General features: G+C 32.4%; 3 protein-coding genes and 2 long non-coding RNA genes across 8 annotated transcripts; 2 read left to right on the forward strand and 3 right to left on the reverse strand.

The window, feature by feature from the left end:
* Positions 1–684: 684 nt before the first annotated feature.
* Positions 685–1831, forward strand: LOC114408219. The gene is made up of 3 exons (XR_003665857.1): positions 685–904; positions 991–1049; positions 1451–1831. It is a non-coding gene; the product is annotated as an uncharacterized LOC114408219 (long non-coding RNA).
* Positions 1832–3561: 1730 nt separating this feature from the next.
* On the reverse strand, positions 3562–18240 carry LOC114410021 (probable manganese-transporting ATPase PDR2). The gene is made up of 21 exons (XM_028373761.1): positions 17992–18240; positions 17783–17875; positions 14142–14344; positions 13797–13869; positions 13530–13702; positions 13267–13438; positions 12438–12542; positions 12235–12345; positions 12056–12142; positions 11773–11955; positions 11609–11659; positions 11402–11527; positions 10446–10525; positions 9950–10058; positions 8494–8622; positions 8054–8119; positions 7890–7961; positions 6345–6496; positions 5965–6076; positions 5762–5878; positions 3562–4928 (listed from the first exon to the last, which is right to left on the reverse strand). Exons 1-21 carry the CDS (start codon positions 18238–18240, stop codon positions 3849–3851), a joined length of 3543 nt encoding a protein of 1180 aa, XP_028229562.1. The 3' UTR covers positions 3562–3848.
* A 2532-nt stretch (positions 18241–20772) lies between these two features.
* LOC114410022 lies at positions 20773–23021 on the reverse strand. 3 transcript variants are annotated; one of them, XR_003666265.1, is made up of 2 exons: positions 22814–23021; positions 20773–21227 (listed from the first exon to the last, which is right to left on the reverse strand). It is a non-coding gene; the product is annotated as an uncharacterized LOC114410022 (long non-coding RNA). The 3 variants fall into 3 exon arrangements; XR_003666267.1 differs by having other exon boundaries at positions 20816–21388; XR_003666266.1 differs by having other exon boundaries at positions 20816–21401.
* A 15215-nt stretch (positions 23022–38236) lies between these two features.
* Positions 38237–44494, forward strand: LOC114410023. 2 transcript variants are annotated; one of them, XM_028373762.1, is made up of 3 exons: positions 38237–38897; positions 41268–41339; positions 41867–44494. In XM_028373762.1, the coding sequence occupies exons 1-3, from the start codon at positions 38888–38890 to the stop codon at positions 44011–44013; spliced, it is 2229 nt and encodes a 742-aa protein (XP_028229563.1). In that variant the 5' UTR covers positions 38237–38887; the 3' UTR covers positions 44014–44494. The 2 variants fall into 2 exon arrangements, with proteins under 2 accessions (XP_028229563.1, XP_028229564.1); XM_028373763.1 differs by lacking the exon at positions 38237–38897 and having other exon boundaries at positions 41262–41339; positions 41928–44494.
* A 14870-nt stretch (positions 44495–59364) lies between these two features.
* Positions 59365–61050, reverse strand: LOC114410025 (myb-related protein 308-like). Its single transcript, XM_028373764.1, has 3 exons — positions 60688–61050; positions 60395–60524; positions 59365–60120 (listed from the first exon to the last, which is right to left on the reverse strand). The coding sequence occupies exons 1-3, from the start codon at positions 60818–60820 to the stop codon at positions 59475–59477; spliced, it is 909 nt and encodes a 302-aa protein (XP_028229565.1). The 5' UTR covers positions 60821–61050; the 3' UTR covers positions 59365–59474.
* Between the last annotated feature and the right edge of the window lie 11039 nt (positions 61051–72089).

Genomic DNA, 72089 nt, shown 5'->3' on the forward strand with positions numbered 1-72089 from the left:
TATATATCTCATTTTTACCTCATTTATCTTCTTATTTCTCTCTTTATTTAGTGTCAAATCATTTATTATATCTATTGGTTTTTCTTCTTTTCTTTTATTTGTCTCTCTATCTCTCTTTCCACCTGAACGCTCAAATTTGGGTGTAAGTTCAACTTTTTTCTGAGGATATATAAGAACTGCTCATGTAAGTACTATTGTAACGTTTCTGACGATGGGGAAGACGATCATAGTAACAATTGATGATACTGTCTACATCTAATTCGCCTTAAATAATTTATGTAAAGGTAGCCATTATTATCTAACTTTTTGTTTTTCAGAACGTCAAAGCATGTTCATAGACTACTCTCCTTTGTTATTATTCGTTATTTTTACAGCTTCCTATACTTGCTCGTGCATGGGAATCTGAAACAATTTATATTGTAGATAAAAGAAATTATGTTTCTTGTTTATTGATGGTGCATGTGTTAAAGAAAAGCAAAAACACAAGTGGAAAGTTGTTTATTCATATTTAGCACAACAGGAATTGTTGACGACTTGTTTGTGACAATACTAATTAGAGAAGGGAAGGTAGGGGTTGTTGCATAGAGGATAGATGGTTAATGATAAATGAATACCCATATATCAAAGATAACTATTTGATATTTATTTTTCTTTCATTTTTATGTCTTATCAAGCCATATCATCACTACTAAAAAAATAAACTTTAATAATGATTTTATCAAAATGGTCATTAAAATCGTTAATTCAAAGATGATTTTAGAAAATTGTATTTGAAAGTCAAGTGTTTTGATTTTGTTTACCCACTTATACTCATAAGGACGTTTCTCTTTCCTGTTTCTTTGTGCGTCTTTGCCTAGCCAAGACCATCACAACTCTTCCCCACCAGTCATCAGCACCGTTTCAGGTAAGGTTTAGCTTAGTGTTTGGTTCTTGTACAGATTACCCATTCCGGTAGATTAATGTTTGGTTCTTGTCATTGTTAATTTCTAGGGCTTTTTTCTTTTCCATTTCAACGTCGACAACTAAGTTTTCAGCACCCAAAGCCCATGGTAATCTCTTCTCCTAATTCTCTTTCCTTACTTTTCTGCATATGCTTATTTTAATTTTAGATTAGATTGTTGCTGGAATAATCCAACCTTCAATCATCCACACTAGTAATTCCAAAATTCACCATCTAGTTACGTAAATCGTAATTTAGTTTAATTTTTATTAGTTTGGAGAAGGATTCAGCTTATTTTTTTAGTATTATTATTTTGTTAAGTCAGTGGTGTTTTCTGATTTGACTAGGTTTTTCTACAGCTAGATTTTTTCTCAATGAGCTCACTAGCATGTTTGAGTGTAGCACTCAGAAGGGCTCTGTTTGGTTTACTCTTAAACCATGTTCGTGCTAATGTTTTCTTCTCTGTTAATATGTCTGGAAACTGATTCTTGCTTCTATGCCTCTTTTTAGCATCTTGGAAATCTAAGGTGTAGAGGAATAAATTGGCCACTGCTGGTGAAGCAGTTGAGTATAGAAGCCTTATACGTGCCGCTGATGGGAAAAAGACTAATTTCTACTTTGATATGTATCTTGAGCTTGCTATTTTCAAGTTTGCTTTTAATTAGAACTTATTGTTCATGCTTTGTCTTTTACTAGTATACATATATTAGAGATAGAGATTATCTCTTCTGATAAGTTAGGAATTAAGTTCCTAATCTGTTTCAATTCTGACATGCAACTTTTCTATTCTGTTTCTAATGGTTAAGAGCACTTGATTAGAATAGGCTAATTTCAGCAAAGTAGAATAAGTGAAAAGGAGAGAATTGAAGACATGATACTTGGGTTTAGTCATTTGAATTTTTTCACCCCATATTCTTTGGTTATTCTCCAATCAAAATTGGAGTTACATCTTGGTAACCTATGCAATAAAAGGTTGATGATATAGAGTTTTTAAGATAATTTTTAAAAAATAGTCTTAGAAAGTCACATAAATAGCCTACAAATAGGAAGAATTCTAGAACAAAATGAGAAGACGATTTTTTGAAAGATCGCCTTCAAATTCTCAATTTTTTTAAAAAAATTTTAAAACTAAAATAACATACTAAAATGGTTTCTATAAAAATCGATGTATAATCAAAAGATTTTAAGACAATTAAAAAATAGTCTCTATTATTATTTTATTGCCTACGCATTGGAACAATGGGAATCTAGGCACCGAGAATTATGACAACAAAGTGTTAGGTCATCAAGAAAAGTTTTTACTTTAATCCTAGCATTCACCAATAAAATAAAGCACAATTAATAAATAGTTGAATTTATTAAGTATGTTGATATGAATTTGATTCCATACTATGTGTATGAAGATTTATCAAGAGTAACAACTAATTCTGACAATTTCTTTGCTTTAAAATGAATTAATCTTTAACTATTATTAAAATAAAACACTTGATGTTAACAAAGGTTAATTCAGTTTATAAACAACATACTTATATCTTATAAGAATAATGAATTTAATCGTTAATGACGTGAGGATTTTATTGGTGAGTAATTTGTAAGTATTTTTGTAAGCGTTCAATGAGTTTTGAGAACTATTTGATCTTAAATTCTCAAATTGAACTCACTTTTTCAAAACAAAAAAGAAAATATCCTTGATGAAAGAAAAAAAAAACTTTAATCCTAACATTCAAAACGTATGGGTTAGAACTGTAGAACACCACAAAAATAAAATATGAATAGGATGGTGACTGGTCCGTTAAGTGCTTGACATTGTAATATATTCTTATCAAATAAGTATTTAACTAAACCGCCTTTCTTGAATAAGTAGTAGAATAAACTCCCTATTAAAAAAGCCTTATCTATCCTTCAAACGTGCATATATTGTAAAGATGGAGTAAAAAAAAAATACTATATTATAATACGGCAGGAATCAAGGTAAAATGGGAGTTTGTCATGTACTAGCCTCAACAGTTGAGTTAAACTTTCTCCAGTAGAGTTTGTGTTTCCTGACTCAATTTCCAAATGCCAAGTAGACAATCACATTTTTTCCACGCCGACGAATTATCGAGTATCAATCAAAAGGTACACCATATTGACTAATTCATGATTTCGTATCATGTCTCATTAGAAGTTTTCCACCCTAGTTCGTATTCAACCAAATACTCTACACAATTGTCACCTCTATTAAATAGTGTTCATACGATTATTTAATAAGCTAACAGTAATCATCTTTCATTTTAACTGTTCTACATGAATAGTGTTCATATGATTATTTAATTAAACCAGAACCATTATTCAGTTCCAAATCCTCTTACCCCATTCTATGTTGAAACTTCCAACCAAAAATACATCTAATGTATCAACTCTATTCGTCGGCATTATTAAGTGTTTCTACTTACACTATCAAATTTCAAAGTAGCCTCTGCTGCTTTCATGTAATGTTCCTAACATAAATTCTTGGTCAGATCACCCACCCAAGTAGCTAAAGAAGTGCTCATTTTACTAGTTATGGAGAATAAAAGTATATTCTGCTTTCATGTACTGAGTATCAAACGCATCCATAACGCGGCTTTTATTTTACTTGGTTTACGAGCAAAGCGGTTGATTATAATGAATCGTAACATTTAAATAATTAAAAACTCCTGTGCTAACAAAATCATCTCAGATATCTGGGGAGGCACGTGTTCTAAAATTCATACCTTTCTCCCAAAAATAATGATATCGGATAAATTCCCCATCCATCATTGGGAAAAGAACTAGAAAGATAATTAATAAAGAACCTATAACAAAATTCACCATGTCTTGTCTCTGAACAAGTCATCATTGCAATGCCCATCGTCAGTGTTTTTCTTCATCACATCTCTTCAACTACTTAGACCTGTTTCTTTTCTAAATTAGATACAGCAAGCCGTTGTCGCTTCTTCCAAGCTGGGATCTTGCCAGGGAAGGCCCACCTCAACAGTCTCTCCCACGAATAGCAAACCAAAAACATTAGAAACGCCCAAAGCAATAGTTTATCCCTTAATCCCGCTGGCAATGGCACTAACTTCAACCAGTCATTCAAGTCCCTGAAGAGATCTGATGTGATCACAGTAAAGAAAACAACAGCAGCAACAAGTGCATACCGGAACGGCCTGTTTTCCGAAATACTCTGGTTGAAGGGATGGCCCATATAGTTCACAGCAAATGTGGCCACCTGAAGCATCATGCTCACCATATAGGAAACAGTATTCACCAGGTTGGGATGAAAATCTGCATCAGGCTCAATGCATTCATCTGGCATGTGTTTTTCAGCTTCTTTCACAGACGAGATCAGGAAAAGCAGGTGAATAGAAAATTGTCCCAGGAGGGAAAGGAAAACATAAGCACAGAAGATGTTGGGGTGAGGACGTTCAGCAGAAAGAGTGGGAAGAGGGCGTGCATGTGAGATAAAGAGGAAAAATGCAGCAGTGAAGACACCACTTATTGTGGCTTGTATGTCACCTAGCTTGACACCATCTAGATACATAACACTCAACACATATGCAGTAGCAAGACAATTGAGACCCAGAATTTTAAACATCTGGAGGGTTGTCACTAGGGTACTCCTACCTTGACGAATTATATCAGTGGTGGGAGCAACAGATGCATGCTTAGCAGTGAATGGAGATGCCATTGAGGCATCCCCAAGCTTGACAATGGGTGCACGACCATCTCCCTCCTCATTAAGCTCGTCCATCATCTTTTTAAGCTTCTGCCGTTGCATCTCAACAGCTGCCTGATGACGGTTACCAGATGAGTGACTAGTGGAATCTGATTTTGAAGCAACTTTGGCTTTTGAAGTGCCTTCACTAGCAGGCTTAGATTTCTTTTGCTTGCCAGATTTTGAACCTTCTTCCTTAGATGAATCTGAAGAGGAGTTTCCACTTTGAGTTGGAGGCAATGCATTCAGAAGAGCAATTCCTACATGGGCCTAAACCAGAGTAGTTAATCTTGAGACCTGCAGTCTTTATTATTATTCGGTAAAAGATACATGCAATATACTAAGTACTTCCAAAATAATGCAAGACTAACAGCAACTCAGATTAATACCATGATAACAAAATACCACCTTCAAATGTTTGTAACTTCAATTAGAATAATAGAAAAACTCACTGGAGACTGAAATAACATGGCTACGTAATTAAAACTGTTGCCAACAGATCATCTTGGATTGCAAAAAAAAAATAAATCCAGCTCACATACACCTGGGATTATTTGGACCCAGCCCACCCAACCCACAGGATAGACCAGGTTGGCTCATGGGTTTCTACGTATTTAATTTCGAAACTACATTTTTCTGATTTCCAGTGTCAAAACATTACTCAGCCCAACCAACCCACTACTATTATTTTTCTGATTTGTCTTGTTCCTTTTTTTATTTTACATATTTAAGGGTTTTCCTTCTTTTTTTCAGATTTCTCTTTTTGAAGAAAAATTAGGTAAGCTAAATAGCTCAACCCACCATCTGGCGGGTTGAGCTGGGTTAGCAATTTCCTGGCTTATAAAAACAGTAACCAAATAGAGTTGGCTCACCTTTGAGCTTAACTAGTGACAGGCCAAGCCAGGTAGCATGTTTTGACAACTCTCCTTCACATGTGACTAAATAACTGTATTAGTAAGGTTCCTTAATTTTACAATCTAATATGGTGGGTATGGAGGTTGTAATTTGTAAGCAGACTCAATATTTTATTTTCTACTGATGACTAAGAAGTTTAATATTCAGAAAACAAAATAAATATATTGAATATTACCTATACACATTACCTGTTTCAAAGCTCCAACATCATTGGTTCCATCCCCACACATCAAAGTTAACCGTCCCACCGTTTTGAAAGTGGTCATGATAAGTTCTTTTTGCTCAGGAGCAACTCTAGCAAAAACCTGAGACAAAAAATGTAACTGTCACTGATGAAGGCAGTACCAAAAACTCTGTTCTAATGTTTAGCTATTTAAGTGTAGATCAAAACCTTAACATAAGGAATGACCCGAAGATGAGCTGATGTCTGTTGCAACATCTCAATGCAATCACCCCCAATACAGAGATCATGAGTTTCTGATAAAGACTCGACCTCTTTCTCACTGAAACCAATTATACCTATTATCAGTCAAAATTTTGAAAAAATGAAAAGAAAATTAAAAGTGACTCCAGAAAAGTGTGTGTAGGCTTTGGAAGCATTGTTGAGTAAAAACTTCAGCTTAACAATTTTGCAGAACAAGTACCTTTGCAGAGAACATAATAAAAACTAAGAATGACTATAAAGAATTCTTACATTCAACAAATACTTGTCTAAAGCTAAAAGCAACAAGAATTAATTGCATACATAAGATAGTGCAACTAGAAAACTACCTGTAGTGAATGTTTTCAGTCTCATCAGGGGACACCCAATTATATCCCTCACCATTTCGTGTCGGGCCAAGGATTAATGTTGGTTTTGATATAATATGAACTTGGCTAGCAACATGGCAAGCTGTCAAAGCTTGGTCACCGGTAATCATCACCTATCAATTAAGTGAAAGATGCTAATCAGTTACTTCTTGCTAATTTAAGGATCCCAAAACACTACATCCCACCCCCCCACCCCCCCCAAAGGAGGAGGGTAAGCAGGTTCGTTAACAATTTACATGAATCAAAAGAATACACAAAGCTTACAAATTGCATACCAAGCCTTCAGTCTCAAAAGCAAGCACACTAACCCAAAGGTATCCCAAATAAATTGAATTGATGAGTACAAAAATCATTGTGAAGCCAGATATTCTTAATAAAATTAATGAACTCTAATGATAAAACTTGATAATGACAACTAGAAGATCAAATTACTACTGTTCCCCAATGGATCATATTGAAAAAACCTTAACAGGGTTAAATTGATCCAAGGTACTTGAACAACTGCAACAATAATCAAGACTCAATGTCACTAAAAGGTAGGATACAATTCATGAACCCCCATGTATGCTAAATCCTTATGAAGAGCCTCTCACCATGCCTTTATTGGTCTCCCTCTACCCCACATTAAAGAGACATCATCTTCAATTCCACATCTTACTAAGGATAAAGCCTATGTAGGAACCAGTCAGATATTACTAAATCATGCTTGAACGACAAAAGCAAAACTAACAAAGACTTCTTCCCACTTAAGAATGGGAAATCTCATGTGCCAAATCCTTATTAATACCATATCATTATTCCTTCTAATCCTTAGTAAAGGAGCATCATCTATAATTTCAAATCATACAGAGACCTGTGTAGGAACAGAGTCAACAGACTAGCATTTCAAATTGTCTATAAATGGGTTTTCATCATTTTTCCTTTCTAGGAGCTACTCCAATCCAACCAAGGTAGTCAACATTGAGATCCCAGCCAAGATCGAGAGGGGGAATTAAAAACATTAGAAGCAGCAAGCACAAATTGCAGAAGCATATGATCCCATGGTCTAACACAATTGTGATCATCTTGACCCCAACTTTTCCCACTAATGATCTTAAATGCCTAATCTTATTATTCTCATCCATCCTAAATGCCCATGTATTATGGTTTACTCATTTTGATGACATTTATGTTTCATTCTTGCTTACCAAGCCTTATTCCCACTAAGAAAGCTGACACATGGATTCTACAATTCCATTATGCTCAGCTCCAAAGTGCTTGAACATAAATATTTGATATTAATTAAAACATTGTGAAAAAAAAGAAAGCAAATTTTCAACCAATATACATACACAAACACTCTAGGACATTTAGCTCCTAAAGTAGAATGAAAGAAGCTATATTCAGCTCATTTCCTCATAAATCATAAAGGCTGATGTTTTCATTGGATCTAAGAAAAAAAAAATTACAATAAGGAAAGCACTTCTGTTTTCTTGTAAGAGAAGCTAATTTGAATGCTGCACTTACTAAGTCATGTGAGGATTCTTTCAATTCAGATAAAACAGTGGCTGAATCTGATCTTATGGGACAATTAAATACCTGAAAATAGCACCATACCAACATTTAGCATCAATGAAGATAAAGAATTCTAGAATTAACTCAAAGATTATATGAGGAAGTCAATTGATTACCACAAAACCTGCAAAAGTAAGTCTACTCTCCACTATATCCCTATCCAAGCTTCTAGCTTCACTGACCTTAAAGCATAACAAATAATAAGCAATAATGCAAACAAACAAATGTTGAAAGTAATTAATGAAGCAAAAATGAGGAAGGAAACCAAGCATTCTTCTCAGTCTCTCAATTACACTTAAAAATGAGGATCCAAATTTGTCAAAAAAATAGAAAAGGGAAAATTAACTTGAAACTATACAAAAATAGGTGCCATTAGAATTAAAGCCAAAATAGACACACATTGAACATGATTTCCAATCAACCAAGTTTACCCACTTCAAATATCTAAAATGACAAGGCAGGAAACTTAAAACAATTATTCTTGTTATCCTGTGCATAACTGAATATACAGTGGAGAAAAGTTCATGAAACAATGTAAAACCCATAATATTCTTACTGTCATGTCATCAAGAGACTTGTAAGCCAGAGCAAGAACACGAGACCCTTGACGTGTGTATTTTTTGTAGGTCTCAACATATGATGGTGGTATATCAATGAGCCTATCTTGTATAACTTCAGGGGCACCCTAAAATAAAAGGTCATAAAGAATTCTTAAGAGGGGAACAATAAAGGAAAATAACACAGTAACTTACTAGTTACTATTGTTCAAAAGTTTCTTTAAAACATGAAAGACCTTAAAGTAGTACCAAAACCAGTCCACTCAAATTATTTTATCTCTACGTAATATCCATAAAAGCTCTTGGAAAATAACAAGTGCACGGGTCAGCCAGAGCCAACATTATAGAACCAACTGCCAAATCCCAGTACCCAGAAAATATGATAATGAATTGCTATTTGCCAAGACCAAATCTAATCAACACTTGATGCCTTTACATGCTTTTTTATGAGTGCAACAAATGGAATTTTTTTATTAACAGACTAGGGTAAGCACTTTAAATTTTAAATATATAAATACTGCCAATACATTTATTAGAATAGATTGGACCTAACTCACTCCCAAAAGCTAGCTTAGTGGATTGTTGTAGCCATATTCCTAGCCATTGAGGGACATCTTAAACATTTAACATATGTCAATCGAAAGTGACAGCAACCATGGTAACATGCCCAATATAATTTTAATTTTCATTTCGTAGACCCTACTTTTTTTAAAGATAATTTCTTTATATTTTATTGCATGGATGCAAATTCTATAATATATATTCAATTAATTTCCTGATACATTTCAAAATAAAAAAGATTAACAACTAAATAAGCAGCAATCCATGTATAATAAAATTGCGTAAATTATAGTACATAAATTATCATTTATATTACACACATTTATATAGTTCAAGAAAAGCAATTTTCACCATTTAACCTTTACATAGATGGTCAAAATTAGCCCTCACACCTCTCACATGATACATCCCCTCTTAATACATGAGACATGCCTTAAAATTAGAAAGAAAAACTTACCAGAAGAGTCAAAACTTAAGCCACAAAAATTTAAATGAGAAAGCTCTTGAAGAACTCGGATAGTATTCAAAACATTCAAACATAAAACAATCAGCTTTCTTGAGTTTATTGATCATTACAAGAATTATTTGAAATTAACAAAATAAAATATTTTAGCGCCACATTCTTTGATGATTAGTAAACCCACATGGCTATTTTACAAATCAATTTTCCTTCTTCCCAACTCACTTATATTATTGACCATTTCATAACCCCTAAAATATATGATACTACAGAGTGTTATACTTTGGTAGTCTAAATCCTCAAGTCATGGCTTCATTAACTATAAGCCAAAGTACATAATACCCAAGAAGCAACTTAAATCAAGAAGGACCTAATTGGGAAACAAGCATGTATCCAAAGGTATATATATCTACACAAATGAACAACCCACAAACCTTCACAAAGGCAAAAAATTCCTCCTGAATGCGAACAACAACTGCCATTCGTTTTAAGTGAGATGCAAAATGGTACCGATGTACAATTTGGACAGGTTGGCCAGTTCCCCTGAAATTAGATAGCATATCAGGATAAAACAAAAATGACAGAGGGCTTTAAAAGTACAAACAGGACACATTAATCAGGAAAATGAAAGAACAAGAATGAAGCATTCAAACCACAAACATCATAGACTATGAATATAATATTCCCCAGAAGTAACATATTCTTTTTTTATAATCATTATATTCCCTTGCTCAAACAACAGGAACATTGGAATGTAAACCAGTTTGCCAACCATGACTGGCAGCAATCAAACTAAATGAACCCAAATACCATAAATTTCCAAGGCATAAAATCTGACATTGCACATGATTAAAAAGAGACAATTATTTAGTTGCATAGAGAATAAAGCAGAATTAAGATATTTAAATAAGCAGCAATGGATTCACTTACTTTTTTGGAACAGCCTTGTCATCAGATTTATAACTCCAGTCAATTCCCCTAAGTGCAGCCTTCTCAAGAGGATCACCAACCTGGGAGAAAATAAGGAATATATTAATAAAAATATAGCGTCAACAAACAATAGCAAATATAAAAGAAGCAAACACACAAAGTCCTTCTAACTCTAAAGCCACCAGAATCATGAATACCTATTGTTCAAGCTTGATAATTATCAGGTAGAAAGCATGAAAAATATTTATAACCTAGAATAATTAGGATATGGAGTGACAGAATTGTGGAAACAGAAAAGTTTTATTTTGATTCCAAAACAAAACTACTTTCTATATCATCTCAAAATTGATTTAGACATAAGTAATTTGATTTTAAGAAAAATGAACCATGGCATACATTACTTCTGTCTGTTCATCATGGAAATGGATCCCCTGTAGTGACTTGATCACTACATGAGATCCTAGCCTTTAAATAATTTTTATTAATATAATATATTTCTATTATAAAGTTGAGGTTTAAAATATTTAATGCCAACCAAATGTTAGATGATGCAATTTTTTTACTTTGGACTTGGCTTAGGAACTTGGAGAAGGATTTTGCCACTCACTACAACATTTGGTCTAGCAACCTTAGCATAGGCTTTTATAAGTAGTGATGGTCAGTTTTAATTTCTCCCTTTATGTAGCCTGGCTTGGTTCCTAGCCTGACTCCATTCGGTCAGCCTCGGACCCATACCTTTGGCTATCTATTTGTAATTTGTATCTTTGGTACCTCTGGTACTTTATTAATATATATACATATCTTTTGCTGATCAAAAAAAAAAGTTGGGGTTTAAAAGAATAAATGGTGAGATCATGACACTTGGCCTTGTCAAGTTTTTTTTTCACAACAGAGGAGGGTCTGTTTCCATTCAACACTATAGCAAGGTCTATTTAATCTCCAGAAGAGAGGCATACCAGCTTATTTTCAACAAATACCAATGCATGGCAAGAAGCCAGGATTTCCACTGTTCGCACAGGCACTTTACTCGTATCAGATTCCAAATCTGTAGTTCCATTCAACCCAACAACTCCAGAAAATTCCTGCAAAGTGGGAACTAAAAAGTTACACCACAAACTATGGTCTTAAATGAAAAATCAATACCATGACTGATATGGACATACCATGTCATCAGATGTAAGTGTCCCTGTCTTGTCAAAACAGCATATATCAACCTGTAGGGCAAGGCATGTACAATAAGTTACATAACCATTTTCATATGATCTAATATATCTAACATAGTAAAGGATGTACAAGAGTAGAAACATGGTGACAGGCCTCCAGGTACCTTTCCAGCAAATGGTATTCGAAAAGGCTCTGTGCAAAAAATCCCACGCCGTGCCAGTGCAATCAGAGAAGTATTAACAGCTATTGATAATTCCATTGGTAACTCAGGAGGTATCACAGAAGTAACAATAAGTGAACAACTTAGTATAAGTTTATACTTGCTCCTTGTGGGATCTTCTAACCCCTGTAAGCATAAAAATTAACAATTTACCAAGCCATACCGCAATTTACCATTAAGACCAAACCATATCAATGTTCACCATGCATCTGTAGGGAAACATTACCTTAACAAGCACATAGCCAGCAGCAATAAGGGCAAATACAACCAGGAATAAAATGAAGAATCCACTTTCCCAGCTATTAGCAGTCACCTATAATATGTCAATTCACCAACCAGGTGAAAAATCATCAAAATGAGACTGAAATCACAAACTCGGGCTCAGTAAGGTTTGGATCACTTTACCCTTTCTGTAGAGAATAAGATTGTTCGCATCAACTTTCCTTGACTTGTTTCAAACCCCGTTCTCAAGATAACAGCCAAGCAGCCACCATCAGGTGTTTTTAGAGGAAAACTCTTGACTCCAACAAAATTTTAAAAAAAAAATGAGAAGGATGAACACTAGCTCAACATAAAACAAAAATATATAATTCTCAGCCTGAAATAACCTTATCTGGAGTGTGCTGCAATATTTTAGTTCCACCAAATAACACATGGTTTTTATCTCGCTTTGCAGACAATGTCTCCTCCATCGCCCTACCCGCGATTGAAATCTAAAAGGATGGTCATATCTAAATAAGATTCGTGCAAGAGAACATGACAAAAAAAAAGCTCCAGTCTCCATAGGCTTATCAGATATGTATTTAGATAAAACAGCCAACCATATGATTAAAGATGTCCTATCCCAACCTTATTTATTTTCCACGTGAAAAACAATGAATTCATATGATCAGATACACAATTACATAAACAAGTAAACATGGAGGCTTGGACATGCATAAACATTTAAAATTTTGGAAAGAACAAACTAAAGTATTGAATGCTCTATATAAATCATAATATAGTTAATCCTCAATACAGTAGGAATATAGTAAATAAATAAAGATAGGAGGAAAAAAACAGTGTGGCAAACCTATATCTCAACAGTGAGCAAATGACAAACTATGTTAACAGAAGAATTCATCATGTCAATAATCTGTCTGAACAAGTTGCTCAGCTTCCTGGGTGAAATCAAATATCATTACTTTTAGATATTGAAGACTTAAAACCAACATAGAAATATGTCGAGAGATACTCAAGAAAGAAGTAATTACTGCCAACAATGTCGAAACCAGCAAACAAATGATGCAATTTTGGCAATCAGACAGTGTCATCTACACAAAACTTTAAGAAAATATAATCCCCTCCCCACAAAAGCAACTTATTCTTTTGAGCATATCATATATCTATCAATGATCAAACAAATATATTAGTGAGTAGTTCAGAAAAGAGTAACACCTTCCATTGAGGAGTAGACTCGCCTGTCAGAATAGCTTCATTCACAATCACACTTCCAGCCAATAGAAGCATGTCTGCTGGTACAGACTTCTCCTCCCCATTCTGACCAGAAGAGCGACCTATGGAGACAACATCACCAGGCAAAAGATCTGTACCAGAGAGTTTTACCCACCTATAGAATCCAAACAATATGCATGCAAGTATTAAAATTTTACTTTAAACCCAAATATCAATTATTAATTATTAAGAATGAGATAACATACTTGCCACAGCGATGAACCATTAGGATCTGACTATCCACTCTAACACGTCTTAACTCGGTAAGAGTTTTCAACCGACTTTTTGCCATGGTTGACTCAAACATAAACAGCATAAATAGAGTGAACAAACTGTAATACCAATATTCATCTAAACACCAGAGACCCACACAGAAAACCTGATCATAATTATAAGCAAGAACAAGTCAAGAGTTGGCATGAAGATTAAAGACAAAAAAGAGAGAATTAAATATTGTTAAAAAAAAAGGATACCTGAAATACGAAAAAAGGTTCCATGCAGTGCTCTTTCATCAATTTCTGAAATGTTGGCTGAGGATAATCAAATCTGGAAGATCAACAAGTAGAACATTAGACAGCAAAACTAAAACAGCATAATGCCCATAGATCAAATGACTGAGAAGATACATGTCTTCTTGACAAGAGGGGAAAAATCAAGAATCACCATAATTACCAAAATAGGGGGATTGCAACTAAGACATGTCTAATTCATAAATATTGATGTATAAGAATACAAATCCAATACACATATCTATAATATACCAAGGCAGATTGTGATCTGAAGAATAATAAAAATGATCAGAGAAAAAGGAAACCCACACATTCCGCCCCCATTTCTCAGTAGCAGCAAGAACTTTAGCTTCAGAGCCATGGCCACTACACTTGAGATAATATCCAAATGTTTCTTTAGTAGGGTAGGAAAGCTTGCAAAAGGTCCCCTTCTCCTTTGAATGCACAAAACATTGCTTTCTAAAATCGAAGTAGTTCTCTTCCAAATCCACCGCTGATGAAGAAGCTGCAGACTGCACAACCAAGCACTTAACCGTGATAGACAACCAATAAAATTGCTCATCAAAAACACAAACTGTTAAGAGCAGAAAACAAGTAAACAGCAATGTTAAAAAGAGGCAGATGGATCCACAAACCAAACAATTGAGAATTAGTAAGGAGAGTTAGCAAGCATACATAGGAAATTGCATATTCACAGCACAGTTTACTTTTAAATCTGTTGGAAATATAAAAGGCATCACAATTATGAAATCATGCACATTAACAAGAACAGAGATCAAAATATACATTAAATTTCAAACATAAATTAAGAGAAGTTTATTCGTATAGACTCATCTACTTTTCTTTTCCAACCTGAAAAGCTATCATTCTAAAAAAATTGCAAAATACAAAATTAATAAACAAAAAGTCAAAGACAAACACATGAAGTGCCCTCCAAAAATTGTTGCTATCTGGTAGAAACCTGGTATTGTATTAGAATGAATAGGGGGAAAACCAACCTGAATTCAACTGCAAACTTGTAGAACTTCAAAGGTAGGCACATCCCTAGTCCAAATGCCTCAATCTTCTCTAAAATTAACAAGATGTTTGTCATCTCAGCTCCTTTATTATATATTTATACATGCAGTATCCTACCCTAGCTAAGTACTTCAGGCTAGCTAAATACTGATTATAACTAACTGATAAACTAACCACTGGTTGTGATTTGTAACTAACTAACTAATGACTTCATCTATCTATCTATCCATATTGAAACAAGTCACACCAGGGCACCAGCTGTTAGCAGCATGCTGACAAAGCCTACTCCACCACTTCAACCGCAAATAGCCTCAACCCCTTCTGGGTCAAACCGCAAACACCAATTCTCTGTTTTCTGAGTAATTTTTGGCCATCAAATAGTGTTAGTGACTCTGTAATTTTACTCAATGTTGTAAAAACCAGACCAGCAGTTGAACCAGTGAAAGCATTCATTCACAGTTTATTGGTTCAACTGTGGTTAAGCTGCAGTTGAACCATTAGTAATTAAATTTATATTTTTAATATTGTATAATATTTTATGTAATAAAATAATATAAAATTATGATAAATCAGGATTTAAAAAATTGTAATTAATATAAAAGACTAAATTATATGTTTTATAAGATAAAAAATAATAATAATGATTGGAAAAATAATTTATATTTATGTGAAATCCTTAAATATGTGTTTTTATTTATATTTATTAGAAATGTTTTAGATTAAATCAACAAATATATTTTGAAAGACAGCTTCAAACCGGTTTTCTGCACTGGTTTTCACCAGTTTGACCAGTTCTTTACAGGTTCTAAAATTCTTCAGTTTTTTTGGAATTAATAAACCAGTCACCCAACCGGTTTCCAGTCAAACCAGCCATCTTGTCCTGCTTTTAAAACAATGATTCTACTGACCTCTGGACCAATTCCATCCATTTGGACAAAACTCCATTCTCAGACAAGGACCCAGCAGCACATCTTTTAGTTTCACTCCTCTCCTCCTTGAGCCCCTTCAGCAAGATTTCCAAAGGTAATCCTGCCTTATGACAAGAAGTGATCCTACAAAAGTCTAGAAATTCTCCATGTATTCTTGCATTGAGCCATCTTGCATCAGACTCCATAAAATTTCATACGGATTCTAGATCATGGATGGCTAAAATGCCCAATGACTGCATTCCTAAACATCATCTAATCAAATTCAGAATGCAAGACTCCCGCCATTGAAAGCAGGACTGGGTTCGCCCTTCCATTTTCATAAAAAAATCCATCATGCACTCCACTTATTGGATACTTCCCAATCAGAAATACCTTTCAATTGAGTTATCCAGCCATAAGCATCATCTCCAGCAAAATCAGCCCTACATACACACTATTTCACAATTTTTGCAGGATTTTTCCACCACCTCCATGCAAAATGTGGTGGATGACTTACATTATTGTCCCTGGAAGAAGGAGATATGATGCCAGTATATTGGAACTTGGTATTTTAATAGAAAGAATGGGGAAATCTCTCCTTAATACAACTGCAAATTTGCAAATCTTCAAGGAACTGCACCTCCCTAGTCCAAAGGCCCCAATCCTCACTCAAAATGACAAGATATCCTTCCTTCCCTCACCTCTCCTCTATTATATGTATAGATTACACGTGACATCCTACCCTTTCTAACTACCTCCGGCTAGCTAACTACTGAGGTTTTCTATTACTATCTCAGCATCACAAAAAAGTTAAGATCACTTTATCCATACAAGGTATCAACAAAAAATTGTCCTTGAAAATTTTGGCTTTCCTCTCCAAAACATAGGCACCTAGTCAACACATGAATTACAAACTGCCAAAGAACTTTGACTTGTTTACTCCTCTAAAACCCTACAAATTGGCATATGAAGAATGCTCCAATATCTCAGGACAATTTTAATTTGTATTAATCCTGTAAAGTACTACAGAATAATATATCAACGCCCAATTCCCTTCAAAGGCAATTGACCCAATAATCTACCACCTTACCGGAACTTGATAGTTTTCCTAAGATATATTCCATACACAAACTCCATCTTTCACCCCCAGAATCAAAGAAAATCAGATAACCAAGGATCTAAGTGAGGCAGTTTACCAGCATTCTCTACAAAATACTATTTCATCACAGGCTATTTCAAGGAAATAATTCAAGAAAATATATACCACTATCTAACATTCAATGACACCTTTGTTGGAAATTCGCAATAATTGTGGTCACCCCTAGGCCGAAAAGGGCTAACTACGAATGACTAGAAAGGCTAAATTAAGCATCAAAGAGTGCAGCCACCAAGATACGGCTCTTAGGCGGTTGAGATCCCACATCGACTAGAGATATGACCCAACTAGTGCTTATAAGGCTTGGGCAATCTTCACCTTACAAATCGATTTTGTGGGGTCGAGTTAGACCCTAAGCCCAAATTCTAAGAACCATTATTTTGTATCCATTGATGCATATCATCCAATAAAAAAATACTACACAATGCAGAAGAGAAATAGAAACTCCACTCCAATAAAAGAAAATCCCCATGAACTTAAAGGTAACAATTGAGAAGAACCTTTCAAATTACACAATGCACTTACTTTCAAAAGAGGTTCACAAGTTGTCAATCTAGAACATTCATACTTTCTTTTAAACCCACCTTCTTCAACTCGAACTTATGCCATATCAAGTTATGTCTTATGCCAGGAAGGAAATTAACCAAGACACTAACACACACTCTCTTCCAATTTTTCATTGACTGAGCTCTAACCATCTTCCATCTTCCCTTATACTAATCTAGTTTTTCCACGCATAAACTCAACATAGTTTTCTCCTCCGAAATATCCTGTATCTCAACTTTTTCCATCTTCCAAATGAAAGGAAAAAAAAACATAAAAACTCAACCACGCTTAATTCAACTATTCAAAACACGTCAGACACTTACACTTTTCCGTGAATGAAGCGGCACAACTTCTTTCGAACCCGAGAACTTCGCCGGAGTAATCTTGCACGAATCTGCCTGATCAATATTCTTAACCTGAACACAACCAAAACAAAAATAAAAAATACTATAACAATTCTCCACAGACACACAGTTACTAAGAAGGGGCGATGATTGATAATAGAGAGAGAGAGAGAGAGAGATCAAATTACCTTGCTATAATGGGCGAAGCATTTGAAATCAACGGACCAACCGGTGAAGAGAAAAACCAGGATGTGAAGCGAGACGAGGGCGCCGAAGACAATGGCGGCGTCGACGAAGTCGAGGCTGGGAAGAATCGTGGAAAGCCACGCGCCGTAGAGAATAGCGAAGGGCCAAACGTCAAGGCGCCAGGGCCATCGCTTCTTCCTCAGCAAATCGACTTGGTCCACGACCTTGCCGCCGACGTGGAAACTCGACATCGAATAATCGCCGTGATGCGAGAGTTAGGGTTTTGCGATGCGAACGAAGGGTTCTGAATCTCAGATCTGGTTTACGAGAGTTAGGGTTCAACAACGCCACGCCACTCGCGACGATTCGGTCGTCTTCCCAGTTCCCACTATAAGCTAGTACTACTCTCTTCCCTCTCCCTCCCCGCTGAAGTGAAGCCTAATTACTTAACCCTTCACCCTTAATTTATTAATTATTTAATTTAATTTATCTTTATTACAATTCCGTTAAAAAAAAATTGGAAATCGGTTTTAATTGAATGTAGAAATCATTTATTTAGTTATGAATTTAATTAAAATAAATTAAAGCTGTAATTTATTTTTAGTTAAATTATAAGTTTGGTCTTCGATGATTTTTAATTCTCTCCTCTCTTTTTTAAATTAAGATATTTAATTCTCTTAATTTTTATTCAAAAAATTTAACTCATTATCTTTTATCAAAATAAAATAATAATCCATTAAAATATTTGTTTTTTAGTTAGCCTTATAAATATTATTTTATATGCATTATTAGTTACAAGTTATTAACTTTTTTTCAATTATAAAAATTTATAATTTAAAAATATATATATTTAATATATAATTTTTTTAATTTTTATTTTATATATTTTTATTTTAAATAGTTTATATTTTTTATTTTGTCAATTTATAATTAAATTTCATAAATTCATATATAAATTATTTACATAAATTATTTTGTAAATTGATTTTAATATATATATATATATATATTATTTTTACTTTAATTATATAAATTAATATAATTACATCGTAAATTATACAAATTACGTAAATTTATTTTAATATGTAAATTATAAAAAATTATTCTAATTATATAAATTAATAAAATTTTAATATTTAATGTTTTAGAAACTTACACGTTAATATTTGCGCTTTGATTTAAAAAATTATTTAATGAATAAGTTTTTTAATACTAATCCTATTAATAAAAGTTACATAAATTAATATTTAAATTATCTATATAAATTATTTTATGTAATTTATAAAAAATTATGTAATTTTTTTTAAATAAATAATACAAATTTTTATTTTAATTATAAAAAGTAATAAATTTTTATATTATTTAAATATTATTATGTAATTTGTATAAGTTACATAAAATAATTTTTTGAAATTATCTATGTATCAGTTTATGTAATTTTTTTAAAATTATAATAAATAATAATAAATTTTTATAATAATAATTTATTAACATATATTTAAATAAAATTTTATAATAAAAATATATATAATATTAAATATTAAATATTTTATTTTAATTTATAAATTTTGATAATTCAAAAAAATAACACATACATATAAATTAATTAAACAAAATAAGTGAGTTAATGATTTATTATTTTATTTTTAAATAAAAGGTCATAAATTTAATTCATACCAATATCTTTTTTATTTTTCATTGTGACTTCTTGTCACATAAGCTTATGCTAACGGTCTATATAAACATATTTCACATCAAAATCATTTTTTTGACTTTGAATGGTAATAAAATTACAGATTTGATATATTTTAATTAAATTTACAGTTTTCGTTCTAAGAAAAGTTAGAAGAAGAAGGAGATGATGATGGGTTTGGAAAAGCCCACTACTTACTAGACAATAGACATTAGGCATCCATCTTGGAAATAAACACAGGTAAAGTAAAAGCAAGCAGCTGGGTATTCTTTTTTTTAAAAAAAAAAAAAAAAGTGAAAGTCACTAAGTAATTTACTAACTTTAAAGAGGCTTTTTAGAATATATTAGTTGGCTGACTTGGGGTGCATGGAGTTATAGATATGCAATATTAAAGATAATTAAAATTATATTTTGTAAATAAATATTTTGAATATATTTTAACCAATAACGTTAAAAATAATTATAATTTAAATGTTTCCTAAAATTTATTATAATGTATGACTTATTTTTGTAAAGTTTAACTATTAGATTTATATGTTTATTTTATTATCAAACTCACTTCAAATATTTTTTTCTTTTCGTATCATCAAGAACAATTTTAAATATATGAAATTCAAAATTCAAAATATAATAATATGATTTATCTCTTAGAAGAAGAAAAAAATCAAATGATTAACAAAGTGTGGTATGTGTGTAACATTATCTAATTTATCTCTAAATATGTCAAACTTCAACTTAGTTTGATTCTTGTGACTAATCTTAAGATTTAAGATGTTTTTGAAAAACTTGATCTCAATAATATGAATGACTTGTTTCTCTATTTTTTCCATCACAAAATTCACAATTTTCAAAATATTTCTATATGAAATGTTCATATTTACAATATATGGGCACAAAATCCAAATATTTATAACTTCATACCAATGTTCATAACCAGAGATAAGTATGGATATAACATAAAGAAAACATTTACAATAAATGATGGCAAAAGAGAGGCTTAAGTTGGATGCAAGTGCATTTTAGATTATAAATTTAACAAAATAACTACAGTGTAAAACAGAACATAAGAATACTAAAATTCATAGTCCAAGTGAAGTAAGATTATAACATATATAATTTGATTTAGAATATCATTATGTTATCCATGTCAATTTTCAAATCATGAAAATGATATTGGTTACAACCATCATAATTTTTTTTATTACATACGAGAAAAAGAAAGCAAAACAAACAGAAAAACTAAATTAGCCACCCATTAACTGGACCCCTAATAACGCATTAGCAAGCAAACACAATCTCATCATGGCTAAAGGCTCCATTTGACCCTGACTCTCACCTCCCAATTTCGCGGGCATGTTCGCACAAGTGTTGGTTTCTTGAAAGGTATGCATCACAGTGCACATACAATAACCTCCTTATCAAGACTAGCACATTGCTATATTGGTGTTGCACTGAAACTTCCTTGTTCACAAGCTCCACAGGTGTGACGGAGTTAGAAAAACACTACACCTTCCTATATCCCAGCTTCTAGCAAAGTTGAAATCCCTACAGTAGTGCCATGATCACAACATTTAGAATATCCCCTCTGGATACTTTACCATAGAAACCCATTAACAAGGTTCCCTTCTAATCACCACACCATCCTCCAAAGCCAAGGAAGGCATACAACATATGTCTACGGAACCTACAAAAGATCAAACCCACAACTAGACCAGAAAGCTGTCACATGTAAGAACTTGTATATTAGACTTAATTATGATATTCGAATCTTGTCAACAAATGAAGTGTAGTTCCATGTTTACTCTATACTAGTTACTCTTGGATCTAAGTAGTTTAAACATAGGGATACACATAAAAAAACGTCAATTATGTGATGTTAAACATTGGCTAAAATCATGGTCATGTTAATATGAGTAAGGAAAAAACATGACCTTGTACTTTTTAAATAATTTTAAGAATATGAAATTTGCATTAAATAAAAGGATTCAATACAAAGTTTAGTAAAAGGTTGAGAAGTAGGCAAATATGCATGCTTGACAAAGAGAAATATCGTTCAGTTGCTCCAACACGAATTATTTATAGTTTTTTATATTGTTCATCTAACATAAATTTGTACAAGATTTTTCAAGCAAACCATCATACAGAGTTACGAAATAGCAAAGATAAATTAAACTTTGAGATTGTGTAGTCGATTTTGAAGAGTGAATCTAAAAACAAATTGAAGTTTATGGTTTGTGTGCTCAATTTTGAATAATTAGAATTGAGATGAATTAATCTTGCATCGAAATTAAGGGACAACTCAAACATACATTTTAATTTGGTGTCGCTAGGCCTGAAAAATATCATTTTTATTTGTTTATGATAAATAAAGAATTCATCTCACAATTCCATTAAGGGACAACTTACACATACCGTTCAAATTAGGGTCATTAAAACCCAATAACACCATATCATTTTTAGATGGTGATTAAATAATTCATCTCAACAACCATACTCAAAGAAAATTCAAACATGTCATCCAAATAAACATGATTAAGGAATAAGTCAAACATATCATTCAATTTAGGATCATTAAACCCCCAAAATATCATCTTTTATTTTGGATGATGAATAAAAATTCATCTCACAAGTGGATTAAGGGAGAACTTAAGCATACCAATCAATTTAGGGTTATTAAACAACATAGATGGAAATTGGTGTTTACTAACCATGAATTAAAAGAAAAAATTCAAAAATAAAAGAAAACATCTTGGGTCCCCTCTCCTACAAGAAATAGTTGTTAGAAATTAAGAAACAATATCACTAAGAGAAAAAGCAACATAGATAGGGAAAAAATGGTGCAGTTATGAATTATCTAATTCGAGAGTATATTTTTCATTTGTTTGGGAACATATTTTTTTTATTCAAGAACAAAATTTGTGTTCCATATTACCTATTCTAGAATAAAAGAAAAAAAAATCTTCCAGGTTTTCCAGATTCTATAAAGCATTTTGGAATACCTAGTTCGAAAAACATAATGCAATGCGGTATGGATAAACTAATCTGAAAAAGCGCTACGCTTCCATAATGGTTAATCAGGACCAAAAAAAGAAGGAAAACTATGAAATAATTTATTCAGATGGACAACTTACCTGAAACAGTGTCTTGAACAACAAGGACGCACTGTCATGGCGGTTGTCCTCTACATTCAATTATAGTGGCGGCAAGGCAAAGTCGCACAATGGATATGGCGAGAAGAGAAGGATAAAGGATTGGGGCGACACAAAATTTGAAAAGGAAAAAGGTGTCGTGCGTAATATAAACGCATCATCCTAGGAATAAGAGCACTTTTGTCTATTCAAAGTATTTTAACTTGCCTGTGGGGTGCAGTGTAGGAATGGGTTCGCATAATATAAACGCATCATGCGAGTTGCTATTGGTCCCAATATTATTGCTATTGTCCCTTGCTAAGTGGTTGAATTTTCTTTTTTAAAAAAAATATCTTTTCCACATAATCACGTTTCCATTGTAGTGTAGGAGTGTGAAAAAAATCTAAAAGGGAAACATATTTTCATTTTATGTTTTGTTTGCACTCCCTACACTACATCAATAACATGATTCTGCATACAAAATTATGTGTTCGTTTCAAATTTTGCACACAATGTAGATTTTTTTACTTAAAAAAATATAATAGAAATGTGTTTATGTGTACAAAATTTGAAATGAAATCATGATTCTATTTTAGATTTTGTATGTAGAATCACATTTTTGTCATGTATTTGTTTTAACTTAAAAAGTATAACAGAATCACAATTTTATTGTGTATCTTAACAATGATCACAATGAAATGATGTTTCTATTATATATATGCTTCAGGCTTTAAAAAAAATAAAATAATTTTTTCCATGAGTTTTAAAAGTTTGTCGGAGTCAATAGTAACTCTAATAGAGATCAATGACAACTCCTAAGCATCATCTTAGGGATTTTTTTCTTACACCTGTCCAATTCCCATCCACAAAACCTTTATTCTTTTTTTGAAAGTGAGCTAATGGGAGTTTTCATTAGTCTCATTCAAATTGCTGTTAGCCCCAATCAAGGGAGTAACACTTCTTATTCCAAAATATCTTTCCACTGAATACAAAATCTAAATGAGAAACATGTTTTTGTTGTATAATTTTTTTGCACTCCTTTTTTATCCAACAAAAATATTTTGGTATTTTTTTCACAAAAAAAAAATAAATTGTAGGAATAAGTAACCTTTTTTACTTGAATTTATTTTGATAAAAATTATATTAATGACAACACACATTTTATTTTTAACCCTAATCAAATTAATTGTTAGATAAATTACCCTTTTAAATTAATGATGATATAAATTACTCTTTTTAATTGTAATCAAATTAATACCATGAATTGATTTGATTACTATTAATGAATGTAACTCTTCTAATAATGAATTTAATTACATCTATAAATGGTAACTTGTATCTAATTAATTTAATTTTAATTAAAAAAATATAATTAGTACTATTAAAGATGATAAATTATATCACAATTCATTTAATTACTTTTAAAAAACAACTTACATTTATAATTAATAAAAAATCATGAAAACAAAAAACACAACGGAAAATATAATTGCATTGTACTATTTGTTGAGATCCACGTAATCATGTTTTCATTGTGTTTTTTTTAACAAAAAAATACATAACGAAAATATAATTTTATTGTATGTCTCAACAAAGATCACAACAAAATTAATTTATTTTTTATTTTAAAAATACAAAACGGAAATACAAGTCCATTGTGTATCTCAACGAAGATAGATCATAACAAAATTATATTTTCGTTGCGTATTTAATATGAGAGTGACAAGAAGGGAACAGGTGGTCACAAGAGGAAAGAAGGAGTGATTGAGTGTTTGAATAGAGGGATAAAATGATCTTTTTCAAGAGTTCTAAAGTTTTGTAGGGACCAATATCAACTCCCTTAGTTGAAACTTTTATTGAATTAGAATTGGACAAAGAAAAAAATTATCTCCAAAGTCTTTGTTAATCATCTCAAACCAATTCTTCCCAAATGTGTCTCCACCAAGCAATCCACTCTTGTAGGAAATCGCTCAATCCTAGACAATATCTTTTTACCCTAAAAAATCATCCACCACATAAAAGGAAAAGTTGGTGAAATTACATTACAAGTAGATATTAGCAAAGCTTTTGACAAGACAGGTTGATTGACATGATCTTTTTGGAGTGTTGGATAAGATGGGTTTTCATGAGAAACCAGATAAATTGGATCAAACTTTACTTCCAATTTGTTTAATTCTCAATATGGATTAACGATGAATCAGTAGAAAAAATTACTCCATGGAAAGGACCAAGACAGGGTGACCCATTGTCACCCTACGTTTTTATTTTTTGCACAAAAGGTCTTTTAGCTATTCTACAAAAAATAGGTGAGATGTGAATTACATGGGATTAAGGTGTGTAGAGGGACCCCTCCCCTCTCACATCTTTTATTTGTTTGATGACTTTTCTTGTTTTACAAGACATAAAATAATGAGATAACTATCCTCAAAGAGATCTTGGGCACCTATAGTTAGGCTCCTGGTCAATTGATCAACTTCCAGACATTTGAATTCTTTTTCCCGTAATAATATACACCAAGATCAAAACATCACATATCTTCTTTTCTTGGAGTCACAAAGAGCATTGGATCCAGAAAATACATGAGACTACATTCAATTATTGGCAAAAGGATAAAAAATTATCTTTGGCTTTATCAAAGATTGTTTCTGGAACCGTATCAATCATTGCTCAGTCTATTCCCCTTATTACATGAGTGTTTCTCTTGCTTCCATCTACTCTAGAGGATTGATTTGCATAAAATGATGAACTTTTTTGGGTGGGGCAAAAATAATCAACAAAGAAGATGCATCAATTGGCTTAATGGGTTTTAGAAATCTTCATGCCTTTAATCTTTCCAAGCTAGGAAAACAAGGTTGGAATCTCTTAATAACCAATCAAGACACTACAATGTTTAAAGTTTTCAAAGCTAAATGTTTTTCATATGTGAATTTCTTGGATGCTCAACTTGGACTGAACCCAAGTTTTGTACAGGGTAGTATATACGCTTCACGGGGAGTGGTGAAACAAGGTGATCAATAGAGAGTTGGAAATGGTGAATCTATTCATGTTTGGTCTCAACCATGGCTCAACAATGTTCATAATCCCAATGTCTCAACCAATCCAAATTATGGTAATCATAATCTTTTAATTTAATTGACCATAATAGTTCTGTTTGGAGAAATGAAGTTCTGGAAGCAAATTTCAATAATGACGATGCAAATCATATTCGTGCTCTTCCTCTCTTGACATCCAGGAAAGATCAATTAATTTGGAGATTTTATGCAACTAGAGGATATACTGTTAAAAGCTCTTACCATGCCATTATGGAACAATTGTTGGACGATTCACACCTCAGAATCGAAGGAGATTGGTCAATAATTTGGAAACTTACAGTGTCTCACAAAATGAAACATTTTCTTTGGAGACTCATGCGTAACTGCCTTCCAACCAGATCAAATCTACTGAGAAACAGGTTCAATGTATAGAGGAATAAGTTTGTAACTTTTATTGATAATTTGATATTAGTTTACAGTAATATATATACAAGTGAACAGCCCTAATATGTAGTGAATCAAGCTACCAATCTCCTAATAATTCTCAACAAATCAGAATTGGAAATAACAGATTTGCACGGCTAAATAATTAAAGGAATTGAAAACTAATTATTATTATTGATATCCTCCCGCAAGTTGTATAATCTGGATGAGAGATGCAACTTGGACAGTAGCAATTCGAACCGAGGGCGAAGCAGAGGCTTTGTTAGAATATCAGCAAGTTGATCATCGGTAGACACAAAAGACACTCGAAACTTGCCATGTTGAACATGTTCTCGGACAAAGTGGTAGGCTAAGGCTATATGTTTCATCCGAGAGTGGAAGACAAGATTAGCACTGAGATTTGTGGCACCAAGATTGTCATAGTATATGACTGGATTGGCAGTGGGCATGTGACCAAGTTCTGTGAACAAGGAAAGAACCCATAATAGTTCACTAGCTGTGTCAGCCAAGGCTTTGTATTCTGCTTCAGTTGATGATCAAGCAACAGAACGTTGTTTGCGAGAGCTCCAGGAGATGGGAGTGTTACCGAGATACAACAAGTAACCAGTGGTTGAAACATAATCATCCTTGTCACCAGCCCAATCAGCATCCGAGTAGGCATGAAAGGTCAAAGGAGCAGTCGCTGAGATGAAGACTCCTTTGTCACAAGAGCCCGCCAAATATCGGAGCACTCGTTTGAGTGCAGACCAATGCGCCGTTCTTGGATTTTGCATGAACTGTGCGAGTTTATTAGTGCTGAAGGCGATGTCTGGACGTGTAAGACTCAAGTATTGAAGGCTTCCAACCAGTGTGCGGTACTCATTTGGAGAGGGTAGGAGATCACCAGAATCCTTAAGTAATTGAACACTCGCTGACAAAGGAGTGGATGCTGGTTTTGTATTTGTCATGCCTGATTTATGTAGCAGATCAATGATATATTTCCTTTGTGAAAGAAACATTCCTGCAGCGGAAGGAATTACTTCGACACCCAAGAAATAACTGAGACATCCAAGATCTTTTAACGAAAACCGAGCAGCAAGTGTGGCAATGAGTTTGGACAGCTCTGCAGATGAATTTCCAGTCATAATTATATCATCAACATATACTAATAAGTAAAGTGTAACTTCTGGTTTTTGGTAGATGAAAAGAGATGCATCTGCAGTGGAATTGACAAAACCAAGGGAGAGCAGGAATACGCGAAGCTACGTATACCAGGCGCGGGGTGCTTGCTTCAGCCCATAGAGTGCCTTTTTGAGGCGACAAACATGATCAGGAAAGTTTTTGTTGACAAAACCAGGTGGTTGTATCATGAAGACTTCCTCCTTAAGTGTCCCTTGAAGAAATGCATTGTTGACATCAAGCTGACGTATGGGCCACCCTTGACGAACTGCAAGAGTTAGGACAATGCGAATGGTCACCGGTTTAACAACGGGGCTAAAAGTTTCTGTATAGTCCCAACCAGAGCATTGGTGAAACCCTTTGGCGACTAACCGAGCCTTGTAACGATCAATTGATCCGTCTGGATTTCGTTTGATTCGAAATACCCATTTACAGCCAACCAAATTTTGATCAGAGGACCGACTGACAAGATCCCAAGTGTTGTTGTGGTGTAAGGCATCAAATTCAGCTTGCATGGCTGAGCGCCAATCAGGGTCGCGAAGGGCCTGGGTGATGGTGTTGGGTTCAATGGGAGAGGAGGCTTGGACATGGAGATTAAGCTTTTGGATGGGTTTGATAATGTTGTTTTTAAACCGAGTGATGATCCCACCTCCATTTGGGTTGACAATGGTTTGGGGTGGTGGAGCAGAGAGTTGCGGGGATGATTGTGAGGTTGGAGGAGGAGATTGAGTGGGGTTTGTGGGTTCGGTGGAGGACTGGGCCATATATGGGGAGTTGGTGATGGATGGGGAGGAAGGGGCAGGAGATGAATCTTCCGGTGGGTTCATGGGTTGTAAGATGGAGAGTTGAAGTGGGCCTGTTTGTTGCTCCGGACTTGGACTAGCGTGAGTTACTAGGGAGTTGAACGGGAATTCAGATTCAACGAACTTCACATGCCGAGAGGTGTAGATCCTTCCTGTTGTGGGATCGAGACACAAATATGCATGTTGATCAGCCGAGTAACCTACAAAAACACACATAGCAGACTTTGGTGCAAGTTTATGGTTAGCATATGGTTTAATCCAGGGAAAACACAAACATCCAAAACACTTTAACTTATGATAATCCGGACTAATGTTGAGCAATTTAGAATAGGGTGATTGGTACCCAAGAATTGGAGTTGGGAGGCGATTTATGAGATAAGCGGCGGTGGTCATGGCGTGAGGCCAATAGGTGAGGGGAAAGCCCGAGTGATGGAGAAGAGAGAGACCGGTTTCAGCAATGTGACGATTCCGGCGTTCTGAAATTCCATTATGTTCAGGTGTATGAGGTGGCGTTGTATGATGACTTATAACATGATTTAGTAAAAAAGGGCGAAGACCAATATATTCGCCACCATTATCTGTGTAAAGAATTTTTATTTTGTGATGATAGAAATTTTCAACAAGGGATTTAAATTTGGGAAATATAGTTTGCACATCAGATTTTCGTTTCATTGGATATAGCCAAATATAGCGAGTAAAATGATCAACAAACATGCAATAATAGCGAAGATCATCAATTGATAAAATAGGAGAAGTCCAGACATCAGAGAAAATTATTTCTAATGGATAACAATATTTAAGAGTGGATTCATGGAATGGAAGTTTATGACTTTTGCTAATTTGACACGAGTTACAATCGGATTGCGGAAATTTATTTGAGCCTAAGGAAAAATGTTTCTGAACAAATTTGAAAATAGAAGATGAAGGGTGTCCAAGCCTATGATGTCATGATGCAGAGGATTCTGTTCGAACCGTGTGGACGGAGGGTGAGGTGGCGGGCCAGAGATAGAGTCCATCCACACATGAGCCTTTATGGGTTGTGTGACCCGTCTGCAAGTTCTTCACATAAAAAGAGTTTGGCAGGAAAACAACAGCAGAGTTAGTTTGTTGGGTAAGTTTAGAGACAGAGATTATTTTTTGTTTCATGGAAGGAACACACAAAGCATTAGACAAGGATAAATCATTAAGTAAAAGTGTTCCAGAATGAGTGATGTTTAAACCTGAACCATTACCCATAAACAGTGAGTCAGGACCAGTGTACGGATGATGAAGCGCCAGATTATCGAGATCATTGGTTACGTGATGTGTCGCTCCACTGTCAAACAGAAAATCATGTTGCGATGGGCCGACAGTTGCAGTATTGACCTGAACCTATTCAGTGTGAGCCAGAGAGTTACGAGGTGGCGGTGGGACACTAGGATGCTGCTGCTGGAAGGTTTTGCACTGAGAGAGAACATGACCTTTGATGTTGCACCACTGACAGCGGCCGAGAAAAGGTTTGCGAGTGCCAGTGCGTTGAGTTGATTGTGCAGGGTTTTGTCAATGTCGAGATTTGTCATTGGAATTGGGTCGAGCCTGAGCATTCAAGGCTGTCAGCGGGGCAGGAGTTTGTCTTTGAGCAGCACCAATTGAAAGTTCCTGAATCAGAAGCCGTTCATGGAGGTCATCAAAATTGATTGGGGTGTCCCTTGCATTCACGGCATCAATGATTGCTCTATAGCCGTCGTCGAGACCGTGTAAGACATAATCAGTCATGTCTTCAACAGAAATAGGAGAGCCAAGTGATGCAAGGAGATCTGCAGTTTGCTTTAGGTGATGCATATAGGTAGTGATGGATTGGGTACCTTTGGAAGCCGTACGGAGACGTTCCTTTAACTGCTTGAAATGGCTGCGAGATGCTTTGGCATAGGTGTTTTTGAGAAGGATCCAGAGATCATGCAAGGTCTTGGTTTGAGACACCAGGGAGGCCACTTCATTAGAGAGTGGTGAGGAGAGCACCATATATAAGGCGGTCCTGTCGACGCCAGGTTTGGTAAGCAGGATTCTGAGTTGTTACCGGAAGTGATGCAGTGGTGGGGGTCATTTTCGAAGGAGTCGGCGTCGAAGATGTTGGAGCGGTGAGGATCATTTCTGACGGCGCAGGAAAAGATCCATCTGGATATTGGAGGAGATCATAGCCATCAAGGAGAGCTTCAACTTGTTGTTTCCAATTAGGATAATTGTTGGGGAGAAGTTTGGTGACATTGGTGAAAGTGATGCAAGCAAGGGGTTTGGATGGCTCATGGGGGTTGGGAATGAAGGAGTTGTTGTCGGCCATGGGAGGCAAGGGTGGGGAACGACGTCCTTAATTGAAGAAATAGGGAATGGGTGGATCGTTTAGGCTGATACCATATAGAGGAATAAGTTTGTAACTTTTATTGATAATTTGATATTAGTTTACAGTAATATATATACAAGTGAACAGCCCTAATATGTAGTGAATCAAGCTACCAATCTCCTAATAATTCTCAACAAATCAGAATTGGAAATAACAGATTTACACAGATTTGCACAGATTTGCACGGCTAAATAATTAAAGGAATTGAAAACTAATTATTATTATTGATACAATGCTCACTGAATTGTGTTTGCTGTCAATCAAATATAGAAAATGAATGGCATCTCTTTTTGGCTTGTGACCATGAAAAGCTCATTTGGCAAGCAGCTACCTCTGGAATGGAACATGATAGAACAAATATGGAATAATGCTGAATCTTTACGAGAATTATCTTCTCTGTGTTACATGATAGCCATCAAGACTTAAGAGCCCGTTTCTGCACCATTCTTTGGGCTATTTGGGAATGTAGAAACAAGAAACTTTGGGAGGACATCGGAAAAGCTCCACACGTAGATTACTCCCTGGCTATGAAAAATTTGGAAGAATGGAAGCAAGCAAAGAGATCTTCACTTCAGTGCCACGAATCAACTCCAGTACCTTCAACACTGGACTCGTGCAGAAGCAATTGGTCTCCACCAAGTCAACAATTCATCAAGTGTAATTTAGACTCAGCAATGTTCAAAGACATACAATCTTTTGGCATAAGATCGAATTTGTTTGAGAGATGATCAAGGTAATTTTTTGAAGGCTAAGACAGCACTATTTCAAGGCTTCCCTACACCCAGAGTGGCAGAAGCTTGGGCACTATACCAATCCATTAATTGGTTTAAAGAGCTGAACCTTCACAATGCAATCTTTGAAGTGAATTGCAAATCAGTAGCGGTCAATTTTGAAAAGAGAACTACAGGACTTTCTGAATATTACTCTATTTTACAAGGATGTAGATTTCCCTTTTCTCATATCTCAACCTCTAAAGTGAATTTTGTAAAGAGACAAGTCACTCATTATTCAGCAAAAGCTTTAAGATTTTATGCTAGTCCTCATGAATTCAATTATATCTCAACTTGTATTGTTACTCATATTATGAATGAAATGCAATAACTTTGATTCCTATAATAAAAAAAAAACTTCTCTTTTTGCGAATTTTAACTTTGATGAATCATATTTTTTTCACAACATATACAATTAGAAAAAATTCTCTCTGATGAATAAGATTCTAACTCTTCAATAAATTCTATTAGTATAGTATATTTTCATTGTAAAATGAAGGTTTAAATGAATCAATCGTAAAATATTCAACCATGGAGATTAGTGGCATGGAGATTAGTGGCAGGGGTTGAGACAAATGCACAAGCATAAATGCACGAGAACATAGACTTCATTCTTACTGTGGCCATTATACACAACAAAAATAAAATAGTTAGATATTTTGACACAATAATCTATGGATTTTTTTTTTCACTTTAGAAAATCTCTTCCTCACCTTAAGACTCATATTAATTATACTTAGAGCATCAATGAAAGTTATCTAATTAAATTGCATGAGTTGATTATCAATAAAATAGTATTATGATGTGTCACATGTGATTAGGGACAAATGTAGGTTAGGGACTATTAATTGTTGCCATAACATTTTTTTCTAGTATGTATTTGATAAAAAAAGATTTTGTCCTCATAAAAAAATAGGTGTTGCCCCATAAATATTTTTTTATATGAATGTAGAAAGTTATAACTAAGAGATAAAATAGATAATAAATTGGTATTACTTTTACCATTTTATCTTGTTAATTTTTTATTTTTGTTCCTATAATACTAAACACATACTTGAAGTCGGTAAAAAATACATACCTTTATTCAATTGTAATTTGTAAAAGCTTACATAAGTAATTTGGATTTTTTATCATAAAATTATAATTTCATAAAAAATTATAATATTTTCCTTATGTAAAGATATAATACATTGTTTTCTTGCCACTGATAAAAAAAATATACTATTTTTTTGCTCCCACTAAACAAATTTTATGCATCCTCTATGTATGTGATTTTTGGTTACTTAAAATTTGAAAGAGTTATTTATAAAAACAACTATTCCTTATGAATTGGTTGACATCTGTATTAAATATAAGAGAAATAATATATAATATTGAGGAGAGAGTGGATATTTGTGAGTTACACAACTTGTTAATAGAAACTCTCATTAAAGGAAAATCTGATTGGGTTGCTTAAGATTAAGGTGATATAAATTATTAGGACTAGTAGTTAGTTTTTGTTAGTGAGTAAATTCAAACCTTATAACTCCTTACATAATCAACAAGAATAATAATTGATATTACTAATAGTAATAATAATAATAGTTGAAGATAATAATAGTTATAGTAATAGTATTAATACCTTAAATCATCATAAAAAAATATATTATATTTTTTAGGTTCAATGACTCCAAATCAAATGTTATGCTTGAATTTTTCTTAAAGTGAATGCAAAATAAATTCATTATTTATCATTTGATAAATATATGATATTTTTTAGATTTATTGATCCTAAATCAAAGACATGCATGTTTGAGTTTGTCTCTCAAACATATTTATTCATCATTTTTAATCAAATACCATCTTTGTGTTATTTCTTAATGTAACTCCAAGATGAATTCTCTATTTATCATATGATAAATTTATCATCGACTAATATGACATTATTAATTATTTTGAATAAATGAAATTTTAAAAACATAATTTACTAAAAAAGATTATACGCGGTTGTCTTATCTGACTCCTAAAGTAGACTAACAAAAAGTCACAAGATTTCTCTCTAAATAGTACTAATAATGCTACTAATTTTTTTTAAAGACTAAAATTAAAATAAGGATCGGACTAAAAAAATTATTTTATAGAGACTAAAAAGTTTTTTAAACACAGTTATTTTTATCTAGACAAAATGTTCATGATTTTATCTTTTTTTTTTTTTTACCTTTACATGCATATTTTTGTGTTGGATTGTCTATCTTTCACGGTAAGCCAAGATCTTTTTCCTCAAAGAATATTTTATACATTGCTTATTAAAATATAAGTTATCATTCTACCCAAAACATTAAATTAAATAAAATCATTGTAGATTGCTTAAGGAGTGAGACAATATAATGTCAACGTGCAATAATAGTAATGAATATCACTCAATGCACATTCGGTGATAATTACTTTATGCATCTAAACCCACAAGCCTATACACATGCAAATACATATTATATTAGTATTTGGCCCTGTCCTTAATCAAGGAGATTCCAGTTCTCACTTACCCCAGCACTTGAATTAAAAGAAGACAACCTAATGCATGTGATTTCGTTTAAATTTATTTTAATAAAATAAGTAATTTTTTTAGTTTATTTTTTAAATTGTTTCTACTTAAAAAAGTAATTTTATGTTTATTTTAAAAAACAAATTCTATATGCTTATTAAAAAAATATTTTCATAAAAAATACTTATTTTAATTTTTTTAAGTTTAAACAAACTAACCTATATCACTAACCAAGGAATTTTGGTCTCACTCACCCCCCCACTGGACATTTGGTTTTACTTTGTTACTTTGATAACTAAGGTAGTGTTTGGTAAATAGGAATGAAAATGTAAGAAATGAAAATAAATGAAAAAAGATGAAAAAGAGTAAAAATAGAATAGAAAGTGAAATTATTTGATTAACAGGAAAAAAATGTAAAAGAGATAACAAATTAAAATTAAAATAATAGATAATTAATTAAAAAAAAGGTTAAAATAACCGAGATGAAACAAAAGTTCTTTTACTCCCAATATTCATGTAGGTTTTAAAACTTGTCATGTGACAATTTTCTTTAGAATTATGCTCATAGTTGATTATGAAAATTGCAAAATTAATTATATAACTTTATGCAACCACATAATCGATTATACTATAAACATAATTGTTTATGCTGCAAACCTAAGAGGAACTCTATTTAATTTTTTAACGATTCAGTGGATACATAATCGATTATGATATAAACATAATTGATTACACTGATAATCTACAATTTTTAATGATTTACATAACTAATTATGTGAATATGATAACTTACTATCCAGGCAAAAAAGAAAAAACAATAAATCATGAGTTTTTTGAGACAATTTTGGAAGATCCTATTTTTTTTAGTTGCAATCCAAATTCACTTCTTTCATCTCATTTTAAGATGAAAATTTTATCCTATAAAATCTACAATTTTTTTAAAAAAACTTACGATCCAAATTCATCCCGTGAGAAACACCTATTACACAATTGATTAAAATTTTTTTATAATATAAACATAATTGATTATACTAATAACTTACCATTTTTGGTGGTTAGACAAAAAAGAATAAACAATAGATCATGAGAATCATGAGTTTTTCAAGATAATTTTAGAAGGACTCTATTTTTGTTAGTTAGAATCCAAATTTACTTTTTTTTTTTATCTCATTTTAGGATGAAAAATTTATCTTATAAAATTCAATTTTTCTTTAAAAAACTTCAGTCCAAATTCATCCCTAACATACACCTATTTCACAACTTTCATCTCTAAATTACTTCAATTCAATTACACCTTAAATTTATCTCATTAAACCAAATACATCCCAAACCAAATCAAAGGGACAAGAGGGGGGAAGGATCCATTCCAAAAAGGCATGGCCCCCAGTAACAAGTGTAGCGGAAAATTAACTGACTGTCCAACCAAGAGGCTCATTATAAAATTCATGGAAAAGCGTAGGGATAACATGACAGCAAATTATGATCAACACTCACGCTCTAAAGGTAGCGACTGTGCCACACTGCCATTTTCAATTCTGTTCCTTGTACTTCTTCGTTATTGTCAAGTGTGAGCGTGACTAGTTAGTTATGCTCGGAAGTAGGAAAAAAAGTGTTAATTAGATATGACAAAGTCTTTACTATTCATGTGGACTTATTTCTATTTCAGAAAATCCTGATTATGGAAAATGGCAAACTAATTGTAAGCAAAAATGCTTTATAGGGAACTTGATTCAAAATCAATCAATATTAAAACTATTTAGTGTCTCTTAGATTGACTTAAACTAAGATTACGGTATCATTGACTCTTTCCTTCTATTTCTTACGAATTTGTTGATGTTTTTTGTAGGGGACGAATCTGTTGTTGATGTAGAGAAGGAAATACTACCAGGCTAGATTAACTAGAGATTCCATATCATGAAAATAAAATAATAGTTTAATGGTCTATGTATGATTGTGTGATTTTAGTTTTATTTAGGTAAAATTATAAAATTGGTCCCCTATTTTATCTTCAATTACGAATTTGGTCCTCCAATAATTTAATTCACAAATTTAGTCCCCAGTTTTATAAATTCCTGCAAAATGAGTCCTAGAAGTCCGATTTGGACGTTGATCGTTAACCTCAAACGTTGACTGCCACGTGTCAACGTCTGAGTGGTTCCCTGTAAAAACTTCATTTTTTGTAGGTAAAATTACACTTTTGGTCCTCCAATTTCACTCCAATTTCAATTTTGGTCCTCCTATAGTTTAATTCACACATTTAGTCCCTCAGTTTTATAAATCCCTTTATAAATTGTTCCTGCAAAATTGGTCTTTTAAATGGTTTAACCACTTGTGCTAGAAACATGATAGGTATTGATAAATCTCGCACTTCTTTTTCATCGCAAGTTTTTCACTCACTTGAATCCAGAGAAAAATCACTTTTTATCTCTCTCCCACTTCCGGGATTGTTCAACTTGAGAAAGTGGCACATGAATCCCAACCCGAGTCTGAAAATTTCAGATCTCTTACTTTAACAGGTTCTGTAATAACCTCTTATTTTTTTTCTTTTTTTGTTTCCCCATGCAGTATTATGTGTATACGATTGCTTAAGTGGCCTATGTATGACAATAATATTTTTGTTTGAAATTTGAACTACAACTTCTCCAGTAATGAAATTTGACTGAATTTATAAAGGGATTTATAAAACTGGGGGCGAATTAAATTATAAGGGGACCAAAATCAAAATTGGAGTAAAACTGGGGGATCAAAAGTACAATTTTACCTATAAAAAATAAAGCCTTTACAGGAAACCACACAGACGTTAACATGTGGCAGTCACACGTGGCATTAACACGTGACAGTTAATGTCTGAGGTTAATGGTCAACGTCCAAATCGAACTTTCAGGACCAAATATATGAATTAAATTATAGAGAGACCAAATCTGAAATTGGAGATAAACTGGAGGACCAAAAGTACAATTTTACCTTTTTGTGATAAAAAGTATGCTTTCTATATATCTTGATTCTACTTAGTATTTAACTGAATTAGTTAAAATGACAAATTAGACAAGACATGAAAGTGAATAAATATAATGCACTAATTAAAGAACACAAAATATTTGAAGCAGGTGACTCAGAGCTTATTCAATTGGGATTTTAAGTGTTTATTTTTTATTTTTTTTTTACCATATTCGATTAAGATTTTTAGAATATTTTTAGTATCAATAAAATCCAACAATATTAAATTAAGATTTTTTATAACTTAAAAAAATTTATCTGATATTTGAAATTATATCGGTTTTGATGGATTATCTTGATGATTAGATTTTGATGAATTTTGTGTAATTTTTAGTTGGATCTAATTTATATAATAATTTCACTTGAGACTTTTTTTTTCTCACAGGAGACTATTCTTTTTTCCTTTCTCTCTTCCTTGAAGAGGATAACATTAGCAGAGTAATCTCTTTCTTCTAATTTCACTTGTTTTTCTGCTTTTAGGTAAACAATTATTTCTACACTTTCTTTTTCTGGGTTATTGTTAATGGGAGTAATTGATATTAAGAGTCAATAAAAAAAATATAATCGTTATTACACGGTTTGGCTGGAATTTTGTTCACGTGTGTGGCTGTGGCTGTTAGTGAATTTTGCATAACCTACAGTGACGATAACTTAAATTTAAAATATCCATCTGTCACGGAGGCTTTGGGGGGGTGCAAAAATTCAATATTGGAAGTGGCTTAAACATAATAGAAAGGATTTTATTATCTTTTATCATCGTGGCTACTGTTTCCTCTAGATTGTTTAAAATAAAAAGTGTAATTGACAGATTCTTTTGGTTCGATGGAGATTGGTTCAAATAGTGGATTCTGTGTCTATGCTATGAAAGGAAAAGAGGCAAAGGAAAAAAATTATGAATCTTTTGCACCATGGTAATTTTGAATGTTTTTCTAAAAATCTTTTAAAATCTTGTAAATTCATCATCTTTTTAAATCTTATAAATTCATAATTTATAAATGTATTAAAATTCAAATTATAAAATCTTCGTCAGAAATAGTTTTTTGAAAAATATCTTATTTGCAAGTAGATTAATGTTTTTATGACATCAATAAACAGCAATGAAAATACTCATTATGAGCAAATTAATTATTTAAATATTTAATGGAATTAAATTGAAGAGATTTGAATGTAGAGACTGAATACATGTTTGGATTAAACTTGAGTTTACAAATTAAATTTACAAAAGCAATCCAAGTTGGAAATTAAGTTTGTTATACAATGATAGGGTTTGGAAGTGACGCGCTTGGGGATAGGAAGGTGGATGAGAGAAAATTGTGAAAATGTGAGACATCATTATGGTTGGGACCAACCGCCGAGAAAGACCTATGGCCTATGGGTTGGAGACAAGCTCATTGGGTTTTCCGCAGCTTTTTTATTTATAGCTTCCCATCCTGTCGTTGCTCTTGCTGAATGTTTTTTACTTTTGTTCCTGCTTTGTTCTGCTTCTGCTTCCCCTTTCTCTTCTTCTTACTCGCACCTACAACTACAATGTCTCTCTGAATCCGTAACAGTGCTTCATGTTCCCAACTTGTAACCACAACACTCATACACCCCAACACCAACAGCGAAAAGAAAAGAAAAACTTTCCCTTTTCCTTTTTATTCTTCCCTTCCCCACAATAAAGAAGAGAAACACCAAGTGAGTTTGTCTTGTTTCATTCGGCTTTTAACAAGATGACACCTTGTTTGTTTTCCTGTGTCATTAGTAATAATGCCTTGTTGAGATCTAGTGCCACATTGGTCGTTTTCACTTTCGGTGTCGTTCCACGTTGTTGTTGTTGTTGTTGTTGTTGTTGTTGTTGTTTCTCTTCTGGCTGCAATGTCCGTGCCAGTCACCTTCCACAGTCACTGCCTCTTGTGGATTGAGCAATGTGGGCTTCCAGGTTTAAGGAGATCTTGGAATTTTGTCCGTGAAAGTTTTCAGCTTTTGGGTCGCGATGCAATTAGGTGAGTTTCACTTTGGCCCAAGTTTTTGCCTTTTGTTGAGAATGTGCTTTGTTTTGCTGAATGGGGTTTGTTTAATTATGCTGAAAATATATGTCAGCTTTATATTCCCAACTTTCATCGTAAAATTTTATGATGGCTATGATATCCTGCACTGGTTGAAGTTGGAAGAAAGGCTCTTGGGTGGTTTTGTGTGACTTATCTGATGTTTTTTTTTTGTTACTTGGACGCTTAATATGTCTTCCATTCTCTGGAATTACTTTTGGTTTGATTATGACAACTTCCTTGCTTTTCATTCTACTAATGGCAATGCGAAAATTTGACCCTTTTGTCCTTATCTTCATTTGTAGGATAATGTTGTTGTGTGATGAATATTGTTCCTTGACTCCTTGAGAGATGTATGTGAATTGTGAACCAACCAAAAAAGAAAGATGACAAATGACAATAACGAAATGTTGGCTAAATACGGCAAGAGAACAGAAGGCTTAAAAAGTAACTCTAAAAATTGGCTACCAATCAACAGAAAAAGGTTTCCCTGCACACACACATATAACAGTAATGGATAAAGATTGTGTTATGTCCCAATGTGTGACAATCTCGGGGCAAATTGATCAAACTAGGCTCTTTTTAGAAACTTATTCTCAAAAGGGGGCTGTTTTGAAATTTTTTTCAGGGGGGTCTGTTTCTGGAGGGGACTCCCCAATGGAGTTGGCGAGTTGGACACGTGGCGGGTCCTACCATTCGTACGGGCAAAATGCTTTTTTACGGAAATTTTTTTTTAACTTCAAACGGATATAATTTTTGATAAGAATGTCAGTCTAATGCTCGAAATTGAATGAAGAATCCCTTGGCAAATTTCCTTGGGAATTTGCCAAGGGATTCTTCATTCAATTTCAAAACAGCCCCCTTTTGGGAATAAGTTTCTAAAAAGAGCCTAGTTTGGTCAATTTGTCACAATCTCGGAGAAGTCAAAATTAAATTGATTCATATAACCTCGCACCCCTTATCTTTTCATATACTAAACGGTCTGATTGCAGCGCTGTTGTTAAATCACTAGTTGCTGCTGGAGTTAAAGCCTTCTTTCCTCCTACATTCTCTCTACTATTTTGTTTTTAGGTCACTTAATATATTTTAGGTTTACCACTGAATATATGTAGTACCGGTTCATATTTTTATTAGATAATTGATAGGGGTGATGGAGAATGTCAACAAATAGGATTTTTTTTTCTTTAATCAAGGCAAGTAATAAAATAGTAAGTGTAGTATCGTTTCCACGAAAACTGATACAAATACTAACTACGGCCAAATCAATACTATTTGAGCCCACCAAAATCAATCGGAAAGATTAAGAATTAAAAACTAACTCTGTAAAAAACAACTCTTGATTTGGTGCTTGAGCACCCTGTTGAAATGCTTGGTGCTCACGAACAAAGGCCATTTGACAGTTGACACTTCCACGCTTGGCAGTATGAGGAAATGCCTGGCACTTAGGCTTGATGCATTGTAGCACCTAGCACTAAGTCCTGGTGTTGAGTGATAATTCTGGAAGTTTCTGCATGAATCGAATATCAAAATCAACCATGCAATTAGCTTCTAAAACTATGAAATATAAAAAATATATATCAAATTCTTGAAAGGAAATTAAGAAGCCTAATTTTCCCTTTATAACTCCTAAAAATGGCTATAAATCTACATGTGATGTATATTCATCCTAAAGGGTATACTTAAAATAGGATCAGAAGCCCATTCGTAAAAGGAGCAATAGAATCTAGCTCTCCCTTTTATATACCTGGCATGTTGAATAAAGTGATTTTTGTATTCCACTGGAAAAATAGTTCATAGATTAAAATAAAATGAAATATTGATGCTGTGCATTTGTTGGTGCAACCTTACTTTACACTACAGCCTAACCTGGTTGTTTTTACTTTGTTGCCGAAGATAACTCTCTTTTCTGTCAAATTAATAAAAAGAAATTAGTAGGGAGAGGGGATGATTGAGGCCAACAACAAGAAAGGAAAAAGAAAATATAACAGCTTTATATTTGAAGAGAAAATGTGTCTTCAGCCTTGTACTTTTAGTTTCCTCCACTCTTGAGGAATAAAATTAATTATTGTATGTATGTGTGAGTGTGTGTACTTTGTTCCTTGTAAGTTGTATCATAGAAAAGGATCCATCAGTCTAATGCCTCAAGAATTGAAGAATTAGTACTAACCGTAAGTGTTCTCAAATGCAGTTTATGTTTTTATTGAAATCGAGACACTGATTCATAGGGTTTATATTTTATAGATAAAGACTTGCTTACTTCTATGGAAATGCTAAATTATGTATATAATGATTTATCTGATTCTTAACTGTATTAATAATGGGAATCAGGTTTTCTGCAAAATGGATTGGATTTATCTCCAGGAAAGAGTCTGGATGGAAGTTTCAGGAAGTCTAACTCTGGTTTGTATTGATCTCTTACTTTGTTTAATCTTTCTCTAGAATTGGGGATATTTACTAACTTTCCCATGCTTTAACCCCTCTCATACAGTTTATAATGTTGGATTATTGACCTATTTGTGTTTAAGAAACTATGTAAGGGATAAGGATGCCTAAGTAGTCATAAACTTCAATGAAATAACGAAGTGTATGGTTAAAGACTGTTAACAAATATGTATGGAGAGAAAATTTTGATAATACACAAGCTTGACAATAGTTCATACCCTCAAATACATCTGATGGTATTAGATTAGTGTTTTTACTCACTGTAATGCCTCTAATGATAGTAATTAGTATCATTCAAATACTTCCTAGAGGCATGTGATGTATTTTTCTGGTTTGGCTCTGCTTTTGTCCTTTTATCATTTATCATGATTTTGTGTTTGGAAGTAGCTTTACCGAGTAAAAAAGCATGTAATAGCCCCCCCATATGCTAACATACAGCTGTTACTTTTTTAAACGAGTATAATAACATGGGTAATATATGGCAGTTATTTCTGCTAGTACTGTCTCTGGGACCTCAGGATTGAGCAAGTTTCTTCCTATTTCCAGAAGAGTATTAAAGGGGCTCAAGGAATATGGAAGGAAAATGGTTGACTTGGAGTTATTCACTCAATATATTGAGGAGTGGGTCTTGGAGAATCTAAATGGTGATTCAGCTGATGGGATGCAAAGTTTTCGTTCTCCCTTCACGACTGATGAATTGTGCAAACTTGATTTGGCATTGGAGGGGGTTCCATTTCAGCAACTCATCCGTATGCCATTCTTCACTGACGTTTCTGATGAGGTTATAGAAGATCAGTATCTAGCCACTGAAGATTTCCTTCATGCTATTATCATTGGACTTTGGCGTACGTTTTGGCATAAAAGTGGACCACTGCCATTATGTGTCTCGTGCCCCTCTCATATTGGTTCGAGGTTCAGTAGTGTTGAAAAGGCAATATCAAGGGGCAGGCTGAGGGAAATGCGTGGTTTAGCATTAATATCAAAAACTGCTACTGATTCAAAATTTAAATGGGATCATATGGTAGAGTTTGCCTTATTCAAGTCAGAAGTATTCTTGGACAATGATTCAAGACTATCAGCCAGCACTATTTGTGAAGCTCTCTTTTATGGTTTCCATGTTCTTGTTTCCCGGAGTTTGAGCAAGATTATTTCTATCAACAGTGATTCTGTTTTCCTTCTAGTTCTAGATTCTAAATGTGGAGCAGTGATGAAGTTCAGTGGTGACCTTGGGAAACTTGATTTATTGAATTCAAGCGATCCATATCTATCTGTGGCTGAATGGATCAAAACTTATGCTGAAATTTGTGTCACCCCAGTAGAACCGATATGGAACCGATTAGGAAATCCAAATTGGGGAGATATAGGAACCCTACAGGTTTTATTGGCAACTTTCTACTCCATTGCACAATGGAATGGACCTCCACGAAAATCAGTAGCCTCATTGATTTCAGATCATAGTCTCCGCCTTCAGAAGCGGAGGACAGAATGCTGCATCATTGAGACTGAAAATGCATTGGTACCTTATCATGGTACAACTGACCATCAAACAGGAGAGATTGTTGAGCTTGATCAAAACGAATTATTTTCCCATAACCGAGCATCACGTTTGAAGCTCAAGTGTGGTGACATATTGGCCTTGGATGATCCACAGCAGGGACAGAAAAGTTTCCAAATTCATGAATCTCTGGTAGGAGGGAACTATTACCTCTATAGTGCAGTTTGTCTTGATCATCCATCAGAGTTATTGACTTTATATGTGGGTGCCCATCCATCTAGACTAGAGCCTTCTTTGGAGGATATGAGCCTCTGGTACCAAGTGCAACGTCAAACAAAAGTTCTAAACATTTTGAGGAATCAGGGAATCTTGAGCAAATACTTACCTGAAATTGTCGCCTCTGGTAGGATTTTACATTCTGGACCTTGCAAGAAAGAGAGCCCTGGGGGAAGGTGTGATCACCCTTGGTGTGGGACTCCAATACTGGTGACATCTCCAATAGGGGAGCCACTATCATCCATGGTTGCTAATGAGGGGTCATTTTCTGCAGATGAAGCAACACGCTTGTGCAGGGACTGTCTAGCTGCTCTAAGAAGTGCAGCCATGGCTAATGTCCAGCATGGTGATATTTGTCCAGAGAACATAATACGTGTTGTTGAAAGACAAGGTGTCAGAAACCAAGCTATGTATGTTCCCATATCTTGGGGCCGTGCTGTGTTGGAAGATAGGGACAGCCCTGCCATAAATTTGCAGTTCTCATCATCTCATGCTCTTCAGCATGGGAAGCTGTGTCCTTCTTCTGATGCTGAAAGCATTATCTACATTCTCTATTTTATTTGCGGAGGGACTATGTCTCTACAAGATTCTATTGAGTCTGCTTTGCAATGGAGAGAGAGAAGCTGGGCGAAGCGTTCAATCCAGCAACATATCGGTCAGGTTTCTGCTCTCTTGAAAGCATTTGCTGATTATGTGGCTAGCCTTTGTGGAACTCCATACCCTGTTGACTATGATATATGGTTGAAAAGGTTGAACAAGGCTGTGGAAGGTTCGGCGGATAAAGGTAAAATGATTGAAGAAGTACCTATAACATTAAGATTAGAGGATGCTGCTGAGTCTTCAGGAGCTTCTGGCCCTTGATTTGATGCTGGAGGGCTGGGTTTTGGTGCTTTATTTTTTTGCAATTGAGGAATTCAAATGCATTTTATTTTTAGGAGCTTAGGTTCTTATTGTTATTGTTTTGGTATCTTCTTCGGTAACATATATTTTGGAGGGTTTACTGGTTTTTTGTCTGATTGAAATCACATAACAAAATTCATGCCTGTTTCTAGAATTGGCTGTCTACTGAACTACCCTCGACACCTCTTGCTTGGAACTTGGAAACATCCATTGGATTTGACAAATTAAGAGGTTAAAGATACTGCATTCGTAAACTTAGAGGCTTTTAGCCTTTTTTCCTTTTGGTCGATCTGTGATTAAATGTTCAGGTTTCTATAAAGTTTACTATATTTCAAAAGAAACAATTGTGTAAGGACAGGTATAATGTACAATATGTACTATTTTGGTACATTCAAAGCTACAAAAGAAATTGCCCTTAATGTAACTGTATCATTTGTCTTGATGATCTTGTTAATGTAACTAAAAAGCGACATTCATAGCTCTCTTATTGTTAATATCTTTTTACCTAACATGACAACGTTTCATGATTGAGAAAAATAAAATTGTATATGATAATATTACCATTTTTTAAATCTTTTTTTCTTTTATAAAAACTAGGTTCTTAACGTGTACTTGTGAGTGTAAAAAAAGAGTGTACTTATGAACATGTCTTGTTGCTTTATAACCAATCAAACGGTTTTTGTCAATCATACAAGTTTTAATAACAACATTGAACATACAGTTGCACACTCACAGTAAAAAACACAACAGAGAAATAGAAGATTGAATGACTTTGATCTTGATTGTTTGACTTTGATTTAGCCACATTAACCGTGGGGGATAAACAAGATTGAATGAACTAATTTTGGGTTATAACGGGAGAAGATTTTGATGACCTCAACTTCAAAATGGGATGGCGTTGATATAAATCTTAATAATTTGTCCCCCTACCTTTATGATCTTAAGTCCACTAAACACGGACTCAATTATATTTGTTTTAGTTAATAATAATGAACATAATTCATTAAAAGAAAAAAAATTGTTCTCTTTATTAACCCACAGCTGTCAATACATCATGGCCCACATGTTTTGATTTAATAGGCTTTTTGACCCACAAGACCTTCTTTAGCTGACTTGGGTAGGCTTTTTTTTTTTTTTTTTACAGTTCTATACTTCTATCCGAAGAATTGATCCTTTATTCAGTTTTTTTAACGACAGCAATTAGAACTTAAAATTTTGGGCAAATCATCTAAACCTTCATCTCTAGGTTGACTTTAGTTTTTTTTTTTTTTTTCCAGCAAATAAAAGTAGAAATAGCATGTTCACTAGAGCTCAGAACGGCAAAAAAGAAAAAAGAAAAAAAAAAGAAAAAGAAAGAAGGAAAGTAAGAGAGTTTCTGTTAGAACAAATGAAAGTTTGAAAAAAAAAGAAAGAAAAAAAAAGCTTCAAATCACACATCGCTCAGGATAAATACTTGAATAGTGTTTCACTCCCTATATATAGAGAACTCATTTCTTCTTTTTTCTTTGCCCCAGTTGAGAAGCATTTCCTCAACTTTTCTTTCTCCCTCCCATATTTCAGCCGATGCATTTCCGGCAAACTTCTCCCTCTTTCTTTCTGTCGCTCTAATATTTTTCGGTTGCCTTTAAGAGTGACTTTGTAAGTCATATTTTTTGGTTGCCTTTAAGAGTGACTTTGTAAGTCATATTTTTCGGTTGGTTTTAAGAGTGACTTTTAAAGTCACATTTCTCGGTTGCCTTTTAGAATGACTTTTCAAGTCATACAAGAGGATGTAATTCTAGAAAAGGTTCCCTCAGTGCAGTGAGAATCTTATACAGTGATCTGGGCTGTTTTATCCTGGGGACGTCATGGTTGATAGTCTGCTTGCACAATTTTTGGCAGTGCCACGAAACGTCTTAAAGAAAGTGACATTGTCCGTGACTCAGCCAATAATTTTTTCGGTTTGCCATAAACTATTGTTACAACAATTTTAAGACGTTTTCGGTTCTGCTATGGCTACCGTAGATATTACTGGCTCGAACAACAATGACCTCAACAAACCTTTTAGGTTTGAAGGGTATCATTTCAAACGTTGGCAACAAAAGATGATGTTTTATTTAACTATGAGAAAAGTTGTCTATGTTTTGAACACTGATATTCCGGTGGTACTTGAGGATGTTGAAAAGGAAGTGAAGGATAAAATGACTATGGAATTAGCTCTCTGGAATGAAAATGATTACCTATGCAAGAATTTCATTCTGAATGGGTTAGCTGATGATCTCTATGATTATTATAGCCCATATAAGTCTGCCAAATTAGTTTGGCTGACTTTGGAAAAGAAGTATGATACTGAGGAAGCTGGGACTAAAAAGTATGTTGTTAGCCGCTACCTTAAGTATCAAATGACTGATGATAAATCAGTAGAGTCTCAATCCCATGAGATACAGAAAATTGCTCATGATATCATATCAGAGGGTATGACATTGGATGAGCAATTTCAGGTTGCTGTCATCATAGACAAATTGCCTCCTGGCTGGAAGGATTTCAAAAACCTTCTCAGACACAAGACCAAAGAATTCTCTTTGGAGTCTCTGATCACACATCTGCGCATTGAGGAAGAGGCACGCAGACAAGATCAGAAAGATGAAGTGTTGGTTGTGTCTCACAACAACACTAAAAGGAAGAACACAGGTGCAGTTTTGAAGCCTATTGGCAAAAACTTTAAGAATCAGAACCGCAATGTGAGCAATACCTCCAACCACAACAAGAACCCCCTAAGGGTCCAACATGCTAGACAACATCCACCTGCCAAGAATAATCCCGGTGAGCCATTTCTCTGCTACAATTGTGGCAAACCGGGACATATGGCACGTAAATGCAGAAATCCTTCAATGACAGGTGCTCCCCAGACTAACATGACTCAAGAGCCATACATAGCTGTGATAACAGAAATCAATATGATTGGAGGATCAGATGGATGGTGGATAGACACTGGCGCCTCCCGCCATGTCTGCTATGATCGTGCTATGTTTAAAACATACACGAATGTTGAAAATGAGAAAGTGTTGCTGGGTGATTCCCACACCACTACTGTTGCTGGAACTGGAGATGTTGAACTGAAGTTTACCTCTGGAAAGACTTTGATTCTCAAAGATGTGATGCATACTCCAGAGATGAGAAAGAATCTGGTTTCTGGTTTTCTTTTAAACAAGGCTGGGTTTACTCAGACCATAGGTGCAGATTTATTTACTTTGACCAAGAATGGGGTATTTGTAGGGAAAGGGTACGCCACTGATGACATGTTCAAATTGAATCTTGATATTAATAAAGTTTCTCCTTCTGCTTACATGCTGTGTGATTTTAATATTTGGCATTCTAGACTTTGTCATATAAATAGTCGTTGCATATCTAATATGAGTAACTTAGGTTTTATTCCAAAGCTATCTTTAAATCACTTTGAAAAATGTGTTTTTTGCAGTCAATCTAAAATAACTAAGAAATCACATAAATCAGTAGTTAAAGAATCTGAGCCATTGGATTTAATACATTCTGATATATGTGAATTTGATGGAACGTTGACCATAAATGGAAAACGATATTTTATCACTTTTATTGATGACTGCTCTGATTATACATATGTATATCTTATGAAAAATAAAAGTGAAGCGCTTGACATGTTTAAGTTATTTGTAACAGAAATTGAAAATCAATTCAATAAGAAAATTAAGAAACTTCAGAGTGATAGAGGCACAGAGTATGATTCCAGTTTGTTTAATGAGTTTTATAATTTGCAAGGAATCATACATGAAACGACTGCTCCATATTCACCTGAAATGAACGGTAAAGCTGAAAGAAAGAACAGAACTTTTACAGAATTAGTTGTAGCTACTATGTTGAGTTCTAGTGCAACATTTTTTTGGTGGGGCGAAATTTTGTTAACTGTTTGTTATGTGCTAAATAGAATCCCCAAATCAAAAAGCAAGACATGTCCCTATGAGATATTAAAGAAAAGACAACCAAATTTGTCTTATTTGAGAACTTGGGGATGTTTGGCCTATGTAAGGATCCTAGATCCTAAGAGGGTTAAACTTGCAAGCAGAGCCTATGAATGTGTGTTCATTGGTTATGCTATTAATAGAAAAGCGTATAGGTTTTATGACCTAAACGCAAAAGTGATCATAGAGTCAAATGATGTTGATTTTTATGAAAATAAATTTCCTTTTAAATTAAGGAATAGTGGGGGTACTTCATCCAATAATCTTCCTGCTATTAGTAGTGAAAATCTTGCACAACCAGAACCAGATATAGAGCCTCGAAGAGGTAAGAGAGCAAGAATTGCTAAAGATTATGGGCCCGATTATATGGCTTATACATTAGAGGAGGATCCATCAAACCTTCAAGAAGCTTTGTCTTCTTTGGATGTTGACTTGTGGCAAGAAGCCATTAATGGTGAGATGGATTCTTTAGAATCTAACAAGACATGGCATTTAGTAGACTTGCCTCCTGGTTGCAAACCAATTGGTTGTAAATGGATCTTGAAAAAGAAACTAAAACCTGATGGTACTGTGGATAAATACAAGGCTCGCCTTGTAGCCAAGGGTTTTAGGCAAAGAGAGAATGTAGATTTCTTCGACACCTTTTCACCAGTCACTAGAATAACATCTATTCGGGTGCTAATATCTCTTGCTGCTATTCACAGTCTAGTGGTACTCCAAATGGATGTTAAAACTGCTTTGTATGGCCTAAAACAAGCACCTAAGCAGTGGCATGAAAAGTTTGATAACTTAATAGTCTCGAATGGGTTTAAGGTGAATAAAAGTGACAAATGCATTTACTACAAATCTGTAAATAATATTTGCACTATCATATGTGTATATGTCGATGACCTTCTCATATTTGGTTCAAATATTCATGTAGTGAACAATGTGAAATCATTGTTGTGTAACAACTTTGATATGAAAGACCTCGGAGAAGCAAGTGTAATCTTTGGTATTAAGATTACTAAGTCAAAAGAGGGAATTTCTTTGGATCAATCTCACTACATTGAGAAGACCTTAAAGAAATATGACTACTTTGACTATAAACCTGCTAGTACACCATATGATCCAAGTGTAAAACGGTTTAAGAACATTGGTGAGGGTATACGACAAACTGAGTACGCAAGTATCATTGGCAGCCTTAGGTATGCCACTGATTGTACTAGACCCGACATAGCCTATGTTGTGGGATTATTATGCAGGTTTACCAGTAGACCTAGTATGGAGCACTGGCACGCTATTGAAAGGGTAATGAGGTACCTTAAAAGAACCATAAATCTTGGATTACATTATAAAAGGTTTCCCGCTATACTTGAAGGATACAACGATGCAGATTGGAACACTCTTTCATATGATTCCAAAGCAACCAGCGGCTATATATTTAGCATAGCTGGTGGGGTTGTTTCTTGGAAGTCAAAGAAACAGACTATCTTAGCTCAGCCCACTATGGAATCTGAGATGATAGCACTAGCAACTGCTAGTGAGGAAGCAAGTTGGCTAAGAAGCTTACTTGCAGAGATTCCTTTATGGGAAAGACCGATACCAGCTGTGTTGATCCATTGTGATAGTACCGCGGCTATTGCAAAAATTGAGAACCGTTATTACAATGGTAAGAAATGACAGATACGTCGTAAGCACAACACTGTTAGAGAATTACTCTCAACAGGAGCTGTTAGAGTGGATCACGTACGCACTGATGATAATTTAGCAGATCCTTTGATGAAAGGATTAGCTAGAGAGAAAGTCCATAACACTTCTAAAAGAATGGGACTATTGCCCTTACTGCAATGATCATTCATGATGGTAACCCGACCTATATGACTGGAGATCCCAAGAACTAGGTTCAATGGGTAATAACAAGTTATGAAGTGATATGAGATGAACATGCTGTTATAAGTGAAAGCAGCATGATTCCTGAAGTAACAAGAGGATGAGTTATGGAAAAAATTCATAATTCTTAATGAGATCTATGCTCTACATTGAGTGGAGTACCTAGGCTACAGGAGTACTCTTGATAGACTCACCTATGTGAATGTTGAAGTGGGGGTCGCTTCATATGAAATTTTGGGCAAAAATTTCTAGAGCGTTCACTATACCGGGATAGACGTGCATGACCTTTAACGCACGAGCTTTATAAAATACACCTATGAAAAGGTTGTGTGTGGTTTGATGTCGGAGATAGAGTTCAAGACTTCGAGTCACTCTAATAAAATCTGAATCTTACTCACTATGCAAAGGTTCAAGTTGTATGACACCTTTGTTTATGCATAATTTTATGAAATCCTCGAAAATCTTCTTTTCAAATTTCAAGTGGGGGATTGTTAGAACAAATGAAAGTTTGAAAAAAAGAAAAAAAAAGCTTCAAGTCCTACATCGCTCAGGATAAACACTTGAATAGTGTTTCACTCCCTATATATAGAGAGCTCATTTCTTCTTTTTTCCTTGCCCCAGTTGAGAAGCATTTCCTCAACTTTTCTTTCTCCCTCCCATATTTCAGCCGATGCATTTTCGGCAAACTTCTCCCTCTTTCTTTCTGTCGCTCTAATATTTTTCGGTTGTCTTTAAGAGTGACTTTGTAAGTCATATTTTTTGGTTGCATTTAAGAGTGACTTTGTAAGTCATATTTTTCGGTTGGTTTTAAGAGTGACTTTTAAAGTCACATTTCTCGGTTGCCTTTTAGAGTGACTTTTCAAGTCATACAAGATGATGTAATTCTAGAAAAGGTTCCCTCAGTGCAGTGAGAATCTTATACAGTGATCTGGGCTGTTTTATCCTGGGGACATCGTGGTTGATAGTCTGCTTGCACAATTTTTGGCAGTACCACGAAACGTCTTAAAGAAAGTGACATTGTCCGTGACTCAGCCAGTAATTTTTTCGGTTTGCCATAAACTATTGTTACAACAGTTTCTGGTCCCGTTGCATTGACATTCTTTGTTCTGTTTAAACGGGTCAATTTTTACTATTTTCGCCCTCTCATAATATTTGTAGTTCTATAATTTTGTTACATAAACAAAAAAAAGATGAAAAACAATAATTTTATAAAATTAATTTATTTATTTTAATGATTTCTTTATAAAAAAGAAAAAAGAAAAATTATTAATTGGAATCATCTTAATACAAGGTTTGCCCATGAAGATCCATTGTCATCAATATATGATTGTAGCTGACAGTGGAGTAGCTAGTAGCTAATACATTTGGGGTTCGTTCACTTCCTAAGTTGCGAGTAGCTAATACATGTAAGGTTCGTTTACTTCCTAAGTTGCTTCTTGCATTTCCTTTGATCAATCCGAAATGTAAAATTACATTCTGGAATACATTCTTTTTTTTTTTCAGACTGACCCATTTAAAATGTCAACAAAATATTTTTTCTGATTCTGCATTATTCATAATCTGTCTGTCTTCTCAAATAACATTCCTTTTTGGCTGGCTTAGAGTGCGTGATGTTAGATTTTATCTTAAAATCAATTGACATAAATTAAAGTTGTCCAACATATATATAAGCTACACTTCAAGGAGTGAGGCAGCCGATGTGAGACTTGGGTATTTTCCAACACACCCCTCACGCACAACACTTCTTGAGTTTGGTGCGTGAACACTTCTTGAGTTTGGTGCGTGAATAATAAATGGTGGATGATCGCAGCTGAAACGAAGACGAGGTCTCATGAATAGAGTCTTTTTCATTATTGCTCACGAGCTGTGTAGGTTATGATATCCTATATGAGAAGCAAATAAATTATCAGCTATAACAAGGCTGTATATTCCTTGCGAATAAAATAAGACACAATTCAGCGAAAAAAAAAAAAACTAAAAAGGTTGGTGTTCAATTCTCCCAACTTGTAAGTATCTGATTCTCTCGTTCCTTTCAAAAGCTTGTTATCGCGTGTAACATATATTATATTCATTGTGTTTAATTTAAAATATATATATAAATTCTCACCAAGCCAAGTGTGACAACAGATGTTTGAAGGATTTTTATGGATCAATGACTCATGTAGATATAAATCATAGTATGTTCATTTTGGACAAAAAATAATAGAATTGGGATTGTGTATCTACAACTAAAGAAAACCAACTTTTGTAAGAAATAATAGAATTGGGAAATGGAATTACTTTTTGTCCAACTTCTAGAATTTTTTATATGTTAATTTTTTATAAGAAATAATTTTTATTCACTTAGATAAAATACAAGTAAATTATTTTAACGGGTATTACCTAAAATGATTCAATTGATTATAAGTCGTATCACAAAAGTCTAATTACAATTTATCATTTTTTTAGAGAATACATGAATTTGCCATGGAAGAAAATTTGCTCAAGCCGGTAAGATAAGACTATTAGGCAATAAAATTCTCACTCTAATTACTTAACATAATTGTATATTTAAAACTACAATTCAAAATTATTAGTTAAACTAAAATAAAATTAGTAGTTGATTTAATTTATGCACTCAACAATTACAATTCATCAAAATTAATCAAATTTTATGATTAACTTATTAATCTACAAACTTAATATATTTAATAATTAAAAATATTTATTATAAATTATTACAGAACAACACTTCACTAAAAAACACAGAACGACACTTACAAACAAATAACCTTAGATAGAAAGTCATATTTTTCTTGCAAAGAAAAATAAAATTACAAATTTGTTGAATATTTTTCAATGATACTTGTAAAAAAAAATTTGTCTGTGTTATTTTGTTTTAGTTATTGAAATATATCTATTTTTCCGGTTTAATTTCTATAATATTTTGTTGATTCTGAATTAGTTTCTTTTAAAAAAATAATGAATAAAGACTAAAAAATTATTATGCACATATTTAAGGACAAAACAAAAAAATTGAATATATTGCTAAGACTAAAATAAAATAACAATGACAAAAACAAGAATTTTACAAGGATAATTTTGAACTTTTTATAAAACAAACCAAAATAATGATATATAAAAACATATTTAAACTTAAATTAAATTCCAACGCATGTAATACATATTAACATATTAATAATTTAAATATTTCTATTTTTTTAGTTCCTATCTTTTGGGTCAGTTGTAGATCTAATTAGTGACAAACCTATGTCTATATGAGGGCAAGCAAATGTATCCCACATCCTCCATTTTAATAAAACCATAAGTATTTGTCTTAAAAAGTTATCTTGCATTCCCTAATTTTATGCATTTGAACCCTGCCTAATTTTCATGTGAGGCTAAACAAATGCATTTCCTTATTTTATTATAAATATTTATCTCTTATTTTTATGCGTTTGAACTCATTATCCTATTTTATTGATATTATTGTATCTTCATTTGTGTTTTTATCTTTATATATGTGATAATTATTATTAAGCTTATTTTTTAAATAATTTATTCTCACTGACACAAGATCCTAGATCTGCCACTAGGTCTAATCCGAACATAGTCATACTTAAAAGTTTTTCGTCCATTCCTAAAGTTGTATTAAGTGAGAATCAAACCTAATTCCTTTTACATAAATTTAATAGGAGTGACAATCCAATTTCTCCATCCGTCAAAAATGAAAAAAAAATAAAAGTTCTAATTTCTTTTTTCATAAAACTAACACAATTTGTTAGATTTAAGAAAATAATGCAAAATATATTCACAACCTAATCTGAATTTGATTTGAATTTTTCTGTAAAGAAAATTATTTAAATATAAATTTTCTTATTAATATTAAAGGAATTGAGTTTATAAAATAAGATAAGAATAATAACAAACATGTCTTTTAATTTTTGAAGAACTTTAAAAACTACATAATAAAAACCTATAACTTCAACACTTTTATATATATATATATTATAGTGGGTCAATAGGTAAATATCACTCCTTCCACTTCTAGTTCATAGATTATTGTTAGGTTGGTAAGTTAGGTGGAATGAATTGAATAATCTAATTTGATTCATTACATTATGCATTCTCATATTGTAATGAGAGGTGGAAGATGCAATAATGAGAGTGTAGAAAATAAATGTCCCTAACTCGTTTTGTTATTTTTGATCGGTTAAGTAAATTGGTATGTCAAATCAAACCCATTTAATTTTCTATAAAATTAATCATGCATTCTTAACTGAGTTATTGGATAAATTTAAATATTTACTGTTAAATAGAGATATTTTTAGGATTTTCTTTCTTTCCCGTGACTTAGTTGCATTAAGTATCCCATATTTTTTTTATCATTTTGTTATTTTACTTCTCTTATTATTTGAATGCAAGTGCACATTTGTAAATAATCTCATACATTCATGTGAGTAATAATCAATTATTAGCACAAAATAAAGTTTACATATATGATTAGTTAGTTATATATAGAGGTCGAGAAGGAGCATTATGCTGATAAATCCAACGTGACAACCCAAATAATAATAATAATAATAGACGTACCAAACCACAATAATCGTAGAGATAGAGATATTGGTAGCTTGGAACTGTTGGAGAGTCACATGGAGATGAAAACGAAAGAATTAGGTGCCAGTAACGTGCGGCTTTTCTTTATTTAACCAAACCTTCCAGAACACCAGTTACTGACGTGGCATCCCTGTATCACCAATTATATTATTTTTGGTGTATTCTGTCACCAATTATATATTTCGCCCTAAACGATTACTTATATTATTATATAATTCAAAATAATACCAGTATTAGTTATAAGATTAGGTTTTTTACGTGTTTTTTTTCTCTCTTTCCAATAATAACGTTTGAACTTATGATTTTGTATATATTATTTAATTTCTTATCATTAAATTTATTCTAGTGAGTTAGTTTGCTATGTATGTTTAGACTGACTTAGGATGTACTTGTTTATATTTTATTAAATAAAATTATATTTACATTAATCATGAAACTTTTTTAAAAATATATAGTTTAATACTTTTCTCATCAATTAAAAATAATAACTTTTAATACACACTAAACACAACTCTTTAAAATAACTTTTTAATGGTATAAAAAATTAAACATGAATAAAATCTATTTAATTTTAAAACTATCATTTAATCTGAGCAGTTTCTTATTAAAAAAATTCAAGTAACCTTAATATTAATTCATGCGTATTTTTTATTTTTAAATTTTTTAATTAGAATATATTGAAATAAAGTGTAAAATTATTTAAAAATATAAAATAAAATAAATTAAAAAGCATACTTAAACTAATTATGACATATGAGATTTATTAAAGAATTATTTTAACTTTGATAACGTGTTTAAATCTTAACTATATGATTACGTTAAATATTTGGGTTTGGGGTGAGGGGAAGAATGTCTCTTATAGTGTATCTGAATATAGCATGGTTGTCTTTGATGAAGGACATATATGATATTCATAAAAGACTTATTTTGACATTTTCTCTTCCACACTTTCATATATTGACCAAATTATTATATTATTCTAAGAAATTATGACGGACAAACACGTGTTTGGTTCTAATTAATTTCAAGAAAATAATCGTTTACTTAAAAAATAGTAGTAGTAGTTACAAACTATTTAAAAATCAAAATAAATTTATCGAAAAGCAAAAACAAAAAAAATGAAGAATATATATAAAGCAAAAGCAAGAAAGAAATTAGGGTTAATTAAGTTTTTATTTTCTCAAGTTTTCGATTTTTAATTTTTAGTTCCTCAAATATTTATACAATTTTTAGTTCTTTGTTAATTTTTAATTAGTAGTTTTAGTTTTTTTATTTTTTTCTAATTTTTAGTCCTCATTTATTTATTTTACTCAAAATTAATACTAAATATAAAACAAATAATGGACTAAAATGAATAAAATATGAATTAAATTGAGTAACAAAAATAAATTAGAAACTAAAATTGAATAAATAATTTTAGAGAAACTAAAAGTATTGATAAAAATTAAAAAAAAAAACTAAAAATTATCATAAAAACTTGAAGAACTAAAAATTGAAATATAAGAAATTTAACAGATTAAAAATTTAATTTACCAAAAATTTATGAGAAAGACAAAAGGGTGGGTGTCCTAGCTGACGTCACCAACATCTACGTACCCAACTCGCTCAATTTCGGTTCCTCTTCTGTTCCTGTCTTTGTGCTGTGGGCCCCACTCCCCACCAAATACCTTTCCTGCCCTGCTTATCTATCTCTATTTTCTACCGTCACAAGACATTTTCTTCTTCTTCTTTTCTTTCTAATTTTCTTTTTATTTACTCCGTTTATCGGTTTAATTCTACCCAAACACCTTAGTTTTTCTATTTTTAAATTATTTTTTTTTTATCATGTTCTGTACTTTATTTCTTCTCAGCAACCTGAGCAAAGCATATACCCATTTTTTTTTTGTCTACATCATATATCACATGTATCATCACGGCAAACATTAAGTTACATAAAATTATTATGAAGTTATAAAATTTGTCTTTTATTTAATATAATTGTATATTCAATACTTAAATCCAACAATTCTGTAGGTATATCATATCATGTAATGAGATTTTTTTTCTTTTTCTTTTTCTTTTTCTTTTTTGAGTATTTGCTAACATTCTGCCCAACCACGTGCCGTGGGCCACGTCCCTCGCACCTACTAGCATAGTAGTGTTGTAGGTTTTTTTTTTTTTTTTTGGTGAAGTCGTTTTAGGTTATTTGAATATTTTTCCAAAACTTCAATCGAATACAATAATTAGTATTCATTAATTAAAATATCAATTGTTAAAAAAGTCTAACCTTGTTTTTCACGATACGTGCGATGCAGCGATCAACTAGCTCTTTATCGTTGTATCGTGTTTAGTAATTCCCCTTTAAATAAGAAAAGAATCTTCTCAATAAATAATTGTAGATAATTTAATTCGAGTCTTCTATCTTTAATTACCACACCTCTTTTGTACATGTTGCATGCGTTTTTTAATGATCAAGTTCGGATTAATCATATCTAATAATTTCGTTTCTAGAAGGCGGGAAAACTTCAAAACCTAATTTTTTTGAAAAAAATATTTATTTTTTCCTTGGATATTTTTTTAAAGCTTAGGATTTTTTTATTCAATTAGCTAAGTAGGACTTCAACTTTGACTTTGTTTCGGTTTAGAATTCATACGTTGACCCAGTGATAAATTGAGCATCTTTCAAGTTCTGTATAACAACATTGCAGCATTAGACTGGCCGTTCAAGTCTACGTACAAATATTTTATTCTGTTAAGGAAAATTGAAATCAACTCTTCAAATTTTGCTTATTTTCTAACAAATATATACAAGGGATCAACACAAGGAATTAGAATATATAAAATTCCAAATCAATTGCAAGTAGTTCAACTTCATATACGAAACAAACGAAACAAAATTAAAATCTTCCTCTTGATGATCAAAGACCAAATCTTCAAGATGTATGTCAATCTGTTTAAGGAAATTTAAACTTCAATCCAAAATTGGTATTTGTATACATTCTGATCTCATTACATATGTATATAGGCCTATGCACGTGTTTTCATCCACAAAAGCTTTGGATACATTAAATACGATGAGATAGATATTTTGTTTTTCCGAAAATGCAGATCTTACAAAAATTACAATAACTACATAAATATTTTTTATTTTAAAAAAGACATATTACAATTAGAATCCTTTTTCAAAGGTCAAGGCATGCGCCATTCGTATGTACATATAACCTTTTCTTTTAAACTTGCTTAATTAGTAAATTCAGTTGATAAAATTTGTAATACGGATAGCGGAGATCGATCTTTATATGAAAAAAAATATTTCAATCAATAATTGGTGCCATCGACATTCATCAATTTACAAAAAAAAAAGAAAAAACTTTACGTACAAAAGAAAAACATTCTTCAATTTCAAGTTATGTCGTATTACTTTACAGTACGTAAATACAAAAATATACATTACGTACACCAAGAAAGGGCATAGAGGAGGAGGCCGGCTACTCACTAAAATAGTGAAGTAAATCACGTTGTAGCATATATCAATCAACGTGAAAGAAACTTTGTCAAGTATAGTTCAGTTTTCCATAATTATTGTCTTGTTCCGGTGACAATAAATGGTAGGTATGCATTCAAAAGCTGTCTCCTACCTAAACGCTAGCTACAACATGAATTGGGTTTTACTAGCTTCAATTTGTTCCTCTTTGCGGACTTGACCAGTGACCACTGTCTCTGCCACTGCTCTCCTAGATCATATCTCAAACTTACTGTAACTTACCAAACATAGTTAATGTCTAACAACTCATTACTGACCCACCAATAGTCCACTACTAGCTAGTACGCCAGGAATATTCAAATTTTACCCAATACCAGTGTATTAAAATTACCCAACTCAAGTTAAGAAAGCATCATATTGCCAATAAGAATATTTTATGTTGCTATAGATGCTTGTATTAAGAGAATTTAAATTGGCTATTATAATGTTTTAATTATATGTGGCCCAATTAGTTTAGATTTATCTTAGTACAACTTAGTATTAGAAAGAAGAATGATATCTTTCATATCATTTTTATTATTTGAGGAACAAATTAATATCATCATAATATCGTAAATTATTTTTATTATTTATTTTTCAATATTTATAGCTATATACTACATCTTTGAATACTTTCTGCAATCAAAAGAAATAACATTAACATCTTATTTTAGCATTAATTATATATGATGTTCAAAAGATATTTTTCAAGTTGCTCACTTGCAAGAGCATTTAGAAGTTATGCTAGTAAACAAGTTTTTGAGTTTGTATGAGTTCAGCATTTCAAATAACAATATATTGATTTTTAATTATATATTTTACATTTATGCAAGTAATAATTATACTTATTTTTAAATTTACTTATCAATTAATTTTAAAGTAAAATAATAATCGTGAATTCAAAATAAAAAATATAAATTTACTTTTATATTAAAAATAATGGGCAGATAGACGAATAAATCTTCAATTTCTTTGTATCGGTTGTAAATAAAAATTATACTTATTATTTTTATGAACAAATTTTTTAATTTAACTTAAAATATATTTTTTAAACTATAAAATAGAGATTTTCCCCCCCAAAATTGAATTGAAAGACTTATTTGTGAATGAAATGAAATAAGTTTTTCTTTCTTAAAAAAAAGAAGATATTTTTCAAGTGTTCAAAAATAACGCAACCGCTCTTGTATTAAACATTCATTAAAGTGTAGGCAAAGTAAAGCACAATACCCAGTTTTTATGAGACGTTAATTTCACACTCAGCCATATATATCTCAAATACTAGTATAAAGGTTAAGAGAAGAATTTGATTTATTTACTTCAGGTTCAAAAATTGAATTCAATCTCATAAATAAAAGATTAAAACCAAAATGAAAAAAATTAGACACAAAAATGATCTAAATTTTCTCAATTTTGGGATTCTACAACTATTTCCATGTTAACAAAGAGAAGTCACAATAATTAACATGACATTTTAAGCTCTAAATATTCATGGGTCTGTAAAATCTATATAGATTACTATCAGTGGCAGTAGTAGTAGTAGCAGTACCCATGGTTTTGCAATAACAAGTTTGGTTACTCTGAAGCCCTAGATTGTAACACAGGCACACACCTTGCTGGCTAGTGATGTTCCCATACCACTTATACAAAACCTGTGGCTTCTGATCATCATGCTCTTGCGGTTCTGGTTTCAACTTTTCTGGGTTCAACGAAGAACCTTGGGGTTGAGAAGGAAGGCCAATGGAAAGGTCCAAGTTGAGTTGATGATGAGGGACGGATTCTTCTGTTGTAACGCCGCTGCTGCTGTTAGAATCTTCAGCAGCAACCAAGTTGGTTCCAATCTTTGTGTTTGCATAAGCACTATTAGACACCAACTGAAAACCATTGTTGTTGTTGTTGATATCATTGTCGATGTTGTTGTTGTTATTGTTTATCTTCTTGCTGCTGTTAGCAGATGGAACTGCGGTGGCTGTGGCGGTGGTTGCCGGAGTGGCGGAGGCGTTGAGTGGACGATGGGTTTGTGGGTCGATTCCGCGGCTGTAGAGTTTTCTCTTGATGTGAGTGTTCCAATAGTTTTTGATTTCGTTATCGGTTCTTCCCGGTAACCTTGCAGCTATCAAAGACCATCTGAGAAATCATAAAAGCAAAAAAACATTAATTTCATAATTTCTCATTCGGAAAAGATGCTAGCTAGCTACTACTAGCTAAGCAAGGTGGAAACCTCACAAGACTATAGTATGTATCGTGATACTTGGAATGAAAGAATAAATGAATAAATATTCACAATAATGTAAATTTAATAACTTTTTTATTTTCACTAAAGGATACATGTGACACTTGGAGATGTAAAACAAAAGAATAATGAGAGGAGAATTGAAGGAGGATGTGGTTGTCTTCATACTTGTTTCCAAGTAAGCCGTGGAGATTTATGATGAGTTCATCTTCCTCTTCAGTGAAGTTGCCTCTCTTGAGATCAGGCCTGAGGTAATTTATCCATCTGAGTCGGCAACTTTTGCCACATCTCAGCAAGCCTGTTATACATAACATGAGAAATCAATGGGCTTAGTCTAAAATATAATATAAGGAATTAGCTAGCTAGCTAGGTACATTTATAATTAATTTAATTTGTTATGAGGGTAGGAAAAAATGATATGGAATGGGAAAAAGAAACAAGTGAATTAGTTAGTTAGTTACCAGCAGCTTTGGGGAGGGATCTCCAACAGCCTTCACCATGGAGCTTGATGTAGTTGATGAGGCGTTCGTCTTCTTCTTTGGTCCAAGCTCCTTTGTTGGTGTGTTCTTTCTCGCAACAAGGGGATCTACCCATGGTTTGAGAACAATAAGATATGTTGGTTGTGTTGTGTTGTGTGTGGGGGGAATGGAACCTGGAAAGTAATTGGTGAGAGAAGGGAATATAAATGGGAGGTGGTGGAGAACAAGAGGAGGTGCAATTGACTCGGGGACCTTCTTTTTCTGAGAAGTAATGTAAGAGAGAGTATTTGACCGAGTTGGTGAGAAAGACGAGTGGTTACAATTAAGTTAGTGCTGGATTTGGTAGGTAGCTCTGCTTTTCATGTTCCCTCACTTCTTTTTGCACTTCCCTCCCCCTCCCTAACTTTCTTTTTATTTCCACCTCTCCCCATCTTCTTACTTTATTCACACTTTCACCTCTAAAACTAATTAAGCCCGTTCGTCCTAGGTGTAACTATAACTCCCTATTTTATCTCTTAAAAAAATAAACTCTCTGCTTTATTTTAGGTTTATTTCATCCTCATCAAAGAATCTAATTCAATTAATTAAACAGAAATATATGAATGTTAAAAGAAATTTCTAAAAAGAGTGTCCTTGGACCTTGGTTATGTTATTATTTATATATTTTTTATTCCTTTCACAACGAATCATTTCAAATGACTTCTTCGGGAGAAGTTGATTACTGTAGTTATCTGGTAGGGGGCTAGGGGCTTATTATTATGCACTTTCATTTAAGGATTGATGCATGCAAAAGATAAGATTGCTGCATCATTAGTAGATTTGTAAGTAAAAGAAATTTTGTATTACTTTTTAAGGAAAAAAAAGAACATTTTGAAGATCTAGGTATTCATCAATACGAAAATAAAACCTATATTAGTTCATTTGATTAAGGTTATTCGTAGCAGTTAATCTAAAATAGATTTCTTCATTTGGTGATTTTAAATACTTTGAATTAAATGAGTGCAATCAATATATTTATATTTTAATAACTAATATATACTGGTATATATATGTCTAGCGATGTAACAAAAATCACTATATTAATAATCAATTACACACATTATTAATAGTGATTATGTTTATTAATAATATCATTTTTAAATCTTTTTAAAAATGTATAAATAATAATAATGAAATATTTTAAATTATAAGAAAGTAAACATAATTAACTCATAAAAATTGAAACATATTCAAACTAACAATGTTTAGTTAATGGGATCTAATTCACTTAGATTGAATATCATGTAAAAATTATTATAAATTCTTTAACATCATTTTTGATTTCCACATATAAAAAAATTATAAATGTTTATGTTACAAATTAATATAAAAAAGTTAAAACTAAAAATACTTATCCAAATAATTAACACACTCACAAAGATGATCATGTTCGGTGGAAAAATCATAAATACTCTGATTGATATAAGGAGTCGGTAATACAAATTAATATATAAAAAGAATTAAAATTGAAAATTATTATCGAAATAATTAACACACACAGAGATGATTATGTTCGGTGGAAAAATCATAAATACTCTCTGATTGATGGAAGGAGCGACCTCAAGTAGCGGAGTAGATGAGAGATCACAACGTCAACGGTGGTATTTGTAGAGACTCTAACAATCAAATAATTATATATAGGAAAGAGAGGGAACTCTGAATTATCAGTAGAATCTAGCATACATGGTGATGAGCTCCACTTAAATAGTTTAATTTTGGCGAAAAAGTTAATTAGACAGTTACAAGTCATGGTGTAAGTGTGATGAGAGCTGGTAGCTAGTTATACATAACATGTTTCTCTAATTGTGATTATATGTCGATTAGCTATGTATAACGACACTGATGATAGTTGCTATAGGTTTCTGATTTTTGTGTAATTCTATCTTTCTACATCCATCTTTGAACAAGTCTTTTTAATCAAAATGGTTATTTGCTGCCATCCTTAATTAATTTTATTTAAACTGCTTATAATATTCAATTTATTATTAATTTAAAAAATGAAAATTGTTAATAGTCATAAGCATCTAATAGTTGATCTCTTCTCTGATCCATTCTCTTTGGTCGGAAATAATGATATTAGGCAGCCAGCTAACGAAGATTTCTTATTGCAATATTTCGTAATTAAGTTACTTGCAAGTTACAATTATCGTAATTTATGGAGAAAATGTCTCACAAATACAACCATCAGCATCAGCCTTCACCAGCTTTGAGGTATTGACATCTGCATTTCCAGTGTGTAAGACACATAGAGGTATCAAATGCTTATCGGAAAATTAGTAAATACATAATATACACATCACAAGAGTCCAGCATACATGTATCAAGTTTTTTTTTTTTTTAAAAAAAAACTTTTTATTCATCACCAATCAGCGGAAAAGAATTTTGGATTCGGATATGTAGGTGATGTTCGGTGTATAGTCAACGGGAAAGAATTTTTGGTTTTGATTTAGGTAGTGTTTGGTGTAAAGAATAGTTTATATGTTTCTATTCAATTACACACATTATTTCCAGAAAAGAAAAAGTGATGATGAGAAAGTTGATTATATGTTTGTGCGCTTTAGAAATTACTTGGCTTATTATTCAATTTTATTAGGAATCACATGTCATAAATTTTTAACGAAATTTTATTCACACATTTAATTCGAGCGAAATATTTTAAAATATGCAGATACCTTTTCATAAAATAACCCATTAAAAAAATAAAAAATAAATAAATTATACACTAAAAATTTATATAAAAATCTATCATAAAAGTTAATGAACTTAATTTTAACATTACAGATAATTCAAATTAAGAAAATATAATTAGTTTTAAATTAAAAGGATGCAATTTTAAAAGATTATTTTTCATGCATCTTTCTAAAGATTCTAATACGGTTAACTAATTAAAAGTTACCTTTAATATCTTTCTGAAATGGATATCAAATTGCATACTTAATTCGAATTTAATATTACCAATTAAGTTGAATAAATTGAAATAATCTTGTATCAGTTAATTGATGGGTTAAATAGTTATTTGTTTGTTATTTAGTAATTGAGTTTTTAAATATTTATTATTCGTCAAAGTAAAACAATGCAATATATTATTAATTAGCTTTTTGATAATTTGCATAAAATTTATAAGCCTGATTTACTTTGTAAAATGGTTATTTCATATTTTACAAAAAGTTAATGATATATAAATATCCATTAAATTTACAGCACAATAGCTTTATACAATATGGACATTTTGGAACTTAATCATCAAACTTTTACATAACCAATGACTTGCAAACATGACAACATTGGCTTGCGGAAAGTATTCACGATGAGATTATATAACATTAATTAAACACCATCATTCCCAACTTAAGAAGTACACTTGCTAAAACGAATAAACGAAGAACAAGAGTCACACAGTAGAAAGCTAGGCATCAGGAATGAGAATTAATCTAAGCCTCTCTCTCTTTTTGTTGGCATAAAATGCTAAGTCTTTTTCCCCATTTGTAATAGAAATTTCTTTTTAAATTTAATTTTTTCTTCTAAAAGTTTAAATAAGTTGAATTCTGAGGCCTTACATGTGAAATTCAAACCCACTTCCTTGTCGGATTTCTGGTAAGAATATGAATCCAATTCTTAATATTTGTCGACTAAAACCAAACTTTAATTTGGTTACAACTTTAAACAGAAAAACTCAACCGTATTTTTTTTATTTTATTTTTTGGTGGATAGTTTCAGTCACCTGTTTTGCTAAATTGATTTTTTGTGTTTGACCTTGGTTAGTTAATCTGTTAAAGCAGCAATAATCGGAAAGTAAGGTTGAACTTGACCTCAGCCATAAAGATCGCATCATCTCGGTATAAAATATGCACAACGCAAGGACCAAGTGGTAATAAAGGAAGCCGCAGTTAAAAAAAATAATAAAATATTGATATCATACCTAACAACAAAATAAAGGCTATCAAGACCTACCACAGCAAAAGCATTTTGCCCCCACAAGAGTCACTGATTGAGAAGTTTAAAATGAGGCAATGCACACCAAACTTTTTGTTCAGTACAAAACCAAAACCCACTCTTATCTTTCCTTATTTGTTTCTCCCAAGTTTTTATAGTTTATGTCCTTCCACCTTTCCACTGTTTTCTAACTACTTGTTTTATTATTATTATTATTATTATTATTATTATTATTATTATTACTATTATTTTGTTTTTTTATAAAAGGATTCTAGAAGCACGTCTCAACTCTCAACTGACTCAACTCACTCTTGTCAATTCAGGTTCGATACGAGTTACTAAAGTCCCCTACCTTCCATGGTTGAGATCACTAGTGCTATCAATAATAGTATCCTTTTCTTTCACCCACAAAGGCACATAAATTATCAAACAGATTAAATTTAAACAGTAAAACATTGAACTTTCCTTACAGTTAACAACTTGGCTAAATAAGTTATAAGTTCCTACTCAAACAACATGCTTGATAATCTTCAACTTTTTTTTTTGTTTTTACAAATCATAGGTATACTTTATGACTTGAGTAAGATAAGATTAAAGTGGGCGGATTTTTTTTCTTCTTCTTTATGAATATTTAATGCCATTGTGTACTTATGGCCCAAATTCAAAATCTTTCATTAAATTGGAACAAATCATAGTTAAGGTTACTTTGTTTAAACTTTAAAAAAGTAACTTTAAAATAAATATTTCTATATATATATATATATATATATATATATAGAATTTACTTATTAAAAACAAAAAATTATTTATTTTATGTAAAAATAATTTAGACATCAAAAAATAAAAAAAATACTTATTTTTTTATAAAAACACTTATTTTAAAAAATAAGCTTAAACAAGCTAACTCTTAATTGATCCATCTTGTTAATTTTAATTAATCTCCTTACTTTAAAATATACTTAAAATCTTATTTGCTTCTTTAGAAATTATATAAGATGTTCTTATCAGATTTTCCTCTACCAATATGTAAGTGACTTTCTTCTCCTCTTGTCGAACTTCTTCTCCGATGAGGGTTAGAGTACCTGAAAAAAAACTCGGATGTTAAAATAAGTATATGTCTTGAGGTGTACATTGTGAATAGAATGTGATTTACATATTCTTCCGTTATCTGTTGTGTTAACGAGAATGATAAGGATTGAGTTAGTAACTACTCATGATGTCCATTAAAACATGTGTGTGGAGTGATAGTCGATTGATTGGTGTCGACTACCCGTAAGTCCATACAACACATAAAATTTACCTTATTCCTATTAATTCAGTAGAATTTTAATAATGTTAATTAAGAATAAATATATAAGTACAGAATCAAGAAATAAATTTGATTTTCCTTTGAGTGGTCCCATTACCAGTATCTTCATGTGTGGAGTGTGTTCTGAGTAAAAAGTCCCGTGAAAACAAAATATATGGGGTGTGGTAGTATGAGGTCACAACAATGCTTGTTCTTTTTATCTTGTTTATAATATTGCTAATGGTCGATATCTTCACAAATATTAGTCATTTTCAAAGTTCAACCAACCTCCTTTCCCATCCAACACAGTTATGCCATTTTGAACCGGCCATGTCAATTTTAATTATTTTTTTTAATGGACATGGTTGGTAAGGCTCACCTTCCTACCTTAGTTTTTTGTTGCTTCTAGAAGCACTAGAAGAAAATCACTCTTTTAAAATAAGGGAAAGAATCTGCTAGGTTGGTGACCCACCTCCTTCCCCACATGGTTCTCCCACCTCATCTATTGGAATGAGCTGGGCCACTCATTTGTTTGGTCCTCTCATGCCACACTCTAGCACACTCATGCTTTTCAAGTTCTTTCCCTTCATTATAATTTTTCCTTCTTCATGGAATTGGTATTAAAGTTAAATGTCTATGTACTATTTTATGCTGTTTTTTTAATTACAATTGATTATTTAAAGCATTTTAAGATAATTATTTTAAAAAATAAATTTTTTATCATACATAATAATTATTATGATTGAATAATTACGTAAGTTAAAATATAACTCTTTCTCTTGGTATTACTCTTATCTTGGAGTATTTTGACTGTGACCAAGAGTCTATTAATTTGTCACCACCGAGAGATTTTCTTTTGTGGCCCCACGTGATGAAGATTATTAGATTAGGAGGAACACCCGAAAAAGTGAAGAACCAATATAATTTGCAATTGTTCAACGGCATGTTGCGCATATATTCCATAATTCTAAAATGATTAAAAGGGCATCATGATTTGTTGACGCTTTCTTCCACGTTGACAAATTAACCAATCCACATATTAATTCAGCCTTTATTGTCTCTGAATCAAGTGCCTAATTCCAACATGCCAATTCATTTTCAAGGGATATAATTCCAACACAACTCTATATTTTTTTATTCATATATCTTAGTAAAATCTTTTTAACCAGCGAACTAGATATGCAGAATCGGATTCCATCTCGTCAGAATTAAAGAGTTTAGTTAACATGCACTTTATATGCATGGTGTGAAGCTCGGTATATAATTAGGTATGCGTGAACCAGTAGGAATTTATAAAATAAAATAAAATAAAAATTCGCATTCGAAAGATATAGAGAAATGTTTAATTTTAGAATATAAATCCTTTTTTATCGTTACTGGAAATTATTTAATTTTATAATCATTATTTTGTACCTCTCACTTAATTTGGTGAAAATTGATTTGTCGTAGGAAAAAATTTTGAATCAACGAAAAGGTAAGACTTTTTTCAAAAATATTAATCTTCAACATCCTCCCTTTCTAGTAAATGATGACCAGCGTTTGTCGCGGTGGTGATATATATATTGAGGTTAAGATCTGACATAATATTTTTGATTTGTCTCATGTCAAGGCCTAACACACCAATTTAATGTTTGAGGAACATGGTAATTAAACAAATAGTCTATCACTATACATGGCCCCAGAGTCAAAGGTTCAAACCCTTAGCGGCAAGCAAGACACTATTTAGATTAGGACAAGAAGAATGACTAAAACTTTTGTTGTCCATGATTTATCTTACCTAACAAAGTTGGTCCATGTGTTTAATTGTATTTTAAAAAAACAATATTTGCTGTTCTTCTGTCGGCTCTATAAGTTTTGTTTTTGGTCAACTTCCAGAAGTTGACGTGGCTCAATTTCATAAATTGCTAATTGGGATATCGTGGTATTAATAATTACATATGGCCGCAAATCATAGAACCCAACAAAGTCCAACTTGAGCTTCCAATAATTGAGAAAACCGCTAGGCCCATTCACTAATAGTGGACATATCCCAATCCCCTATTTCTTTGCATATGTGTTAAGTGATGTTAATGTCTTCATGGTCCATAAAATTAAAGAAATTTTAAATAAATCCTTAAAATTATATATATATATATATATATATATATATATATATCAAATTATTTCATTTAAGTTTCTAAACATCATCGCTTATTATCATTTTGTCATTATGAAATCTGAATATATGTTATTGTTGGAACAATTGTTCCAACAGTTAATATATTACTTAAGTTATACATTATATATAATAATTAGAATAAAGTGACCCCTTCAAAAAAAATAAAAATAGAATAAAGTGATTGATAGATTGCGGTTTGAATTTCCTTACTACTAAAGGCTGATGTGACAGTATGTCATATTTTCAGGGTCGGAATAGATTATTAAATTTATCCTGAAAATTATTGTACCAGAAATCCAGAACATCTTTGTAGCACCAGAAGCAAATTAATAACAACAATAAAGCAAAAAAAAATAGAAAAATAATAATAATAGTAACAATGATAATGAAGAAGAAATGAAGAAGGTGTAGTTTCAGTAGTTTTTGATGGCAAAAGCGAAACACACAACACTAGAAAAAATGGCTAACCAAATTGAAACAGATACGAGGTAGGTAGATCAAAGCAATCAACCCAACTGAACCTAAGGGTATTTATTTCATAATCCCTGAAACATAATCGTGAAAGAGCAACCAGACGTACGTAAAATTGCATGTAACCAACTAACAGTGCTTGGAGCAGAAACAGCGTCTGCGAAATCCCCAACACTTGCCACCTGTGAAGCCTTCAAGATGGCTAACCGAAGCGCAGTTGTGCTCACTGAGGCACATCCCTTTAAATCGATGGCTCTTTTACTCACAGTGCCTAGCTTCCCTCTGTTTGTACCACACTACTAAAATAATAACATTTCAGGACATTCCATTGACGTCAGTTCTAAAAAAACTGTCGTCAAAATGAAATGGTCGATGATTTTAATAAAACTGTCGTAACTGTGTATGCTGAACTACGTTTTTAGTATAGTGAACCGTTGTGATCTTTTCTCTCTGCGTTAACACAACAATAGTTTAATTAAATAGATTTCGTTAATTACATACACACGTACTATTAATATTCCTGTATGTATAATTATTGACTCGTAAATGCATGGATAGAGGCTTACGAGAAGCAAGGAGAATGAGCAACATGAAGAAAAGCCCAAATCGTGCCTTGTCCATAGCTAATTACGTATACCACCCACACCTAGATCAATATATAACAATAACACTCAACATAAACAAACGGGTTAGGTACTTCTATATATTTATAGCTAGCTAAGAAAGGATTAAACGGTAAGTACTTGAAATTTTCCAAAACTATACCGTAAACCTAAGTTTGATAACATTGGTTAAAAAACTACACTATAGTTTAAAAGAACTTACTAACTTAGATCCATTTGTTTTAAAGGTGGTGTATGTTAGTAAACTATCAATTATTCTTAAAATATATCCGGGTGCAAGTGGGTTTACATTAGTAAATTCTTCGTTTAAAATCTTAATATAGACGTAAATCTAAGTTTGCTAACATTGGTCACACATTAAAGCATCTCTAATGGTATTGATATAACTAACCTAATTTATTTGATCTCAATCTTAAACAACTTAATTAATTTTCTCTCCAATAGGCATTTTTACTAACAAGTTGCTTAACTCCCAAATATTATATTTTTGTCTCCTATATTTAATACAAAGTTAAGTAACTCATGAGCAATAATTACTTATATAAATATCTCTCTCCAATTTCGAGCAACTCAAAATCACATGTGACATATCAAAATGATTTTTTTTGTTAGGCTTGGTGTCACTTTTGATTCATTATATTTTATTTTAACACATCAAGTTTTATTCTAATTCTTTATGATTTTGAAATGTATCATTTTTGTTATTTTTAAAATATTTCATTAGAAATAAAAAAAATCAGAATGATATATCTCAAAAACATAAAGAATCAAAATGAAATATTTAAAACTTAGTGTACCAAAGTAAAATAACTATGGAATATAATGGACCAAAAGTGACATTAAACCTTTTAAAATAATCAACTTTACATAATGACCGCTAAAAATCATCACTATCTTTATTTTATTTTTAAAAAGAAAAAACTAAAAAATTTGTCATCTCCTCCAACCTCTTATAAATCTAAAAAGGTAAAAAATGCAGCATCACACATATTGAACAATATCAACACGTGATCTCGTTAGAATCACTAAAATTTTTGGTGGAAACATGAGCGGGACAATGATCTTTTTGGGTCGGCACTGAGAGGTGAAACGACGGAAGAGAATGAACTCTTATCCATTGTGATTTAAAAAAGTTGGTAAATAGAATTATTATCATGATTAAATTGAATGAAGATAATATCACTAAAAATAACATAAGAGTGAAGGTTAATTGTTATTGTTTGTGGTTTCAGATTTTTTTTTTATTTACTTAGTGATTTTTAATTTTTTAAGTAAAAAAGATAGTGATAATTTTTAGTAGTCATTATGTTAACTTAACTATTTTAAAATTTAAAACATTGATGAATACTAAGTTTCTAATGGAAAATTAAAAAAAATGAGTAAAACAATAAAGAATATGCATGAAATTTTTAAAACATAATATACCAAAACGAAAAATTATGAAACATAATAAATCAAAAGTGACATTAAATTATTTTAAAATTTTAAAGTTATTAGAACACTAACATTTTTAATGAAAAATTAAAAAAAAATTAGAATAATACATTTAAAAACATAAAGGAACAAACTGAAAATTTTAAAATTAAATGTATTAAAGTAAAATAATTGTAAAATATGATTTATCTAAAGTAACATTAAACATTTTTATTAATCAATTCTCATTGTAGATGCTCTTGCTGAGATTATCTATATACATTATCTACCTGTTTAAAGTAAGATTTTACTTTAAAAAAATGAAATTATAGTTATTAATTAAAAAATAATAGCTACAAAGTTTAGAAGAATTTTTAAATAGTAATTTATAGTAATGTATAATGCATTAGTTATTAAAGTTTAAAAACATTCCTTAAATTTTCAATCAAGTTTTATATCTGTGTACTTTGTTCTGTCACCGAGCCAAATCCTGGTTAAGGAATCTGTTCACGTGAAAGGCTAGCGACCGACATGGATGTCCATATGCGTGGCAGAAAATGGTCGGTCATTTGAATACAGGGCACACATTCCATACTGAAGGACATGCAATTCATCGAAAAGGGCACGTATATATATATTGTGCTAATCGCTAGAGAGAAAAAATAATGCTGATTCTCGACAAAAGATTCAGAACACAAGAATAGCAAAGCTGGAAAGAGGTTATGGGACGGAGATGAAGATCAGAATTAAGCTTATAATTTGTCTCAAAAGTGTGCTTGTTGGTACACAGAGTTTGGAGCTAATCAACGACACTTTCGCAACGATGCTCACTGCTCAGGGAGGGATCTAGTTTCGGGAGTGATATATATACTTTTGACGGAAAATTATTAAAGTACTTTCTTGCAGAATTCTGGATCCATTTTTTTTAAGTGAGTTGTGAATCCAATTAAAGTTAGAATTTGGTCTTTTTTTTTCTTTCAAAAGTATAAGTTACTTTTATGGAAATTATTTTTGGTTTTTTTATTTGATTTATCGGAAATTTTAGTTTTTATTTTCATGAATTAATTTAATTCTTCTATTTGAACTTGAGAGAATATAAAGATTTTAGAATAACCGAATTTACTTAATTTAATAAAAACTTAAGTGAATAAAAAATACTTTAAGAGACCTAAATGGCACATAATTTAAATTAAAAGATCGAAAAATAAAGCCGACCTTAGGGTAAGGGGTTAAAGCCTTGCTTTAAGCTCTAAAAGATATTTCTTTTTTACTAATAATATTCTTAAAAAATTAAAGAAAAATCGTCTCTTTAAATTTTACACCTATTATGTTTTTTATTACTTTCAATTAATTTATTTCTAACAACTAATTAGCATATTTTTGTTCACTTAAGTTAAATTTCACTACATTTAGCATCGGTTAAATTGTGCCTTTTAGTAGAACCAACATAGATCTCGCC

Source organism: Glycine soja, chromosome 4 (genome assembly GCF_004193775.1).
Source record: "Glycine soja cultivar W05 chromosome 4, ASM419377v2, whole genome shotgun sequence".
In the NCBI taxonomy this organism is placed as follows: domain Eukaryota; kingdom Viridiplantae; phylum Streptophyta; class Magnoliopsida; order Fabales; family Fabaceae; genus Glycine; species Glycine soja.

Excerpts from the sequence above, each read along its gene's own strand:
- LOC114410021 (XM_028373761.1), bottom strand. The coding sequence starts at position 18,240 with ATGTCGAGTTTCCACGTCGGCGGCAAGGTCGTGGACCAAGTCGATTTG. Across the intron at positions 11,956-12,055 it reads CTGGCTATGTGCTTGTTAAG|GGGTTAGAAGATCCCACAAG; the intron begins GTAATGTTTCCC and ends TTATGCTTACAG. Across the intron at positions 8,623-9,949 it reads AATTTTTTGCCTTTGTGAAG|GGTGCCCCTGAAGTTATACA; the intron begins GTTTGTGGGTTG and ends CTTTTATTTTAG.
- LOC114410023 (XM_028373762.1), top strand. Across the intron at positions 41,340-41,866 it reads TTTCAGGAAGTCTAACTCTG|TTATTTCTGCTAGTACTGTC; the intron begins GTTTGTATTGAT and ends AATATATGGCAG.
- LOC114410025 (XM_028373764.1), bottom strand. The coding sequence starts at position 60,820 with ATGGGTAGATCCCCTTGTTGCGAGAAAGAACACACCAACAAAGGAGCT. Across the intron at positions 60,525-60,687 it reads ATCCCTCCCCAAAGCTGCTG|GCTTGCTGAGATGTGGCAAA; the intron begins GTAACTAACTAA and ends TATGTATAACAG. Across the intron at positions 60,121-60,394 it reads CACGGCTTACTTGGAAACAA|ATGGTCTTTGATAGCTGCAA; the intron begins GTATGAAGACAA and ends ATGATTTCTCAG.